Consider the following 69,723-nt stretch of genomic DNA (forward strand, 5'->3'; position numbering starts at 1 on the left):
CTGAAGTTAATTGAGGTTGAGACACACCTGGACAAATCTTGCCATTTCATTCATTAAAGAGAGAGAAAACTACGAACTCTACGTAGATCCTTTCTGTTATCTGGGGCAAAGTGTGCAAAGGCAAGACATTCCTAACTTAAAAACACAAGCCTTCCTTCACATTTCTCTCCTCTATGGAGAATGGATTTTGTAGAAAATTCAGATCTAGTCAGTCAAGTTATCCTAGAGCCTCAAGGTTGATACACTGCCTTGTCACATGCCAGTCCATCTGGGCTATGAATGAATCATCACCCCCTGATTGAATTCACACGACCTTTTTCCTGTACCTGCTGCACTGCCCTCTGAAAATTAAAGGTACTTAAGCTTAGTCTAGTGTAAGGCAGTACTATAACACAGACAATACCCACGGTAGCAACCTGAGGACATTGGAATAATGTTCTACTACTGCCTTAACTTCGACTCAATGCTTGTGCCTCCAGGATACTTCACTTATTGCCTTGAAAATGCCATGCCAGTGAAGGATTCCACATAAAAAACTCCTGAAAAATGAAATTAAGGCTTTTTCTTTTTATGCTGTGTGTGAGACAGCATTCAGCTTTGTGAGTGAAATTCCTCCAAGTATCTTAAGTTTCTGAAGAACAAGAACTGCTTTGTTGTTTTCATGTTAGCTAGCTCCAAAGATGGAGTTACAAATCTACCTCATAATTTGTCCCAACTGTATGTATTAGGCCCATGTTCTTCCCAATGTGGAGTATTATGTTAGTTATTCAGACACCTCAATTAAGAAATTGCTTCATATACCAGTTCTGAGCTAGCTCCAACTTTAGGAATTCTGTAATCAACAGTATCTTCCAAGGAGATACTTAATTACCTTTGGTACTTGACTGTAACAGGAAAGAGCCACCATGCTGGGGCTTCACATCAGCAACGTAACTCCTCTATATTCTTATCAGTGATTAAGTGTGCTGTTATTAAAATAACTCATTTTAATATTTTGATGAAGTTAGGAACATAAAAATAGGAGCAGTTGTCCCTGTTTTTTTTACCATTCTTTTTTGTTTACAGATAAATAAATATCTGTATTCCAGAAAGTCTTTGGGAGCAACCAAAGTGAAGACCTAACTTAAGTAATCCATCCCAGGTTTTACTCCATATTCAACTGCTTCTGTAACAGGACATTCTAGGTGTTTTGTCAGTTCCTTGGAAATATCCAGCCAGGATGTATGGACTGAATTAAAAAAACAAAACAAAAAACCAAACAACTCTCAACAAACAACCTTCAATTTACTTGCTGCAGCAAAGTACTTGGGTTAGCTCTTTACCTGAAGTAATAAATTAAAAACAACCCATTATCTGGGTTGCAATGCAATTCATTCTTCTTTCTAAAGCCTGACATTTACAGTAGAGGAACTCTTAAATATATAAACATTTCCCCCTTTTACTAATACTACTAATCTCCTAATTCACTTCAACCACAAATGATTTTAAGTAGCCAATAGATCTTTAGAATCACTTTTACTTGCACTTCTGGAATAGTCATCTAGTGTCTTAATTTATCTACAGTGAGGGAATATATCCTGAATATAGTTCTAAGAACAATTCATTAAAATGTGAAAATATTCGGAACTGTTCAAGTAAGATTTATGTACATGAGCTGTTTCTATGGGCTGAAGCAAGTGTCATACTCAATACTAGAAAACCACCGTAAACATATTTACAACTAACTGGATTTTCCTGAAGAAATATGATGAGGACAGGGTCAGGAAAGTTATGTTTATTTTTAAATGAAGACTATTTCATTCTGTAGTAGGCTGAGATGGATTCTCATAGAATGTAGACAGAGGAAGGACAGTGACTATCACATGCTTTCACACTTTCACAGAATATCCATGCATATTGGGACACCAGCACAGTCACTGACAAAGATATCTGTAGTGAGAGCCCACCATTTGCATGTCAAGAACATGCAGCAGAGAAAGAGCAGAAGAGTTGCTTTCAGATACAATTAAGAATCAGAATTCCAGTGTTACAAAAAACCTTCACAGGCATTTTTGTTCCAAGTACAAACAAACAACTGCAGTTTCAAATTTTCTCACGAACCAATAGTGAAAGCAATTAGCTTAAAGAACACACTAGCACAATCTGTTCCATTTTTATTTAATACCCTTGCTATGCTTCATGGGAACAGTAGTTTGGGTGCCTTTAACCTTCTTTTCTCCTACAACCTGTGCCCCAGCTACATCCTTCCTCATATGCCCTACCAGCCTGTGACCACAACAGGGGAACCAGTGAGCCCTGTGCAGGAGAGGGATGTCTGGAGTAAGAAGGAGCCGACCAACTGCAATGGAAACCAAAAAGCACAAGAGACCAATGACAAGTTCAGAAGACTTCAATCAACACTCAAGTAGATGAAGTTGCAGCGTCTAACTTATTGCCAGATTAACGTGAACAACAGAATATTAAAACTGGGTTATGATTATAGAAAAGTGGAGGGAGTGTCAAAAAGTGGAAATATGTCACTTACTGTATTTTCATCTAAAACCTTATGGCTTACCACACTGAAAGGAGGCAAGAGAGCCAGCAGCAGAAAAAAAAAATCTTCCATTGTGAAAGGACTGACAGGTCTAATCATCATTTCTGCTTCAGAAATTTTTGAAATGCTGCATGTGAAAACATGCTGACCCTTGGGAAATAAGTGGGACTGTTAAAAATAAATAGGTTCCAGCTTTTCAGGAAGAGCAGATTCACTACAGTGACGTAAAAACACCCAGCAGCTTGTTCCAGCCATTTCCCATGAGATACTGCTGAGTTAGGAAGAAACAGCAACTTGCACAGCTGCCTGGAAATTTAAATGCCAGGATTTTACTTCTTAAATCTCCTACTTTTTCCACAGCTCACCTTTGACACAGTGACAGTACTTTCACAGTCTTTCCATGCCCTCAGAAAGACCCTCTGAAGACAAAAAAAAAAATAATAAAAAAAAAATTAATCTTCACTGAACATCCCATTATGTCCAAAAAGACCTTACAAGATACTAGTAGTCTTAGGGACATCCTCCTACTCGTGTAGGAAAAGTTTTATTTTCAAAATAAAGTCTTTCATATTCTTCATTTTAAGCTTTTTAATTTTTTTTAATTTTTCATGCACTTGCCAGGAAAGGACCAGAGTTGTGGTATGACACTTCTGTGAACAGAGGTGCAGCAGTGTGGCCATCCTGAGCCAAGGCAAAGAAAAATAAAAAAGCAAATGGTGGAAGAGAAGCTTCTCTCTGAACAGAATTAATGATTTACAGCCACTTCAACCCGTTACAGCAGACTATGTGATACTATAGCTGCAGGCTTGGTAGTGACAAATAAAATGTCTTCTTTTCAAGGCATAAATGCGCATCTTTAATTTGAAGCGGTTCATTTTAGGCCCATGTGGAGACTGCCAGGGTAAAGTATTAAGTCATTTCAGTTAGGAAAATTGTTCTTCCAATAAACATTTCGTGATCCATCTGTTTTTCTCTCATGTTAATTCATCAGGATCTAGTTACTTTTCTGTTTCCTTCTTATATTTCCACACATTTTTTCCGCCAAAATTCTATTAAATCCTAACCAATGCATAAGACAGAACACATGAATTAGTGTTTGTTTATAGAAGGAGTGTAGGGGTTACATGCTGGAACAGATTCTTTATACATAATTACTTCAACACGTGTGTTTCCACCACACTTATAGTAAGACTGCAAGTCATGTAAACATCTCTACAGCAAAAAAAATTGCTGGTTGGCTTGTTATACCTCTGCTCTGAGACAAAGGACATTTGTATAGCCTTTAAAAGTTAAAATTTATACAAAATATGGACCTGTATATCCAGAAACTGAAGGAAGACTGTAACATCTCAATAGGGTCTCCTTGACAAATAAGGAGTAAGATAAATAATATCAGGCAAGATCCAATCATCTTGTCATCTTGCTATTTGCCCTGAATATCCATTGCTAGACCAGGATTCGAAACACATTTCACAGACCAGGACCTTTCACAGAAAATGGTCTCTTCAGAGTATCTCTAGCAACAACATCCAGTGTGGATAAGCCCCAGCTAAAACCTCAGAGACATAATGAAGCTGCACACCTTTGAAGAGAAACCTTGTGGCCTAACATTTTTATAACAGAATGGAAGTCATACACTCAAGCAGGTCATCATGCATACAGGGAACAAGAGGGAGCAACAACCCAACCAGATCCGCTGATTTCTACCCCAGAGAGCTTCCCTTTCCCAAATCATCTGAAACCTTCCCTTCTTAGACCTCCAAATCAGAGAAAGGATTCCCTTAATGACAAATCACCATCTCTGTCACCTGAAGTTTAATATTATATGCATTGACTCAAACGCTTGCCCATTCCTTTAGGGTGACAAGAAAACCTCGGGTGAAACCACACACAATGGGAAGGGCATCAGAACCTTGCTGTTGGCTTCAGTGTGGCCAGGATGGTTTTTTGGCTGTTCTGTCAGAGCATAGGAGCTATGTCAACAGTGAGATGAGAGCAGCTTTATTCATAGGGTCATTTGCTGCCCCTGCTTTTTCTGAGCAACCAAAGAACTCAGAGGAGCAATGCATCTCCATATCTGGTCCAAGAAGTTCTGCAAGCAGCGTGGATAACTAAGCCTGGTTTCCTGCTAGTGCACTGCAAGTATTGCTTCTCAACCACCTTTCCTGGCAGCATCCCACAGCATCAACACACCATCCCATGGGACAAGAGGCAACCCATGCTGCATTCAGTCACCTTCTAGGTGACTAGCTGACCAGCCTGCTAACACAAAGGGTCCTGGGCTGTCCCTGCTCTTCTGCTAGAGGGGCAGAAGTAGCAGCTCTTTCCTCAACTCAGCTCCCCCTATCCCCCAGATCAGGGGGAGTTTAATGATCGCTGAACCTTCTTTCACAGTTGGCACAAATTGAACAGTGTGACTAAAAGCTATGTGAGGGAAAGGAGTGGGGATGGATAAACAGTCAGTGAGCTCATATATGTCCTCTTTCCTTCACAGTTCAGGCTGAAAAGAAACATTTTATATATACATATATAAAGGCTGGTTAACTGGCAAGATTCTCAGTATCAAAAGAAGCCTGGCCCTGCCTCAAGAAACCAAAAGTCTATTTGAAGTTTTCTGGTGTGTTTTTTTCCCTCTGGTAATGACTTTACCAGTGTTCTTACTTTTACTAGCCACACTGGGCACTAGTCCATCTTACGAACTGAAGCTCTCAGTTCTCCAAGAAACTCTGCAGACCCAGTAAGACTACCCACTGAATTCAACCAGAGATGCTGCATTCCTTCCTGACATGACCCTGTTGCTTAGGGCTGAGGGGGAGACTAATCTGAATCAGAATAATCTTCTCAGCAAACAGAATATTGCTCACAATTTGAAAGTATCCCTTGTTTTGCCCTGCTTCAGGTGGAAGCAGTCCAAATCCACCAGGATGGCCATTAATAGGAGCAGTTCTACTGGAAGGGGCTTCAGTGATGCTAGATGCCAAATAAAAATGTTTTCCAGGCCTGCAACACAGCTGGAGCATTGAGCTTTGAGAAGTCTGGCTTTGATTCACAAAAGGGTGTAAATGTCACAACATTCACTACTGGGGCCCCCAGCCTTTTTGATAAATTACTGGCTCATCAAGTCTAACTTAGAGGTAGGGGGCAAATAAGTGGGTCTGGGACTTACTGCTAAGCTGGAATCTTAAAAGGTTAGTTTGAGGATGAATGCACTATTTCTTTACTTTTCAGAAGTCCCTTTTTTCTTATTGCTTTTAATTAAGTATATTCTTGAAACAAAAATCCTAAACATCAAATAGAAAATTCAGTCATTTATAGAATTAGTTATCAGTTTTTTTCAGAGAGAACAGAAGCTGTTTGTCACATACAATGCAACTTCATGGCTAATTCTGATTGACCCAGTCTGCTAGAGCAGGAAAAAATGAGAACGGATCCATATCTTGCTCATGCCTAACAGTCACTTCTATTGAAGTTATCTGTATTAAAAATAGCTGTATGCCAAATTTATATAGTTTGTTATGCATTTTTTTTAATCACACAGGCAAGAAATCAGAATACAATATCTTTTACAGCAATTGAGGTCCACCAGCCTCATATTAAGTGAAGGTTCAGAGTAGTAACTATCAGGTTTTCCTGTTCCAGTGCAGACACTGGGATACAAGTTGGGCTTCTTGCTTTGTCACTGATGGCACATACGATGTTCATATAACTTTCATGCCCATCTTCCATGCTTGCAGTTTATCATCAAGCTATAAACTTTCCACTAATTGTAAAATAGCCCCCAGGAGTTTGTCCTTTTCTATTTACATTTCACAGATGATACACTGAACCATTTACTGTTACAAAACAAACTTTAATCTAGTCATCATTAAAGAAATTGCATACACAGTGATGACATAAAACAGTTTCATTTTAGCTTCCCCTTCTCTGAGTGAATTCAAGTCTTTCAAGTTGCCTGCAGTATTTTACATAAAGGGCACTCAGAATGTGCAGGATCTGCTCTATTGTGTTACAAATGCAGTGTTATCCAGCTCAGTTTTCATTCTGTATTATATTGTCATTGAATCTGCCTCAGGAAGAAAGCACCTGCTGTTTCTGCACTAAATTTTACTATTTGTGAACAGGGTCTGAAACAAGCTCTGGTGCTAAACTCCTTATAAGCACGCTGGCACCAGGATGAAAAGCAGCATCTGGATTTGGAGTATTAAATCTAGAGGAGCTTTTATGCTTGTGCAAAGAAAAAATATAAAACAAACCAAATACTGTATTAGGATTTTTTTAATGTAAAGCCTGTTTTTACTTTTACTCTTCTAGAAGAATGAAAAGTAAATCCAACTGCTTTCTCTTCAGGATAAGTAATAAACTGAGTCAGTGATGTTCATCTGGAATGTAAACTGAACTGAAAAGCATTACATTTACAATAAAAACTTAAATACAAAAGAATTTCCACCCTACATCAGTCCAATCAGGTGCTGAAGGGAAGCCAGAAAAACCTCAATAATCAGTTATGAACTAACTTTCTAACTGGATTATTTCTCTTTGTCATCAGTAAGCATTTAGCTCATGTCCATTCAGATCCTTCCTACAGGTTTCAATCGTTAAGCTTTGTAAAATCCCAGAGGAAGAAGGTGGAGGGCTGGAGGGGGAGTGGGAGGGGAGAGAAAAAAAAACAAAAGAGCAGGAGAATATTTCAAGTTTCTTTTAAAGTCAAGTTACAAGTGAAGTATTAGCCTATTGCACAAGAAACAAGCCTGTTAAAACTTACTTCAAGATGAAAAAATTAGTGTGTTTAGCTCTGTGGTCCTGTTATCCAGTTCTTGTGGGTAACAGAGATTATGGTCATCAGACAAACACACAGCAAAGTGAATTCCACCAAGATACCACAAAGCAATTGACCCAATTTTATAGTCAATGCAAGCCAACATTGACTTTAAAAAAAAATAAATCAAAAGCAGCCATACAGGAAAATAAAATACAAACTGTACTGTGTTTTTACAAGTTAAACTCTCACATAAGTAAGCACTCAGCTCTTCTGATATTAGCGATGACCCACAGCACTGACTTTGTAGCTTTTGCAGGATAGGTTTGGTTTTATGCTATTTTGTAGAGTCTCCTTTTACAGTTACGGCCTCCTTTTAAATTGCTGGCACTACCTTGCCTTTAAAGAGATAGCTGCTCTCCTTCCTAAAATCCTAGCCAGATCTGATATCTAGACACACACATTGCTACAGTACTGAACTTAGAAGCCAGCCCTGAAATGCAGAAAGGGTGGGTATTACAGACCACCTTGAATTAGTTTTCATACATGTAAATGGAAGAGCCTTAAGCTGTGGCTAGACACAACTTTTTAAATCTTCCTTGAAGGATGTCAGCAATTATAAAAGCATTAAGAATGTTTCATGGGTGTTTGTTTCTTATTTTATTTCATTTGCAATTAAAAACATATGTAAGTGCAGAAATACTTAATACCTACCCATGGGAGGGATTATCATTGTACCATCATTAGTGACTTATCATTAATCAGTGTGTACTGTGGGAAGGCAGCAAAGGATAGTTCACTCTTACATCACCCAATGTGGTCAAATTCTGCCTTAAAACAGAACTGCTGATCCAATTGCAATTACTGGGAACGTTAGTGCTGGATCAGGCATCCATTCACCACATCCTTCAAATACAGTGCAGAAGGTCGACAACAGCTTACTGAGAAAGTTTAATCCACAGAATCTACACTCTCTTGTTAATAATCTATTTAAAGAATATACTTCTCCCATTGCTATGGTGGATAACCCACCAAAAACCACCAGAAACTCAATGGCAGGCTGAAACTGCAGCCAGCCAGCTTGGACTGGAGAATAGTTTCATATAACAGAATCATCTTCCTTGCCCTTTAAGGTGTCTATGGAGTTTCTGGTCATTGCTATTATGACACGGTTTCATCACCAGTGTGCACAGCAGAAACATCAGGCTGAAGTGTCTGTGCTAATCGAGTGACTGACAGATGAATACTATGACAAGGTGGCTTGCAGCCATGACTGCTGGGATAGCAAGTGAAAATTGCAAAGCTCAGTGCTATATGGGTTGCATTTACCCCCAGCCAAGAACAAGAGCATTTCTCTCACTGCTATTGAAAGCTTCAGCTGCAGTGACGTACCAAATCCACAGCCTATGATTTCCTGGCCAAAACCTAAAACATTTCCTTACAGTTAACAAAAAAAACTGTGCCATCTTTTCAGTGTACTTCTGTTGTACAAACCCCCTGCATATGACCCATTGAAATAAGAAAATCACAGGAGGCAAATGCCTCTTATACAGATGAAAAAGGGGTTGTACAACTGAGGTTCTTGGTGTTGCATAACTTGTAGGATTTGCCTGTAAGGATTCCTCAGGTAACACATTTTTGGTATCAACTGTTAAAAGCAATCAAAACTACAACATCCCTAAAAACCTTTTAAACCAGTATCTTACTAGAGACACAAGCACACAATCCAGGTATTGTTCTGTGAGGGTACTCTAAAACAGTAGCTCTATCCTTTGCTCCTGTCCTTATTTCCCAGTCATCAGCAGTTGGTTACTACCAACACCAGCTGTTATTATTAAAAACAATAGGTCTAAATTTGCCTTAGTGTGTTTCTTTGTGCTGAAACTTAGCGGAGTTCCCAACACTAGAGAAAACTGAAAGCAACGTTAATGTTTCATATTCTGGTTTACAATTTTGATACCCATTCATGCGCAGAATCTCCAAATCCTGAGAATCTGGGAAATTCAAGTCCTGCCATGCTCTCGTGGAGTACAACTCTTGAAAGTTGTGTCTCTACTCACAGCTGGGCAATTTAGTTCAGGGAGTCAACAGAAAAGCTGATCTCTGGAGAATGACCCACAAAGTTTTACAGAGGGTAGTGAGTTTCTGGACCTCCAGTGAACGGCATGGTACATATCTAGGGGCTTCCTGAGTTTAACAACTGTATTTGGCCCATAGAGTAGGCACTTCCAGCTGTCTGACTTCCAGATCACCAAGTGCTCTTCTGGAATTCTCCATTTATCTCAGCTTGTCTTGGTCTGGCTGAAACAGAGAGTTTGAATCCAACTTCAGCCTGACAGTCTCATGGTTAAAGCATTTGACTGGGTGTTTCCAGGGCTGAATACACATTTCAAGCTGCAGAAATAACCCTGGAAGTAACTGCTGACACTCAGCTAAAGACTTATGTTGATTTAGCTTGACCATCGTTTGATCTCATTACTTCCTTGCAGCTAAACTAGTCCAGAGTCCAGGTTTAGCCTGGACAGTTTCCCAGTCTGTGAATTAAAGATATTGCTGGAAAGTAGGAGATAGACTGCAGAATTAGCTGAACCCAGAGCTATCACTTCCTAGGGAGGAGCTGCAAATATCTGCCAAGCCACTATGCAAGAGGCAAACATTGCTTCCGTCTGTGCATTTTTGACAGTAGCATGGGCAGATGTTGTTTCCTTTGTGCTCACATGAGCTCTGAGCATATCCAGCTGAGTCAGCCCCTCAGGAACATTCAGTCACAAACACTACCTCAACTGCGGGTCATAAAGTCACCCAAGCTGTCACAAGGGACCAAGTTCCCTACGCTTAGCTACTTGGATGTGTTTGTGCATCCAACCTTACATGCAGAACTTTTGGACAAAACAGAATGGCTGCCTAGCAAGGGATGTATAAAATTAATGAAGTTCCTTTGAATGTGAACTGTTTATCTTGCCGTCTTTGATCTTGGGCAAAAAAAAAAAATAGCACCAAAAATCCTGCTTTATGTGTCAAAAGAAACCTTCAGGATCTTCCTCTGAGAATCTTGAATTAATGGGGCTTTTCCATTTCCTTTAAACTCATTTGGTAGCATCTGTCACTAGAGAGGGAGACTTTAGGCAGGTATACAGTTCTGCTAACCTTAAGATACAATCATGGAAAATAGCCAATAACTATTCTTATTTCCACTGACATGCTGAAATATCACAAGGACTGATTATTCAATAGCTGAATAAGATGCTGAGTGTTCATCCGACTCCACAATTGTCACAGATTTGCTGAGTTGGGAAGTGACTTATGGAGATCATCTAGTCCAATGCCTGTGCTCAAAGCAGGGTCTGCTACAGCAGATTACTCAGAACTGGGTGTAAGTATTTCTAGATGTGGAGACTGTACAACCTCTCTGGGCAACTTGTTCCACTGCTCAACCACCCTCACCATAAAAAAGGGTTTTATTATGTTTAAATAAAATCCTTTGTATTTCAATCTGTGCCCACTGCCACCTGACTTCTGTTTTCTTTCAGATAAGTGAAATTCAACAAGTCAAAGTTTACATCTAACAAGAAATCTTGCCTATTGTTCCTATGGGTTTTTGCACTGGAGAGAGAAATATCAGAAGGGCATTGGAAGCTATGCACAACACTGCAGAAAACTCACTTGTTCCTTGGGAAATGTGCAACTGCCCTCCCAGGGCACTGCTGCAGAACCTTTATGGCCTCTGAAAGGCTTTTCACACCACCAGCAGACAGTCACCTGTGTGTCAACACATAAGCCATGCTTTGTGAAGCCCTTCTGTAGCTTGGCGGGTGTGCACAAGTGCCTCCTTCTGAACAGGACAACGCCCTTTACTCCATCAAAGTACAACAGGACTTGAATTTCCCAGATTCCCAGGATGTGGAGATTCTGCACATAAATGGATACAAAAAACATAAATTAGGATATGAAAAATACGAGTGTTACTTTCAGTTCTCTTCAGTGCTGGAAACTCTGCTAAGTTAGAGCAAGAACTTCCTTGGGTGAAGATCCAGCAGCAACCAGAGATTGAATGTCATTTTATAACTAAAAGTGCATCAGAAGAGTACAGTTTCATCAACAAAAATTCCTGCTTACTTACAGAAATTTTACCAGATTTCTTTGGTGATGTAGTTATAGTCCCTGAAGCTTATTCCAACATTTTTGTCATCCGATCAGCCCTGCATAATTTACTCAATAGCAGATGTGTGCACTTTCTTGATACTTTTCCCCCTAGCACATTAATATTTTTCACAATCCCTGGAAAGATTTGGGGTTTTTTTTAAGTGTCTTTTGTTTCTTTTCTTTCCACTCGTCCCACACTGTAATGCCAGCTGATGCTTTTGCCTAAAAGAAGCCATGCACCTTTAAAAAACAAGAAGCAGCTCTGCAACTTCGTTAAAACTTCAGAAAAAAAAGGATACTTGTTTCTCCTATAAGAAACCTGAGTTTAATTTAAGCTGTTCCACGAGTCTCCAGTTTAATTTTATCTGGACTCATCTACCCTGTTCTTGTCCAATTTTTCTGGAGAAGTATTGGGAAAATAAGATACCTGACAAATATCTTGTGTAAATCCACATATCACATCACAAGCATTTTCCTACTATAGCCTAGCACATTTTTGAGAATCAATTTCCAGGCTTTTTACAAAAATATTCTAGAAGATGGCAATAAAATAGACTTCTCCCCACAGAGCAGATTCATTATGTAGATATCTATTTTAGTGATGCTCATAGTGGGAAAAAATCTGAGAACAGCAGCAGTGGAAGCGAGCACATCACCTGTAGAGTTATGTTCAGTAAGAGTCTCTTTCTCACGGAGTTACACAGCTGGTGACCCAGCTAAAGCAGAAAGAATATTGCAAACAGCATGTGCCTTGCATGGAAGAGTCACCAGATTGCAATATGGGCTATTCCTGCTATTGTTGTACATTACAAGTTCTCCAAATCATCCTACAGCTGATTAACCTGAGAGGAAAGAGAACAATGGAAAAGTTAATTTGTTACCCAAGTTTCTTGTACTTTTTAAACCACTTTCCCCTTAAACAGAGTATCTGAAAGCAATATCCTGCCTTGTGTTTAATCAAATTTTAGTAACACGGGCTAATCTTCTGAGGCCTGTTACACCCATGAAAAGTAATTTCTTTCCTTAAGTCCCGCTTCCCTTCTGGAAGTCTGTTAGTCATGAAATAAGCAAGCAGCAGTGTCTGAGACAGAAAATACAGCAGTCACGCCCCATCCAACTTCTGCTTGCTGCTTCCCTAATGAATACAACATCAATTTCCATTAATGAAACAGCTCTTTTTTTCCTCAGAAATAAAGGGTACCAAAAGAGAATGGTTAACAACAAGTGGTAACCATCATAACAGACAGGCATTACAAGGTTTTGGCAGTAATTTTCAAATGCTGGAACCAGAAGTTGAGCATTAATATAATTTGAGGGGTCCAATTTAAAAACACAATGCTTTTTTTTTTAAAAAAAAAAAAAGAAGGCTTTCATTAGCACATAGATCCACATCCATATGCTCGTACACATCTGGATTTCTGGTTAAGTGAAATTCATGGCAAGTCCCTAAAACCCCTCATGTTTCCCTTGCTTTTTTTTTTTTTTTTTTTTTTTTTTTTTTTCCCCTCCTTGCCCTTACAGGATCTGGGTTCTTTCATTATGTTCTTTTCTCACTTAAAACAGTATCACCTGCAGAATTTTTCTTTTGTTTCTTTGCCTTTCCTTCTGGGAAGGAAGGCTGAGTCCCAGTAAGTCTCTACAGCTCTAGTGAGCGGGTGTCTTGCTGGGCACTCACAGCATTCACATGAATTGTCCACATTCCAAGGCTCAGTAAGATACTGTAGCCAACTTCCAAAGAGTGCTGATTTGTGGTTTTCAAATTTAAGAAGCAATTTTATCCTAGGTATAAAATTGCACCTCAGTACTATCAAGTTCTCTACTTTAATTTTGGTGTGATTACTGAAGAATGTACCTCTAAAGTAAAAAATATCTTAATTAAGATGCACGAAGAGGCATCTATGAGCACAAAAGAAAATATTGCTGTTTCCTACCACGTTAGCTACTGACTCTTCATGCTCCACATTAATCCAAGTGCCTTAAAAAACTCAAGGCTGGCATGGGTCTGCCACAAGCCCGAGGACAACTTAAAACTCAAAATCAAACCTTCTACAACTTGGACGCACTGTAGTTCCAGGCTTGGAGCCACTTGTAGTGCAGACACCTCCTCCCTGCTTTCCATGAGAGATCACCACGCAGAAGAGATACAAAAATCAATCACCTGGGGAACAGAGAAGGTTGTTTCCAATTCCTTCTCTCAAGCTGCTATCAGTGCAATGGAATTTTATGCAGGCATAGTTTTCCCTCCTCTGAAGTTTTCCTTTAGTCTTTCAGTCCCAGTTCCTGGGCTTTCTATCCTGCTATTTTCCCCCTAGGCAGGATACTATTAGAGCATCTCCTTTCCTCTCTCATTCTGTTGCATCCTGCTGAGAACATTGCAGGAAGAATTATAGGCAATTCATTTGCCTGCCTGCCAATTAGAAGTATAGTATGTCAGAGTCAATGAGTAAATACCAATAAACAATATGACAGCTATCCAGCCCACTCGACCCTCTGACAGTTCTCAGTGCTTTCCAGTTTATTAAAATGAGGTATTAATAGAAGAAATATGTTTCACAAAACAAAGCACTTCAGTACTTTGAATCAGAGCTGATTTTTACAGCCAGGAAAACAGATTCTTCAACATGCTTCTTTATGCCAGGCACTGTTAAGCCACCAAGTTTTGAGGGCATTTATTATAGTATTCTAGCAATAAAATATTCACACTGGTGCACAGATATCATCCTAACTCACTCTTTTTTTTATTTTGATTATGAATACTTGGGACAGGGACCAATTCATACTATTTCCATAGCATCAAAAAGTCCCAGGCCTAGATTTGAGTAGCCAGGTCCTCTTGTAAAACACACCAGTTTAGCACACACATTATGTCAATAGATCCCCGAGCCATAAATAGAAGGAACAAGTCTCTCCTCCAAAGAGTTAGCAATTGAAAGCCCCAACTCCACATTGTGCATAGTGCCAAGGAAATGTTACTTGCCCAGAAACACTGTTATTTAAAGAAGACTCAACATGGACACAGAGGGCAACTGCACACTTCTCAGTGAGGTACTGGAGCACAAACAGACTACAACTTGGAAAGCACAAGAAATCCAACATATGGTCTCACAAAAATCTCTCTCGTGGCATGAGTTACAATTTGATATCATTCATACTCAAGCAAGTTAAATATTAACCATTTAATATGCAATACAAACTGGTAGTTTTAGAAACTCTCCACTTGAATGCCACAATTTTCTTTTGCATGCAGATAACCTTATGCTGCATCCCTTTCTTTTTCATTGAAAAAGATTTTTACAATTATTTACAGCTTGCACACATTTGAATGTCCACCCTTAAAATGCGTAGCTGAATTCCTGGAAAAAAAGCCAGCCAGCTGAGCATGAAGTGAGATAGATATCAGTACCCTGAAGGAGAAATACTCTTTTCCAAACTAGGGCTGTATAACAGAAGCATCTTTTTGCAGCAGTTAAACTGGGCAAGTTTTAAGACGTGGTGGCATGAGTAAGTAACAAGTGCAATGCCCAATGTGAACCAGGCACAGTACTAAAAGATGCTTCATGAGTTTGCAGCAAGTGACAGACCACTCCACCAAAATTAAATTTCTGTCAAAATTAAACAACATGTAATCAAGTCAGGACACCTTGCTGCTTGTTGGCCATAGATTTTTGGATAAAAGGAGATGGTTACTCCTACCCCTATTCTTCTAGGAAGCACATGCAGCTCTTCCCATCAATAGTCCTATTCAAGTAGGATGCTAATACTGACTCACTACCAAAAGATCAAAGTTTACCTACAGAAACCTTTTGCCTGTCCCTCCAAGTTTCTCCCTTAAAGACCCTTGGACTCTCCTTTTCCTAAAAAGGTTTTATTGGGCTGTGAGGCACAAACCCCAAAAACATTAAAAAAACAAAACCCCCAAAACCACCTCACATGCAGTATTTCTGTGCCAGTTACTCTTCAGCATTTGTACCAAGCACTTTCTCCCCCTCATAGACATTGCTGGAGCTGTCCTTCAAACAGCCGCTTTGAAGGACATACAACCCCAGAAAGAATCATTGCCCAACAGCTAAGTGAAGCCCCAGCTTCACTTTATGCCCCAGCTCAGCCATTCCTTCAAATGAAATCCTAGTCTAAGTGGTCATTCCCTAAGAAGGCACACATAATCAATATCTACCCCCAATTAATAGAGGAAAAACATGTGGTTAGCAGACTTCCCTAATAAAAGGAACTGAAAGCTATATTAAATACAAGTGAATAGATTTGACTTACACTTGTGGAACAAGTTCCAAACCACGATTCTCCCTGGAATAGGGATACATATTGCAAAGCTTTCATTTCATCCCTGCCTACACGTTAAAGAGATTAAAACAAGCCACACACTAGGTAAACCATGACTGCCTCACTGTGGACTAAAGCAATGCTTGCTTCCAATAGATTGCTGTTAGTACCAAAAGCTTAGTTTTGTCTTCATCCCTCAGAGAAAAAATAATTGTCATTTTGTTCAGATGAACAATCCAAGATATTTCTGAACATACTGTCCCAGTATTTTTTGGCTGACAGATAGCTTGCAAAAGGTGAAGCTGAATAACCAGTTGATCTTGAGTCAAATCACAAACAAGCATCTCAATCATATCTGGAAGCTTGGGTTTCTGCTATCTGTGGATTTATTCTCAGATCTTTTTCAAAACTATCAGTAGCTTTGTGAAATATCTGTTTTAATAGACTGCATACTGGGCATCATGTAACTATTTGTTTTCAGATATGTTTGAAACCTACCTAGCAACTTTATTGCTGTTCATGAGCTTATGTTTCCTTTCTCTGAATTTTCTTGTGAACTTATCTTCTTTAGAAGCACAACCTGGCTGAGATCCAGCATTGAACTTTCTTGAAAATGTACTTAAAAGCAATAGTTTGCATCTGATCAGACAGTAACAAGCCAGGTTTTATTTTCACAGGAAAAATTACCTTCTAGCTCTCAGAGCATGACCCTTGCACATCTTGGGTTGTATTACTTACCACATATAGGCCTTTTGAACCTGGTTCAATTAAATAAAAAAAAGTTAAACTGGAGTTGTACCAGACTCTTTTTTCCAGATCTTTTATTGTATCCCTCTGTAGCATCCTAGGCTGCATGTGGTAAAAATCAATGCTTCTGAAAAGCAAGGACATCATGTTATACAGAGGACACCAGTACCTTGTGATGTACTAAACACTTTGTTTCTTATTTTAGGTTTACTCAGCATTGTGCCTGAGTGTTGTTTAGCTACTTTAGTGATTTCATACATGATTCCAAAAGAATCATTTACAGAGTAATCTGAATTATGTAGGCTATGGTACTGTTAAACACATCCTTGGCAATTCATGTATATGTTTCCATGCAGAAGCCAATCTGTTGACAATACCTGGCTACATCAACAGCTATAATTACTGGCTATACCTGGTTACAGACAGATTACTTCTGCTGGTTGTCCTGGTTTGGGCCAGGATAAAGGTGATTTTCTGTCTTGTACTTTTGCTTTTAGATGACTCTTTTTAAGTAGTTGCACTTGCTGAAATTAACAGCAAGTTTCTCAGACAGTGTCTGCTTCTAGAACTGATAACACTTGATGTTTATAGTTACTGCTAAAGACTGGTATGCAGAGCCAAGGACACTGCTCAGCTCTGATGAGAACATTTTACCCTCCAGAAGGAGTAAAGAGACCCCACCTGCAGCCCTGCTTTGGGGAGGAACAGACAAGATAGATGCCAGAATTGACCAAACAGAGTATTCCATCCCATATACGTCACACTCAGTATAAATTTGAGGGATCACGAGGGCCAAGCCAGATTTCCGGATTTCCTGATTTCCTGCTTCCCTTCCTTCACCCGGCATCCTGGAAGGATTCCGTCCGTTCATCTGCCTGTGGTCCTGATCCGTGCCAGCCCATATCTGTGTGTTCCTGCCTCCAGCTCCTGACTGCTGCCAACTCCAGGAGTCCAGCCTGGACTTTCCCAGGGCTGCCCTACAGCCTTGGTGGTGACGTGAGAGATATTGGGGAAAAGGGGGGAGGAATGGTATCCATTTTCCTGTATATTTGTATATATTTAGTAATTTTTTCCTATTTATCATTACTGTTTCATTAAAGTTGTGTAGTTTAGTTTCCAACCCATAAGTCTCTCTCCCTTATTCTCTCTCCTTTCTTTATCAAGGAGGAGAAAGACATTAACAGAGAGCGTCTGTTACTCGGTTTAATTGCCAGGCCAGTGTTAAACCGTGACAGTGGTTTACAGGCCATGTTTCTCAATCAACAAACTTATTTCATCAACTTTTAAATGATATCTGTATTAGGAAAAAAAAAAAGATATGTCTTATTATTTCTGCTTTTATCACATTATTTTCTAGCACTCACTTCAGACATAGGCCCTACTGCATTAACCAGACAATTTCTGCACTTTCATTTGGGGAACTGTGCTTGTCAACTTACATCTTTGTTCGGTTTTGGAAAAGTTCCCTATGGAAGGGAGAATGTAAACCAAGCAAGCCTGCTGCAGAAACTATCCATAATTTAGTTTTGGGGGTTTTTGTTTTAACATTTCCATTCAAAATTTCTATCTAAACCAGGAGCCTTGCAGTGGGGATTGGCTGGACTGTATTCTGCAATTGTGTCACTCACATCATGGGAGAACCCTGCCAGGCATTTAATCCCCAGGAGACTTAAGCACAACCTCTCTCCCAGGGCATTATCTGCCATTCATCTGCACACCTCCATTTTGACAAAACATTACTCCCCACACAAGCAAAAAACCCCAAAATACAAAAAACAAAAAGAGAAAGGAAAAAACCCACTAAACTAAACTGTTTTATCAATGAATTCCTGCCCAGCCCCCTTACTGACTACAGCTTCCATCTCCTCAGTCTGACCCTCATGAACTACCATTTAGCTGGAGTTTAAAAGCATCACAAGCTTAACTTTCAAGTTGCTGTCTAAGTTTCAGATGCTTATTAAGTGGTCTTATCTAACCAATAACAAAGAAACATAGAAACAATAAAAAAGCATTATACATCCCTCCAAGAGCTTTTCAGCCACATCACAAGACATGGGAGAGCCTAGGAAAAGTCACAGGCAGGAGTTCCAGAGTGACACAAAGGGCAGAGCAGCACTGGAAATACTCCACAAGTGCTTAAGCTGAAGATATTTATTCAGATGCAGTTTCTCTCCTTCAGGCTCTTTCCCACTGTCTGTAGATTATTACTGTTATGGAAAGACTTAAAGAGCAGTTTGCATTGTCCTCACATGGAACAAGTCTAAATTTTAAATGGTCACAGTGTGAAGTTGTGGGATAAACAAACTCAAGAGCTCCAGTAGCCCCAGAAACCCATAGACAAGCTGGTGATCAGTATTTGTATAAGACAGTTATGGCTTTATTTTGAAACATTGAGTATCAAGGGAAAATCTTTTCAGAAAAGAAAGGAGGAGGTAATGTCACCTTAGTGACACTTGCAAAAAAAGCCCCAACACACACACACATCTTAGTTCTATGATCTTTGATTTTCCTTCTATTTACCTCCACTTCAGTGGAGTCTATACCCTTTTGCCAACTAGTAGAACAACACATTCTCTCTACTTATAGTCTCCTTGACTTCAGAATTGCTTATGTGAGCATAGAAAAAGGCATTTCACACAATACTGCTAACTTGTGCTGCACAAGAGAACTAAGCCCAGTTTCAGATGGATCCCAAGCCCATGATCCTACACCCTCCCGTTACACCCGATGTTTCTGCTTACATGCTCCAGCACACCCTGAGGTACCAGGTCAACACACACAGGGTTTAACAGAGATGTGGCTGTTGCAGGTGTGCAGCAACTACTAAGTGAGGAGACCCACTCCAGGTCTTCTACCCAGTGAGAACGTTCATCAGTTCTTGGTTGCTTCCTAACCTTGTGACTTTCCTGCTCACATGCAACAAACTGAGAAATAGGTTCAAAAGTTTTTAGGATAATACAGGTCAACAGATAGACAGGCAGGCAGTAAAGTCCCACCAGTGCTGCTTAGAAAATGAGAATGAACGTTTGGGAAAGGTTGTGCTGGATGGCTGGATCTGAGAGAGAGATGGGAAGAGAGAAGAATGTTCTTGAGGACCATTTTTTGTTCTTTGATCTTGCATATGTTTAGCAGCATTTCTTGCAATCAATCTTTTACTGATTTTGAAAATTCACTTTCTTTTATATCCTCTCTATCATCTGAGGAACACTGAATTCATAAACAGCACTGCCAGTTAAAGTATGAAAACCAAGGTTCTCCATTCCTGAGCAAACGTGGTTTTCCTGCGTATGTGAAGCATCTCTGACTGAAACAGATCCTGGAGGAAGCTCAGGGGAGGAAACAAACACTGTGAATCAAAGCTACAGGAGAGTGTATTCTTCACAGAAGGTTACAGATTTTTTTCCTGCCCTTTAAAAAAAGAAAAAACACAGAGGACAAGAACAATACATGTAAGTAACTCTCACTCCAGAGACATTTTTCCCTGATGGGCCTTGCTCCTCCCCCAACTCTGAAGGTAATGCCTGCCTTGGAAATTATCACTAAAGGATTGCTGAATAAATGTGCTTTGTTTCAAAAATCCTAGCCTGTTTTTCAAGAGAAAAGGGGGTTAGTCACCATTTCAATGGAGAAGTCATTGCCCTGGAATAAAGGCTAAAGGCTCACAGACCAGGGAGCAGCACATAGACCCATACAGAGGGGAAATGTTGAGAGGACATGGGGACAAAGCAGGGATGAGAAAAAGCCATATAGTAACCATTACACATAGAAGATGGGGACTTTTTGTGAATTAAAAAAAAAAAAAAAGCAACAACAACCATATGTCTAACAGCTTGTGGAGCAGTACAAGAGCAATACACAGTCACAAAGTTGTCTATGGTAGACTTGATCTTGTTTTTCTCCCTGCAGAGACTAGAAACAACAGTTTCTTGGGAAGGTTGCCAGTGACACAGCCCACTGAACCTTAGGTCAGCTATTTCAACCTTGTTACATCAGAACAAAGCAGCACCCACACCAAGTGCCACAGGAGGTCTGAAATAGTACCATTTGGATTTGCTTTTGGCAAGGAGGTTATGCTAAACTTTGGGTTGTTCCACCTTAGGAGAAGAGAGACTTTACTCAGTCCAGGGGCACTATGGGGTGGGTGTGAGGCAGAGGAGCACCAAGTATCCCCAGGCAGAGGTGTAATACCTGTGTGATCCACTGCTGTCATCCATCTGACTGTCTAGACAGATGTCAGCAGTTTTATCTCCCAGCACCAGTTCTTCTAATCTCTTCCCATTTAAAATGCAGCACTAAGGGCTGAGGATTTTTCCCCAAGAAGCTTTGAGAGATGGCAACAGCCCAGAAAGCAGGAGAAAAACCCATGAGCATGACAGCAGAAAAAAACTGCAGTGAAAACATGAATTAGAGAGCTAACACAGCTTTCTAATGATAACCATCTGCTATAGTTTTAAAGGAAGTTTCATAAAAGGAAGGAACAGTACTGATACAGATTTTATATGTTCATTTATTACCTGACTGCTAAATGGTGCTAGGACAATTTAGTTCATATAATCTTTTTTCAACTCGAGGTCATCAAGTTATACACAGGGCAATTTCTTCAGCAAAAGCAGCTATCACTTCTCTGAACAGTAAAGAAAGCTGACTACAAAGTTAATACTAGGTTTTACATATTTCAGACTTCCAAAATAATATTTTGTCAAAGGAGGAGATCCTTTTGGAAAACCTGAGATAGTTTTAAGAGAAGCAGTATTTAAACTAACCACATAGTTATCCAACACAAAACTATGTAAGTTACTAGGTAAATATTTTAACTAGTGCCTCAGCTGATTCACTATTCATGCTTTTTTTAAAAAGTGGTTTTGCTCTGGGGGAATAATTTGTTTCATAGTGTATTTTCCCCTACAAAAATAGAGAAAAAAACCCCTGCATAAATACAAATGTGTCCTTTACTTACAAAGTCTTAATCCATCAAGCCCTGTATGAAGAAAACATTTGCTGGCAGCAAACATCAGTTCCCCTGGTCCAGAATTGCTCACATAGTCAGGGCTACCAGGAAGTCTTGTATACTCTGAGTCTAGAAACAAGTTAGAAAATTTCACAACACAAACTGCAGTTGCAACTGCTCATTTCTGCCCCATAGCTTCATGTTTAAGTGTAACAACATTTGGCGAGGTGGTGCCTTTACCTTTTGCAAGAGAAGGATTCCTATCTTGTTACGCAACGGGAACCATCTGAAGTAGTGCAAAGAGTCGAGCTGGCTGAAGACCACTCCCCTCTCATTGTCACACTGCCCTCCCCATGCCTACAAGCATCTGTGTAATTGTTTTATTGTTTATGATTATTTTTAGATTATTATTTCATAGAGTCATAGAATCATAGAATTGGCTGGGTTGGAAGGGACCTCAGAGATCATCAAGTTCAACCCTTGATCCACTACTGCTGCAGTTACCAGACCATGGCACTGAGTGCCACATCCAGTCTCTTTTTAAATATCTCCAGGGACGGGCGAATCCATTATTTCCCTGGGCAGCCCATTCCAATGTCTGATCACCCTCTCCGTAAGGAAATTCTTTCTAATATCCAACCTAAATCTCCTCCAGCACAACTTGAGACCATGCCCTCTTGTCTTGCTGAGAGTTGCCTGGGGAAAGAGACCAACCCCCACCTGGCTACACTCTCCTTTCAGGGAGTTGTAGAGAGTGATGAGGTCTCCTCTGAGCCTCCTCTTCTCCAGGCTGTTCCAAGATGTTTCTTTCAAAACTAGATAAGCCTCTTGTGTAGCAGTAAGGAGGCACAGAGGGAAGCCCGTTGCCACTGTCAGTGCCAGACTAGAAAGTCCCAGCCCAAAGGAGTGCTTCAGTCTCCTCTCCTTTGGCTTTTCACAGTCCAGGCAGGCCAAGAAATACAAAAAGAAAAGACACACTTTAAGTGCACTTGATTTAAAGTAAATAACCTAAAGCTGGAAAGTTCATGTCCATTAGCAGATTTTAAGATCCAGAAAGATGAGACCAAATCTCAACAGTTAGCTGGTATGAGTTGCTGCACTTTTCTGCCTTTATGAAACCCAAAATGATACCATCGGTCCTTGGCTCAGCTTTTGTCTTCAAAACTCTACTCAGAGAGAGAATTAAATGGTCAAGAAAAACAAACATAGATGCTATTTAAGCAAAGTTTGAAAGGACAAGCCTTTCAGCAAGGCAATCCTGGAAGTGCTACCTTAGATGCTGAGCAGCTGTAGAAGTAACAAAACAACAGATTTATTGGAGTTTATGGGGTATAAGTCAAAGGCAGAAAAACAGAGTGACCATGACCCAAGCAAATCTTAAGCTCCTGCTCTTGCAGCTTTTATATATGCACTTTTAAAACCAAGTTAAGATATTTTTTTTCTCTGTTACAATATCCAAAAACTTAAACACCACTGTAACAACCAGTACTATTTCAGTACAGTACTAATATGTTGCTAAAGTGCAACATATTATAAACAGAAAAAAAGTAGCGAGTGATCACCATAAGATGAAAGGCAGCTTTTACAATTTTAGTTCTTCTTTGCCAAATACAAGTGTAATGATAGGTTTCTCCTGCAGCAGCATTTATTCAAGGGGCCACTTTGAGGTTGGTTCACACAACGGAGTAACAGCCCAGAGAAGGCAACCGGTTCAGCAATTAGTACACATTACATGCTTGACGAGCACTTAATTTATATCAGTTGCGAGCTGTGCCAAGCCACCCATACCACTGCAAACACACATGCTCGTAGGAAAAGAAATCTGTCCACAAGAGGGAGATAGCAGACCAGCAATAGTAAAGTCTTTAGCGTTGAGAGCTAGCAGGCGGGTACAGCCCCCGGCTGAGGTGTTCATCCCTCCCCTGCACTGCACTGCAACCTGGAGAGGGATGGAAAGGGAATGTCAGAAGGTGAGGGGGGGTTGGCGGCAGGGCTGGACTTGCTTGCTTCATGCTTCTGCAACTGAGCAAAAAAACCAAGGAGACAGATACAAAATTATCTCAAAACATCTAGTAATTTTTAAGATTTTCTTGTTCTTGGCCTAGAAAAAGTGATTTTGATTGTGTTGAAGGAAGGCAAACAGATGTTTAGGCTATGGCTGGTGAAATTCACATGCAGTGGCAGCCCAAAAATGAGGCCTGATGCTGCAGCCAGGCTCTTTACCAGTCAAGAGTGTTTAAGTGAAAGACACTGAAGAATGAGCATTTATATTTTGAGTGTTTTCTTGCTGGAGTGGCCCCAATGCTCTGTTAGAGGGGTCTGATCACAGAAACTGCCTCTGCTCCATAGATGAGACCAGGGAAACTCTTATTAGCATTGCCTGCTGTCTGACAGGAGGTACTTGGCCACAAACAACCTGCCTGATCTTGTTTTAGATGTAATGATGACATTTTGGTAGTCACTCAATGATCTTGACACCCCTCGGCAGCCAGAAAATCTCAGGGTTCCATTCCACAGAGGAGGAGAGCCAGTGCCAGAGGCTGCACCCTGACCACCCATGCAGGTGCAATGGGCCAAGGAGGGGCTCAGTTGCTGTGCTTGTTTTTAAGGACTGATCACACAGATGAGGAAAAGCCCCACAGAGCCCTGCAGGCCCATTAGCAAATGCTGCTTCCACACAGCAGTGCAGCACTCCACAGGAGCAGAAGCAAGCTGACTGCTCCTGCCCACCTCTGCCTTTGCACCCACACTTGTGTGTACAAGTCAGAGATTTGCCCCCCAGAAGTACCTGTGGACCTGTTGCAGCATCCTAGCCCTGGGATACAGTTAGGATCTTTCCCTTCTGCTTTGAGAGCACAGTCTGACCCTGGCACAGAAGAAGCCTTCAGCCAAGCCTCAGCTCATCACACATGCTAGCACATGCATGGAAACCACTCCACAGCAGCATGAGCACATATTACACTAGTAGAAAAGAAAAAAAAAACCCAACACATAAAGATCAGCCTTGTAACTTTTCACTTGGAAGATGGTTCTTGAATTTCAAGTAGTGCCAGTACATAGAATACTTCATTATCACCTCCAAATTGGAGACAGATAGGGACAGATACAGCCCAGGCAGTGGCAGATTATCAAATTAGGTTTCTATCCCTCACACAAAGGTATTCTGAAGCTGCCTGAAGCCCAGCTGCAGAGTGACACATTGATGTCATTGGTGCTCCCAGACAAAAAGATGTTTTCAGACTGGAAAGCATCACTTAAGATTAGCTAACCTCTAGGTTTATTATCTCAGGTTCAGCTTTGGAGCTGACTTTTTAAATTTGTTTTCAGAGCCATTACCACAATAATCACCTTAAATTTTCCAACTCTAAGTGCTTGCTAAGTGCCAGCAGTGGCACACTGAACCCTGCAGAAATTTGCCTTGAGAAAACAAGAAACAAAAATGTTTCCGCAAACATTTCATGATGATGCAGTCTGCACAAGGAGGTCCCTGCACAAGGTCAAGTTGTCCAAATCCTGATTTTGGTTCAGATCACTTCCCTGTGGCAATGCACCAGAAAGCAGCACAGATGCTGTTGCAGGCAGGGAGAATGGGGCTGGCCTGGCAACACACACCTGGATACTTAAGGGAATTATCTCAGCAACAGCAGCACACCCTAACCCATCTTAGAGGAACAGAAAGAGCTAAAGCATGTGTCCATCATAGTCTTTGAATTTCTTTTAATAATAATAATTTTTAAAATTAAAATTAAAAAAAAGAATGGCAGAATCTTTTACAGCACTTTTTTACAGCACAAATTCAAGATTCAATGGGAAGGGAAAATATCCACATTTTGCTGATAAATTTCAATCCTTATGTTAATTGACACTACCACAACCACATGAATCAGAGTTGAAAAAATGAGAAGAATAACAATTCTTTGATATGAAGTCTGCCACAGCAAATGAGACTCAACTGGCAGCCTTTCTAAGCATGAACTTGTTGCAAGTCATCAGTCAGGCTTCACTACCAATACATATTAAGAATGAGAGAAACATGCACCCCTCAACTTGGCTACCTGCTAAAAACAACTTCTTAAACTCTCTATGAACTACAGATGAAGTTTGTAGTATTTAATTATCTAGGAGCAGAAATCCAATTAAAAAAAGAGATTCCTTAAGGTAATGAATTAGTAGGCTGAGGGAATGCAGTACACCTACAGTATAACTATTCAGCAGAAGAAAAAAAAAAAAAAAAAGCAAGTCAAAACTTAAAAGTTATCTTTGTTCGCTGTCACTTGTTACTTTGAAAAAAAACACAAATTCTGACATGTAATTTTTCAAGGGCTGTTTAATTGCTACCATTTTCTGGCAGTGAGCATATTTGCAGAGTTCCCTGGCATTCCCTGACAACGACTCTGTGGTTTTCAGAAGAGAGTGCTTTTGAGATGAGCACCATTCCTCACCTACTTAGTAAAATGTGCTTCTAAGTTAAAAAAAAAAACAAAAACCAAAAACAAAGTACACAGAGGAGAGACTGCTGCTGCATGTTCAGCTGACAAACTTCTTCCCTTTTTACTTATTCTGAAATGAAAGATGTCATGAGCCCTATATCCAAGTTAATGTCTAATTGCTGGGTATTTTCGGTGAGCTAAAAAACAATCCTACTTTAGGGTAGTCACACTTACTCTCATTAATTTAGAGTTAACATCTGCACAAGGAAAACTCAAGGAACACTGTGTCAATGCTGTTAATGCACTGTGGGAGATCACTGCACTCACTACAAACAATCCACTTAACATAAAAAAAAGAATAATCTGTAAATAAGAAGATTTCAAAGAGTCACTCATTTTTCTTAAGTTTTCTGACTGAGTGCTCCCCTTCCACCTATTCATCTCACCCTGAGCCTGGATTCTCCCTTTCTCTGCACAGATTCCCAAGCTCTGGCCCTGCAAGCACCATGGCAGCAGCTGTACAGCAGCTGAACCACCACCAAAAGGTGACAGACTCTCTGGGTCCCAAGAACCCAGAAAAAGTGTGCATCCAGCCCATAACTATTTAGTATGGGGGTTTTTTTGGTTGGGCTTTTTGAGAGCTTACATGTGTTCAAGCCAAAGACAGGGGAATAAGCCAGAAGTTTCCGCTCACCCTGATGACTGCATTTCATTTTGTAGAAAGGAAAAATACATGAAATACAGAATCCTACTGTTGGGGTGAGTGCAAATTTCTCTTTTCCCTCCCACCCACCACAGTCAACATATATCTGGGCAAAGAAGAGGCAGATAATGGAAAATCATACGAACCTTCCATATACTAGTAAGAGAGGGGCAACCAGAACACAGATATCCTGGGTTACAAATATTATGTGCACCTTGCACAGACCATAGACACCTTGAGGCATAAAGTCAGGCAGAGAACACAGCAAGGAACACCACTTCTAGTGATTTGAAACAGAAGTTTTCATGTGGGAAGTTCTCCAAATGATTAGTTTCACAACTAATGTTATTAATGCTGCATTAAGGTGAAGGATAGCAAGATACATCAAAAATTAAGTTGCACACATTCAGTACAGCACCCAGAACCCAACTCAGCTACCCCAAGCCACGTCCAAAAGAGTGCCAATGATTGCGCAGGGCAAGTAGCAGCAGATTTCTTGAATCTAAAATAGTGTGAAATTAAGTCAAGCCAAAACTAAGACAAGCTACCAGGCAATATCAGCTTCTCTTAGAGGAACCTCCCTTTCTGAGAGGCATCAGTTTTCCAACACTGATAAAAGATAGTATTATTGAAGATGGGCAGAGCCCTCAGGTCACAGCTACCATCCAGTTCTCCTTCACTGGGGTTACTTCTTCCTCCCCAGCCCTAGCAGGCAGCAGCCCTGCTAATCTCCTAGCAGGAAAGGCAGAAACCAAGCACTTTCTCCACCCCAAAGGCAAAAGATGCCTGCTGCAAGGATCACAAAGGCTTTAGCTTTCCAGACCACAAGCTTCTTGGCAGAAGCAAACTCAAGTCAAATACATAACTGAGCACCAAGACAACTCTGCAGCGAGCTGCTCCTCTGGAAGCTGAGACACAGGACAGCTCCCAGGACCAATCTGCAGGTTCTTGTAGCCATCCTGCCACAAGAGTACAGCCAAGTAGCAGCTCTACCGTAGGAGGACATATTAGAAAGAGACTTCATCAGCCCATAGCAACTCATTCACCTCAACTTGATGGTACTTCTGTCCCACAGCATAACCCAGCCCAGAGACCCCTCCACACTTACTTGCAAGCTCCAGGCTAGCTGCTCCCAAGATAAAGGACTGGCTCAGTGTTGTCCTGCACATCCCAAAAACATCTGCAGTTGTCTCTCTTCCCCATTAGCAAGCCAGCCTCCCACACAATCAACTGGCCCCTCCTCCTCCTCCAAAAACCCCACCTGTGTCCACCCAGACTAGCTTCACCTGCCTCCTCTGCCCTTCCTCAGAGGTGGTGGCCAGCAGGAGGGGCTGTGCCACCTTTGTGCCAGCTTTCTGGTCCTAGAGCAGTCCAGTTGCTGCAGGGCCATAAGGCCTTCCATAATGGATCATGAGTTGTCCAGCTTGTACAGCAATCCCTGCATAAATAGTAAAGGGTCCTAGAGCACAAGTATGAACAAACAGGCCAATTTTGTTAGTGAGCTGCTAGATGTTCTGGGCTCCTTTCCAAGTGTCCTATTAGGTTTCTCCAGGCTTTTCCCCACTAAGTGAAAGGGGTTTTTCCAGGTTGCCTCTGTAAACTGCACAGCTCTCCCCATACATAACTTGGGACTTGAATGACACTCCAAGAAGTCACTAAGCAGGATTCAGAGAGCTCAAGTCCTGCAAACCTGACACACTCTCTCTGACTTTCACCTCCATCAAGGGTAAGGACCAGAAAAACCTGCAGCCCATGTGCATGAAAAGCAAGAAGTAGAGTTGCTGTGTCATTAAAGTGCTATAGAAATTAAGGCTAGTACAGGTGTTTGGGTTTTTTTCACAGGCATTCATTAGCCTTCTTCTCACTGATGAGGAGGAGGTAAAATGCAGAGACGAAGGCAGAAAAGCTAGTTGGAGCTAGGACTTGGGGATGGTCACCTCTAAAATGAAAGCAAGGAGTGAGAAAGAGTGCCCTTGAGGTCATGGAATAAACACAATCATTTGTCTTCCAGAATTTTGGGATTTGAAATCCTGAGCAAGCAGCAAACTTTTGTTCCTCAGCTCAAGCCTGGTATGGCACATTTAGCAAACACATGCTGGGAAGGAAGTGGGGTGTTTAATGAGGAGGGGGAAAGAAGTTGCTTGAGCAAGGTCAAGACATGTGAGAGATCTCACATGACAAACTTTAGGATGTTCACCTTCCAGAACAGCTTCACTACAAAGGTTGAAAGAAAGGATAATGAAGTAGAGGGATGGAAATGGAAGTTGGTATCACCTGTGGGTTTGTTGATATCTGGTCTCAATTGAAGCATTAAGATGTCACAGCTCCTCCCCAATGCTCTGAACCTTCTATGGCACTGACAGGGTCAAGGACAACCAGCATCAAGAAACAGTAACCTACTTTTTTAGTGCAGCAGGACTGGGAGAAGAGAGGGAAAGGCAAGAAAAAAGCTGCAAGCTGCTTGCCCCAGGAGGTACTGACAACCCTCTACAGGAGAATGTTCTCTGCTCCAGTCACATACCAGAGACAGGGCTCAGAGACATATCAGGAGTACAGGGCTAAAAGTATATTGAGATTATTGTAACCATAACATCCATAAAAAGGAGAAAAAAAAAAGCTTTGACTGGCTTGGAATCTGAATTGCAGTGAGCTGTACAGGGGATACACAATATATGTTAAGCCCCAGAATACTGCTACGAACTCCACACTGACTCAAGGCTGCAAACAGCCAATATCCACCTCTGAGAAACTGCTGCTGGGAATGGGCTTCAGCACTTGCCCTTCTCCAGCTGGCAGTGTAGATATTTGTGTAGATATTTGTGACATGATAAACAGAATAAACACGATAAACAAAAGACACGACTTAGGCTAATTCTGTCTGTGTATGGACACTTGGCTGTGGTTCCCAGGGATAAAACTAGCAGCACCAACTTGGGAGAACAAGGGGTGCAGATGAATACAAAGGTCAGAAGGATAAATTCTGTGTGGAAAAGCACCGGTGGCTCCCAGAGACCCCTGAGAAGCCCAATGGCTTCTGTTTACCAAAGCAACTGTTCTGCCCTGTCATATAACATTGGGCTTAAAAGCTGACAGTGTCCAGACTTTTGATACCACAGTGGTATGTGCAGTGGGAGAACCTGGGTTTGTGTTTATTCTTATCTTCTCAAGGAATTTTTGAAACTGACAGAAATAAAAGCATTTGTAACGTGTTATTAGACACTATGGGAAATATTAGAACTGCACCACACACTCCTCAGACTGGGTCCCTCATTTTCTTTATCTCGGTTTCCAAAGGCACGGCAACCCAGGAGCAGCTGAATCCAGACTCTCTGAAGAGGAAATTATTTTCTCCAAAAATCTAAGCCCTTTGAATGGGTCTGTGTGTGACCAACCCCCACTTGGCTCCAACCTCCTTTCAGGTAGTTGTAGAGAGTGATGAGGTCTCCTCTGAGCCTCCTCTTCTCCAGGCTGAACAGCCCCAGCTCCCTCAGCCTCTCTTCATAGGATCTGTGCTCGAGTCCCTTCACCATCCTGGTTGCCCTCCTTTGGACCTGCTCCAGGACCTCGATATCCTTCCTAAACTGAGGGGCCCAGAACTGGACACAGTACTCAAGGTGTGGCCTCACCAGGGCTGAGCACAGGGGCAGAATCACTTCCTTGGACCTGCTGGCCATGCTGTTCCTGATACAGGCCAGGATGCCATTGGCCTTCTTGGCTACCTAGGCACACTGTTGGCTCATCTTCAGCTTCCTGTCAATCCAGACTCCCAGGTCCCTCTCTGTCTGGCTGTTCTCCAACCCCTCTGTGCCCAGCCTGTAGCGCTGCTTGGGGTTGTTGTGGCCAAAGTGCAGGACCTGGCACTTGGCCGTGTTGAACCTCATCCTGTTGGAATCAGCCCAATGCTCCAGTCTGTCCAAGTCCCTCTGTAGAACCCTCCTGCCTTCCAGCTGATCCACACTCCCCCCAAGCTTAGTGTCATCTGCAAACTTGCGGATGATGGACTCAATCCCCTCATCTAAATCATCAATTAAGATATTAAACAGAACTGGGCCCAACACTGATCCCTGGGGGACACCACTGGTGACTGGCCGCCAACTGGATGCAGCACAGCTGGAAGCTGCTGTGCAACAGGAACCATTTGTGAAACCACTCCATGGAGGTCAACTTACCAGAGATTCAGCATGTCAGATGTACATTGGTTTCACCCTCCTCACCACCCACCACAAAGTGAACATTAAGCATTGAGTTTAAGAATCTTTACTCTTTTTTTTTCCAACTTAAATTATGCTTCCAAAATACAAGTAAAAAAAAAAAACCTCACAATGAAGTAGGTTGCTAGTTTCTACAAAATAGTCTAAATAATAATGCACTCACATCATTTACACAGTTTACGTCCACAATAAAATAGGAGTGCTTAGATCAATATTTACATATTGACAGAGGATGCAGTTGTGCAGCCACCTGGTGCTGGTGCTGTCGCCTGCTGGGGTACCTCCAGGAGACCACAGCCTGCAGTTGCACACAAATCCTTCCTTCTGCAGGGAGAAAGCCCTGCCAAAGTCTTTCTAGGTGCAGGGACCTGCCCATAGGGTGCCAAAGAGACCAAAATGGTGGCAAATATTTGCTTTTTCCTCTTAAAGCTGCCACTGTAGCATGTGATGACACATCAACGAGTTAAGGAATTCCCTGATAAAGAATTTTGCTTCACTATATTAGGCACTTCACTATGAAAGTTATTTCTTATGGCTTATGCAAAACAATTCTCTTTCCTCAGGATATGTACTTGCCAGAGTTAGTGGGAAAAAGAGGCATGTCCAAGGGCACACTTCAAGCCAATGTTTTGGGTTAGTCTGCATTAGAAATTTAGATAATATTACTTAATATCTGTCCTGAAGGAAGTATTCTATCAAGAGCTGATCTTTCCAGCAAGTCAAACAGTCTATTTTAAAGCTTATTATATCTGCACTTTTCCCCAAGATTATTGGTAACTAGAGTTTTCCTTCTTACAATAAGTTAACTACTTACATCCCTGCTCTTCAATTTGTCATTGGGTGACATATCCCATGTATGATTGTCTTAATAGAGTTCACTGTAGGTTGAGGGATTATTTACATATCTTAACATGTAGAAAATAAAATTGTAACTTACCAAAAAAATAAATATAGATTAACAGACTACCATATGAAGTAAAATAAATTAGACTCATTCTCCAGATGTTGAATTCCCTCCCTTAAGGCTTGAGCCAGAGACCATAACAGAAAAAAAGCAGTGATGTTTTTTTGATGGCTTGAAAAGGTTTTACATAGGGCTCCTTATCAGACAATTGCTGTTTGAAACGAGATGTTCAGCTAAGCTGACAGGTATCTGAATTCTCTATGATCAAACAGCAAAACTTACCTCTAAAGGGAGTCTTTTTGGCAAAGAAATTTAGATCAAACATTAATACTGCATTTATTAGGAAGAATATAGTTCTTGCAGATTGTCTTGACATTAATTCAGCAGCAAGGAAATAAGCCTACAGTTAAGAACACAACGTATTTGCGAGGCAAATACGTGCTAGTGCACATGATTTTGCAAAACTTCACTCCTCAGCTACAATTGTGCATATTCCAGAATGCTTCTAACTAGATGGTTAATAAAAGTCTTCTCATGACTACAGCTAGGTCTGCCATTAAAAAAATTAACTGAAAAACTGGAATAACTTACTCAAGAACGATGCCAAACTTCAGGTCCAAATAGATCAGAACACTGAGAAATCTGGAATCTAGGTAAAAATCTTAAAACTTAGATCTATTAAACTTGGGAGAAAAAGAAAGGAAAAAAAAAACCCAAAAAATTTAGAAGCAGTGAATCTGCTCTCAGAATTGCACGCTCACCAGGTTTGTAAACTCTACATGAAGTCAATGACGCACTGTTCACTAAAAGAGGTACAATGTAGATGCTCTATGCAAAGCAGTGCAGATTCTTTGACTGTAATTCACTTCATTCCTCCTTCTTCTCTTCCTTTAGGATTAAGGAAAAGGTCTGTCTTACAGGAAAAGGTCTGGGTTTACATGGAAGGGGGGGTGACTGGCGTCCACGTGGATGCTAGCCTGGCATGTGCAGAGGCATCGTACTGGCTGTCGGGCAGGTCCGTGGGTGCCCCCCCATCATACAGGGGAGAGGCAGAGGAGGTGGCAGTGACGGGGTGTGGAAGGGCAGAGTAGTGTGCTGGAGAACCACGTAAAAACTGGGAGCTGAGGCCGTTGGACATCCCACTCGACTGAGACACCGGTGTGATGGTGCTGTTACTCACAGACCATAAGTTGGGATACTGACTGAAAGAGGCAAAGTGATAAACGGTTATTAGTGATAAAAGTTAAAGTGATAAAAGGTTGTAGTGCCTCTAGGGCCTGCTGGCGGTTGCTAAGGTCACAACACAGCTCCTGATCTGGCTTCATTTGCTGGAAACAGGGAATTTCTTTAGGAGGCTCTCAGCAACTGCAAGGTAGGAAGAGCGCCCAGGCAGAAGGTCATGTTCATGGAACCCCACCAATAAATTTAACATCCTTGCTTTCCCAGGAGCAGTCCAGCACTGGGTATGCTTGCATATTTTAAGCCAAGCTGAGGAATGAACAAGCTGGCCTGAAAAATGCAGAGGTCTGAGAGCTGATTGCTGAGCTGTGACCCTTTCCTAAGAGAAAAGACTCATGATGAATGTGGCTGGACGCAGGAGCTGCTGGACATAGACAGGTTCAAATCCATTGCCATGAGTCTGTCAAAACCCAAAACCCCCTTGAGTGCCTCTGTAGACAGAGGGGAGAGATGCCTCCAGACAGCAGTTCAGCTGTCTTCTAGAATCCTGATCATCACCTTGTGTTAGAAAGGGGAGAGATAAATCAATGACAGATTGCACTGACACTACAAAATTCTTAAAAGGAAAAAAAGCCTTGTCAGTATACAACAGCCTCCACTCTCTCCTCTGTGTGTCCATATATCAGCCCATGTATGTCTAAATACACATATGTATTAAAAGAAGCAACTTTAAGAGAAACACTATCAGAAAGGTTCAGTCCTGCTGTGTAATACTACACAGCACTTTATACCTTTCAATCCCAAGCAATTTAGCAGAAAATATAAATATTCCTCTTTACAAACAGGGGCTTAGAGAATAGGGATGGACGTTCCTTGAGGTCCCACAGTTCCAGTGTTACTGGTTTTATCTACTAGATACAGATCAGCCCTTGTAACAAGGGTTTGTGGAACTGGATGGGAAAGTGGCAACTGGCAAAATTAAACAGATCAAAAATAAACTTTAGACATCATTTTGTTTAAAATGACAAAAAAGTTGGAGTTGCAGTGAAAAAAAGCATCCTCAAATTCAATGGATGTTGGTCAAAGTGATTTGCAATCCTTCATCTATCAAATTCTGCTGTCACAAGTATCTACATTTCCAAAACCAAAACATAAAAAGGTAGTTTTTATCTGTTTCTTCAACCTTTTCCTTGTAAATAGTTCTCCCAAGTGCCCCCTGCCCCAGGTGGCCAATGAATCACACATCACCATAAGGATCTGCAATTTGCTTGTTACTCTTTACCTCCTTATTTGGCCTTCTCTTCCTAGACAGTATCAAGACAGCGATTTGAAGGCTGCTGAGGGATGGACTCCTACCTGGAGCTGGTAGCTGTGCCAGTGCTGTGACTCATGGGCAGCATTGTCGTGTGTGTGGGAACTCCTAGAGAAGACCAGTTTTCATGGGACTGCAGCATGGAAAGGCAGGCAGAGGAGTTATCGGCATAGGCTGCTGAGAAAAGGAGCAAGAGTTTAAAATGCACTCAAATCAGAGCAAATAACAATCCCAGAATCTTGTGTTCATATGCAACGTATAGCTTTAAGCCACCCTCCTTGCAAAAAAACAAACCCTAGACACACAGTAAAATGAAGTCAGCTACCAGCTGTGCCGACTTCACACTTGCGCTGGCATGCCCCTGCTGGTGTGTTGTTTTGTTCCACTTACAATTGCAAAATCCTATTCCTATGAGGGCTCCACAGCCAAAAAGCTGTCTTCAAACCACATGATAACTCAGCCCGTTCCTTATTCAGTCAGTGGGAAGAGGCAGGCTCCTTACTTACACAAGCTCAGCCCCTCCTCCCGGGCATCTTCTTTATCTCCATCACTACACTGGCAGTAACAGTCTGGCAGCCCTGGATAACAAGTGTATCACTGGATCGTGCATCCCAGTTTTGAGCTGAGCATGCCACCATGGGCTCTCAAGTCTGCCTTAGGCACCAGCAGGAATGATTGGACTGGGGCTTTAACTACTTAGCTTGTGACAAATACTGTCTGGCCAACATGGGAGAGACACTAAGAAGCTATAAAGGAATCCTATGCAGCCATCCATAGCAAAGAAAGAAGCGGCTGTGGCAGCTGGATACAGGAAAGAGAGGATTCCTTCTTAAGGATCAGGGGAAAAGAAGGAACACCAGATGTGTTTTGTTCTTCTATTATGTTTTGGGTCCCAGAATTTGCATAGAATTCCCAAGATGCAAGAAAAGTCCACAGAAAGATAGCTGTCCACTTGAAAACGAACTACAAAGCTACATACAAATTGGTCGGGCTGCATCTAGAAGCTTGTGTATTATTTCATAACTTAAAATATTAGTGTTCTTTTTTTAAAAAATGGGAAACTTCAATATCCATATAGGCTGAAAGGCAAAAATTGCCATCACACCTTTGCCAAAAGAAAGAAAGAATATAAATATTGGACAAAAAACCAAACCAAACCAAAATAAAATCCAAACCCAAAAAACCACTCCATTAAAAATGTCTTTGCCTCCTCTCCTAAGGCTCACTATACCTTTAGCTCTTTGGCTCTTTCAGAGCACAAGTTTTAAATAGCTCTGCAGTTTATTCAGCTCCATATTATTTCTGTGTATCCAGTTCTGACACATTGAGAGCAACTTTAACGCACTGACATTAAGCAATAGGACACTGACAGAAACAGGCCCTCAATTATTATTCTGTTTGTAACAAGCAACACTAACAAGAAGTCAGGTACTGTTTCATTTCATTGTATTACCTTTAGTTAATGATTAAACCCCTCATTTTCAAACTTTAAAAAAAATAAATTTAAGCTCACTGGTTATGAGAATTTGAGAGCACAAGACAAAGCCAGGACAATGGAATCTAACCAATGAGCATGAGACAGTTCTACACACCCTCAGTTCTTCCATCATAAAGATGGGAGACACACACTCATCACCCCTATTTCTTTGCAATGCTGGCCCCAAGCCTTCTGCACAAACTGAGCTAGGTGGTGACCTCAGTTTCTGTTGCATCCCTTGAGAAGCCCACCACTCAAAGCTCACAGCCCTCGGCTCATTTCCCATCTTTTTACAGAGATGCAACATGAGACTTACTTGGTGAGTTGTTTCTATGGGTGTAGGGGTTGGGGTAGGGGGCAGGACGGTGGTTCCTCAGCGATGAGTACCTTTCACAGCTGTGAGCAGGGGAGAGTGACAGGGGGGCTCCAAACTGAGTGTGAGGATTTGCAGGTGGGCACAGAGTCCCAGTCCCAGGAATAAGCCAGCTGCCTACTGTAGGGAGGCAAGAGGTGTTTAAGATGGGGACGTAATGCAGACAGGGAAAGAATCACAGCAATGAGATAAATAACCAGTCATTGAGGACATGCACACACTGGAGAGGAAAGTGTTTCAACATGGTTGAAAAATATGGCTCTGCAACTGTCTTAAACAAAAGAAGGAAAGTCAGAGAGAATCCCATGTCAAGCTAACATTATTTCTTAAATTACTATTTGATTACATTCTCAGGAAAAAAAAACTGAAATGGTTACATATGTAGTATGTGCTCAGCAACTGTTAGTGTAATCTTCAGTTTTAAATTGCTGTTTGTGTGTTGCAAGATATAGCTAAGCTCCAAGGTTTCTCAGACTGCTAAGAGCACTTGAAAATTGAGTATTTTCACAGAAATAATTCCTACTGCAACTCAGCTTCCCCTCTGTACATACTGCAGATGTTTTTTGGCAATCATGTTTAAACAGAAATCACAAAAACGCTTTTACTTTTTATTCATTCAGAAAAACTTCTTAAGCAAATGCCCCTAATTAGCACCTAAGTACCATTTCAATAATTTTCTGCTGTATTGTGAAATAAAATTTTGTCTCCATATCCATATGAATACTGCTGTCCCTGTATACAAAGATGGCTACCTTCTGTGACATGAAGGTAACTGCAAGATTCTATTAAAGTATTTTGAATGCAATACTGAAGTCTTAACTACACACACACACAGATCATGTTTATAAAATCAGAAACTTGCATGACCACAGTCATAATGATTGGTAATATTATTCTCACTGTGAACTAATAAGCCAGCTAGCAAACGCTGTTCTCAAAGTTTTCCTTAATTTAAAATATAAAATGGAAGAAATCAAAATTATGGTCAGGATGCAAAAGAAAAGAAAACATACACTGAGAATACCCAGACTGCTGGTTGTCTCCCACTTCTTCCATCATGTCTTTGTGATCACTTCTGTTAAAGAAACCGTGTTGTGTTAGTTATGAATATGCTTTCTGCAAACTAACTAGAAAATCCATGCTCAAGAATTGAGTTAAAAGCTCTCACCTTTCTTTTGCATCAAGAAACGCCTTTGCAAATGGATTGTATTTAATTTTTAAAGCTGTTATCTAAAAACAACAACAAATACCTTTATTTGCAAGTATCACTGTTCATTAACATATAGATATTAGGATCTGAATTAGGACTACCCACTGAAGTTAGTGAAAACACAGGGTTTTTTGGAAGAAATAAGATCAGGCCCATAATACCAACTCATGAACATCACCTAAGCAGCCTCCGAAGTCTGAAGTAGTAGCAGAGGCTAGGAATTAGTTCCTCTGACAGATTCTAAGAGGCTGAATTGCCAGGGTTTACTGATCAGCTAAGAAAGCAGCTGAGAAAGATAGTGTCCTAAAGAGTCATAAAAAGTTTCCACATCGCGACCCAGAAAAGACTGGGCATCAAAAAAAAATCTTCAAGAGACTGGTAATTTATAGATTCATTAAACACAGAGATGCATTTTGGCTAACACAGAAAGGCTTGTTTCAAAAATGTTACTTCACACGCCAGGTGAAAATGTGTTATCATACTTGTTTGCCCCATAGAATCTTTTAAGAATTACTCTACTGCAACGAATTTGTAGTACAAATTGAGACAGCATCAGAACTTTGTGCTATTACACCCTCACAGGCTTTATATGCATCACTTTTATTTTTTATATTGAGCTTCAAACAAAGCAGAGAACATGAAATGAGGTAGGTGTTTTGCTCTGTAACATGCACTTCACCACTTGAAACCTCCTGGTACTTGCATCCTTTCTTCCCTGCTATGCATACCTCCTCGTTCTGGTAGGCCGTCACGGCTATAAACTGTGTCTCTGGGAAGGAATGGCTAGTGATCATCCTCTGTGGGCCACCCACTCGCACTATATGAATCCTTGGCTCATACTTGTGCAGAGAGTTCAGCATGATCTGGAAGCAAAGGGATAGAGCAGGTAAGCAGTGACAGAGTGGCAGCATCGGCAGGCACAGGAAGTTTGGTTTAAGAGTATCCCATCTTTCCAACAGAGGAGAAAGACACAATAAACCCTAAAGCCGTAAGAATAGGAAAGGAACGCTGCAAGCACACACCACAAATTTTTGCCTCGTTATTCTCACCCCTGTTACCCGACAGAGCAGCTCGCACAGGGACAAAGACGTTGACGGTAAAATAGCCAGAAAGTTGCATCTACTACACCGCTGGCATTACCAGATACAGAGACCAAAAAGACGTTTAGAAAAAGAAAACCAAAACATCGAGGCACCCATCCTCGGTGGAAAGTCCAGCGCTGCTGAGAACGCAGTTCTAGGGGGAAAGAAGCGCGACCCAGCCCAGCATGTCTGACAACAGCAGCATAAAAAACAGCATTAAGGACGAGAGGTGACCCAGCAGGAGCCCCTCGCTCCGCATGGAACTGAACGGGTGGGTCAGGCCCTGCTCGGCTGAGCAGTGCGAGGGCAGCGCGGTGCCGGGGCAGGCCCCGGTGCTTACCTGCCCGCCGCCGTTGAGCTTGTTGGTGAGTTTGACTTTGCTGAAGGAGACGGGCGCCTTCATCCAGTGGGCGCCGAAGTTTGGCGAGTCGGGGTGGATGTAGACGCAGCTGGGCGCCTGCGGCTCGGGCTTCCCGCCCGGCACCCACTCCCCGTTCACGTACTTCCAGCGGTGCCCGTCGGCAGCCACGAAGTCCAGCAAGAAGGAGTACATGGCGTTGGGGTCCAGCCCCGACACGCTCACCTTCAGCACCGGGAACATCCTCCTGCGCGGAGACACGGAGGCGCGAGGCACGGCGGGAGGCAGCCCCAGCCCCCCCATCCTCCTCACCCCGAACACAGCCGGGCGGCCGCCCCTGCCGCCGGGACAACCCCCTTCCCTCCCCAACCCCCCCCCCCCACACACACACACACGCACGCACACACACACCCCACGGGTGTTGTGCATGGGTCGGGGGCGGCGGCACCCTACCTGCCGTTTTTGGTGACGATCATCTCGTTGGTGAGCTCCTTGAAGCGCAGCCACAGGTCGTTGTCCTCCAGCGTGACCCGCAGCTCCCGCTCCGTGGGGTCACCCTTCTCGCTGCCCGCCTGCAGCTCGCTCTCCACGGCGCTCAGCAGGTGATCCACCCGGTACTGCAGGGGCTTGCCCGCCCCCTCCGAGCCGGGGGAGCTCATCCTGGCCCCCCCACGCACTCACCCACCCACCAGCCCGGCCGGCCGGCGGGGCCGGCGCCCTGGCAGAGCCCCGAGCGGCGGCGGGGCCCGGGTTGACTCCACTTGACCTCCGCGGCCCCAGCGAAGCGGGAGCGGGCAAGGGGGCCGGTGTTATACCCCGTCATAAACACCCCCCCGGTGACATCACAATGCCGGCGGGGGGGTGGCGCTGATTGGCGGATGGCCGCTTTGATCTGGCCGGCCGGCTTTTCCCATTGGTTGCCCGCGGCCATATCACAACGGTGCCCGGGGAAGCCTGTGATGTTAATTGCAGCCCGCGGGATTAAACGCGGCTATTTTATGCAAATCTGCCCCCAAATGTTTGCACCTCTATCAAAGCCGCCGGGCCGGGGCTCCGGCAGCCGCGGAGGAAATGGCCCATCTCGGCAACAGCCTCATAACTTGCGTGAGGAACCCTCCCGCCTCCCCGCAGCACTCAGCGACGGGGGACACCGACGCCCGCCCCAGCAAGCCCGAGGAGTCTGGTTTTAGGCAACAGGTCCCGGAAAGGAGACACACACACCCCCCCCCCCCCGCAGTGGGATTCATAATTAGGAAAAAAAAAAAAAAAAAAAGAAAAAAAAAAGGGGGGGGGAAGACCCCCTCTCTCCGCACCCTCTCCGCAACTCCTCACTCTCTCTGGTCGCAAATTGCGGCTCTTCACCCCAACAGCGAAGGGTGCAGGTAGCAACACCAATCCTGGCTGGAAAATGTAACCAAAAAGTTGAAACCGCCCTGCAGAGCAGCTGCCCAGAAACTTTTTAGGGCCACCTCCCCGCTACCGTCTCTCCACAGTTTTTAGTCATCGCAAGACCCCATCCATGAGAAAAGGCACAGTTTGCCCCCCATCGCCAGCACAGGCAGTGCCGAGATGTTCGGCCGAGGTGGTTTCGAGCCATCCCACCTAAATAAAATATATATTTTTTAAAAAAAATAAATAACCAAAAAACTGATCGATGGATGCGAGCAGTCCCACTTAAACAAAAACGTACTTCTAAAAACCAGATCGGTACTTAAAGGCTTCGTTTCGCCTAACAAGGAGAAACCCCGGTGAGTTTCTCTAGGCAACAGTGGAGCGTGAACCTCACGGGCGAAACTTTGCAAGGGGCTGAATTTCTTTTTAAAGGTGTTTGGCTCAAAAGCGAAAGATGGGGCGAGGGAGAGACGAAGGCTGTTTTGAAACCCGCCCGCCCGCCGGTGTTTTAATAGTTTGCATTCTCCGGAGCTGCAGCGGTCTGTGGTGTGAGTGAAACAGTTTATTACCTTTCCGTGAGAATCCCTGGATAGAGGGAGAGGGGGGAGAGAGGTGACAATGAGCAGGAAATAGTTCAATGGGATCTCTTTAAACAATAACAAGTTCTTTAAACGGGAGCAAAGGAGAGGGAAAAACAAGTGGAGCGGTGTAAAAAATGAGTTTCGGGGGGGGGGTGTTGTTGTTTTTTGTTTTGTTTTTTTTTTAATAGGCATCTTCTCTCTCTCCAAATCCTGCGCATCAGCGCTGTCGGGATTTTAAAGATTTTTAGGAAGTCCGGGGGTACATGGGCAAGCTGTCTGGCAGAAGAAGGAGCTGGAAGCCAGGACTTCCAGGGGAAGGTACTCTGAAAGGACCACTTCTGCAGGATGCAGACGGCAGTTCAGTCCGGGCAGAGTCTCCTTCTGAGGGCAGGCACCTCCCTGCCTGCACCCCTCTTCCTTTCCATTCTCCTCACGCCGCGGAGCAGCAGCCCAAGAGTGCCTGCATCTAACCTCACATAAAGTTTCTTTTTGGTTTAGAACTACGTCTGACAGCTGAACTTTCATTATACAGCATCATGGGACTCATATATCCCCAATTTACTCAACTCTGCTGATCTTTTTTTCCCCTTCAAACTGGCTTGTTAAATTCCGCATGCCAGCTCTCTCCAACCACTGTCCAGAAATACGCGACAAATTGGTACCTCTTCAGATTAATTCCTACCTTAAAGTTTCGTAAAGTATTTTCTACCTGAACATCTAGCGTCCGCTTTTTGCCCTCTTTGGAAGGGGAAAGCAGCATCTGCAAAGCAATTGATGGGGGAAGATTCCTAAAGTGATAAGTAGTCACTGAGTTAGTCTTTTTACTATCGTTTAGTTATTTAATTTACGGTGTTCCACTCAAGTCTAACAACACGTCGTGGCAAAAGCCGGGGGTGCATGCAAACCCCGAGAGACCACGGCACGATGTCCGTCGGCTGGGCTGGTAGCAACACCTTACTCGGGGTTTGTATTTTGTCAAGTTACATTTCGAAGATCTTAAATCCCGAAAAAGCCGAGCACCAGAAGTCAGTCCCAGCGAAGGGCTGGCATGGACAGTCACTCACCCGGCGCAGGTGAAGGGGAGAGTGGTGGTGGTGAGTCCCGTGTAGGGTAAACTCTTCACAGATCTTCCTCAACTCTACTTCACCTGACAATTAACGTGTTTGAGAGTCGAAAGCAGCAGAACCAGACGGAATTAAAAGCGACGGGGTCGTATGAGTGGGAAATGAACGGTTCCAAAAATTAATTCATAAATAAATAGAGCTGACAAATATGAGCAGCGAGGTGATCCGAGCCTTAAAATCACTATTGTGATTTATTTTTCGGATGGATGCTTCAAGGAAGGGCTAATTCCTAATATATATATATATATATAATATATATATATATATATACACACACAATATACATGCGCACACAAGGAAGGGGAAGGAACCTTAATCCCTTCTGCAGCAGATATCTGTGTGGTTACCACATTTTGCACTGATAGCTACCTTTAGGAAAAGGGGGTAGAGCTGAATTTAATTGTTGTATTCACGTCTTACTCAACACTTAGCAAAAGCCCGAGCCCCCCACTCCAGACAAATAATGTAGGCGCTCAAATTTGGTTGATATTCCAAACGAAGCCTACACAGCTTTAAATTTATAAATTACCATGAAAAAAAGTTTCCAGAAGTTATACATAGTCTTTGGGAGAGGAGAAAGAAACAAAACAAAACAAAAAACTAACCAACGAAAAAAGAAAACCCACCCACAAACCAAACCCTAAAGTTTTCCTCGGCTTGCATTCCTGTGGTCTTTATTTTATTTCCTTCTCCCTCTTTCTGATCTTAATTGCACCTTGGTTCTCAGGAGAAAGGACTCCCCACTTTCATAGCCTTTTCACCAAGAGCTGCAGTGCATGACGGTTTACAGCCAAAAAACTTCCTCCAGCCGAACAGCTATAAAGCTTCCCGATTTATAGCAATACTTTCCTTCTCGCATGGGGCGAGTACTAGCTTCCAGCCACTACTTCGGGTTCATAAGACGTGTCCATCATTCCCAACCATATTCCCCCAGGAGAAAGCAAATCCTGAGCACCTCAGGGTGGGAACGAGCCCACTCCCGCACCTCTCGAGCACCGCCTGAAGAACTTGAATTTCCTGGGGATGCCATGAAAAAATGAGAGAGTGGTGAGGTATGGGGGGTATTTGTTGAATTATATTTCAACTTGCAGTTCGAGAGCAGGAGGTATACACGCAATTAACACCTCTCTACCTCCCTTCGTGCTAGAGCGGCGTCCCTGCAGCCCCCCTCCTGCCGCCCCGCGGAGCAGCACCCAGCAGGGCCGGCACTCTCCAATTCGGGGGATGAAATCCACCTTTCAATAGCCAAAATGTCCCAACCCTGAAGAAGAAACACCCATTTTCCCTTGGATTTTTTTTTTTCCTTCCTCCGCCTCCCCCCCCTCCTTATTTTCTTTTTCTTCGTTCCATGAAAAAACGAATACATTCAATGAGATATATATGTAAAAGAATATATGTATGTACCTGTCAGCTGCTTTTTTTCTGGAGGCTAGAGAGCAAGGTCCTACTGATAATTACTGCTGAGGCATTGATTGAGGAGGTAAATGCCATTTTCATCAAAAGCTTCTGGATTTCATCTAAATCTGGCACATCGCTTTCCTTATATACACGGCTTAAGCAAGAAGCAGCCTAAAGATCATTCCGGGAGAGCTCTTGATAACAACTCAAGTTTTGCTTTCTCCCTTTAGCGTTTGGGAGGGCAAGGCAAAGGCAGAGTGCTACCCCGCATTTTTTTGGAGGTGGCAAAACTCCCGTTGACTTAGTCAGATCTTCACTTGAGTACTGCTAAGTACCCTCTCCATCTCGAATGCTCAGATCCTGAGGTTTCCCTCATGAAAGTCAATGATCAAACTTCCAGTGGCTTCAGCGCCTACTGCACTAGACATCACCAACTGGGGAAAAACAACAAAACAAACTTAAGCTCCCATGAAAGCCCTTAAAGTAGAATCTGTCTCAAAAATGAAATCAGCAAACTCGAGAGCATAGTACTTTGGATTCAGACTCGAAATATTGAGCTAGAATGTTGCTTTCAATGTCATGATGATATCATGATGATATCACAGCTTTTTAAACAAAGTTATCCTGAACGAGCTAGTGGGAATACGTAGGTGACACAAATAAGAACCATCCACTACTCTTAACAGGCCGTTTCTTTAAAACCTGCATAGGGACAGGCGCAATGGGTCACTGAAGCTGCAAAGACAAGTAATAGAATAATATCCTCTAAAGGATAATCTCAACAAAAAATCAACCAAATGAAAATCAAAACAACAAAACACACACACACCTCCCCAGAAGATGAATTTTGCTTCAAAGAAGAACCATGGGAGTTTGATGCCAGAAAGTACTTGCCTCATCATAAACATCCTAGCAGGAGTCCTGTTGAGAGACTTGACCATAAACACCTTTTCTTGTACTTCAACCCACACAGTTCCCAAAGGGCACCAAAATAAACACGACTTTTCTTGTTGAGATATGTCAGGATAAGTTAAAAAGTTAATGTTAAATTGCCAGATAGAGAAGTCCTCAGACTTTCTGACATTATCATTAAGAAATACACCAACATATTTTTACTGGGAATATTAATCTTCACCCTAAGCATTATCTCTCTTTATGAAAGTTTGCAGTGCTAAGAACCAAACAGGCCATATTCCTTTTGCAGTTCTTTTAATATCAAAAGATTTAAGGCAGCTGGGAATCCACAGCTCCTCCTTTCCCTCTCCTTTGAACATTTCATGGAAATTACTGCAAGGCTTAACACAAACTGGGTGCTTCACAGCTACATAATATTAACACTTCTAGAAAAAAATATTCCAGTCCTAATTAGTAATTGCAGAATTTTTACAAACAAACAAACAAACTTTTTATTGTGTTTTTTTCTTTTTTCAGTTCCCTCTCTTAACACTTTTCTTCCTCCTCCTTACTGCTCTACATGAAAGGTTAATATACAGTGTTAATGAGTACTCTTTTAAATAATAGGATAGTATTTTGAGTATTCACCTGGAAACATGTGTCTAAATTTAGCTTCTGTCATGTTCTGGCATTAGTAATTGCTTTGATTGTGGCCTCAAAGCCTACAGCCTCTTCCAAGCCTTTTACTGCCAAGATTATTTCCTGATTTCTTGCTCTAGGTAACTCCCTCATCCGTATGAAATAAAAGCACTTGGACTGCTTCAGCAATGAGGGTTTACTGAAAGCAAATTCTCTGCCTCTCATCAGCATCTATCACCTGACAGAAAATTGCTTTCTACTTTACCTCATTTGAGTTAATCTCCACTGACTGATATTAACAGTTGTACATAGCTCTGATGCTGTCATCATATCTTGATGTAGGTGGCTCGGGGGAAAAGATTAGAAGTTAAATCAAACTGGATATTATTTGAAGTCCCAGGCAACATACCTTTACAACAGCTGAGCCACTTTTGAGCTCCCTCCACTGTGTCCTGTTACACTGCTCTTGAACCTCATTAACTTCTCTGTTCCAAGCTGTTCATGACCTACTCCTACTGCTCACCGAACCCTTCACCTTACCCACACTTGCTTCACCAGTGACTTCTCCATACTTGATATAAGTATTTCAGAAAGTGAAAAACTTCCAAACAGATTATGTCATCACTGTATTTTCCTGTAAATCTTTCTTCCATTATGTACACAGCATTTATGTTGTGCACCATCCTGCACAGGTCAGCTCAGAAATAAAGAAATGGTAGAAGGACCACACAGAGTGGAAGAACAGGACTGTGATGCCAACATTTTTAATACTGGACAAGAAATAAATAAGCAAGGCAACATTCACTAGAAAGTGGCAATTGCAGAGAAAGGAGAAACTACTGACTCAACAGGTCCTTAAAGAGGCTCCTGTTGGGTTTTCTGAAAGAGAAAATGGGTGAACTAATGTCAGCTTTGTTCTGTCATACAAGGCTCAGACGTGAACAGCAGCTTCTGGGATGTACAAACATGCTTGTGGTCTCTGTTTCTTGACAAGGACTGCAAAATATTTTAAAGACTTCAGCCCTTCTGAGGTACCCCTCAAGCTCTGACTAGCACAAATGTTTCCTGTGTTTTCCTATTTTGAATTCAGTAAAAGGTAACTGTATCTTGGACACTTTTTTTCTGTCTTACACCACCTAACGAGTTTAGCTGTGGGAAGGTGGCTGATACTGTGTGCAGCAGAAGAGACTGTAGGACAGGAGAGCTGGTTCCGAGCACCACTGACTCACTGTCTCACTTCAGACAAGTCTTCAGGATCTCCCTGTTGGTAAGCTGCTCTACTTCATAGTGAAAATACTACACAGAAATTTTCATTGCCCATATCACATCCTTATTTTCTCTGGAACCAGCTGTAATGAAAGTAAGCATCCAATAAACTAATAAGGCATAAGGAAAAGTAATTACAAAACAAAAATTCACAATCTTTGTTTTCTGATAACACAAATCCGATCTGACTCTCCAATAAAGGAGCATTTCTCCTGCTAGATGCTTTTTGAACTCTTGTATTTTAATCAAACTCCTTGCTGCACTGGAGTCCAGCACTCTGCAGACATAGGTTCATTTTGCATTTTGTGCTCATTTAAAAAAAAAAAAATCTACAGAGTAAAAATGGACTATTCAAGCCCTTCCTTTCTGTCTAGCAGCCCATGCTGTCAGTACCACACGCAGATACAAGAGTGATGGTGAATGAGCAGCAAATGATGACTGCATGGGGACCACATCGTGTAATAACCAGCAGTGCACGTGCCACAGGAGGCAGTGCCAGGAATGCCTTGGAAAAGGTTCAGACCCCCAAACCTCTCCTTGGCATCTCTGCTTGGCTGACACTATCCCATGGCCAGACAATATTTCTTGCCCTGCTAAGAACATGTCAGATCTGACCTAGGACCAGTGGTTTGTGTAGACTGATGTCCTGTCTAACAGTAGTAAGCTGCTACAGAGGAAGATGTGACCCTTCACCCCTGATTATGTAGATTATTTTGTAGTGTTTCCAGTTCAAGAGGCATTGCCTTCGTGGTTCTCTTGACCCACTTATTCCACAAAGTGTGAAGATTATAGCTGTATTTTTTTATAAGGCAATTCAGCTACAAATGCTTTTCCTATCCACTTTGTGTCTGACCTTTATGCTAATTAAAATTGCTCATTTCTAGCAAACTACTTTTTATGGCTAGCCCAGATGAGCAGATGATCACTGCATTCCTGGATTATCATAAGTATTCTTGCAGGTTGCTAGGAAAAATGTATAGCCGCCTTGACTACAAAAATCTGTGCTATCTTTTCATATTGAACCTCAGCAGCCTCAATTACTAATTAACTAGATTAATTCCGTAGATGCACATATATGATAATGCTGTGCAATAAGTTGCTTTTTAAAAATGATCCCAACATTTTAACATCAAATTCTCAGGTAACACCAACTAACCAGAAGAGGATCTACCTGGGACAGGTATTTCCTTTTACTCACTTGGACCTGAGAAAACTTCTTCCCCAAGCCTTCTCTCACCATCTCATAAAAGCTCTTGTATTGTCCTGTATAATTGAAGGAGGTGAATAATTTCTTTTAAAAGTTATTAAAAAGACCATAGGATAATTCACTCAGATCTCTAAAAGACAGGGTATGAATTCAGGTATCCTCAGCTTTATTGTTGTTAGGAATACAGTTGCATAAAATCTTCTAGCAATAACATCTTTGTCCCCTCTTCATCAAGTGCAAACTAAGGAATTTTGTGAGAGCTGGCTGGTCTGTTTTATGCTGTATATTACACCAAAATAACTCTCTAACCAGCTTGCCTCAGTATTCTCCCTGTACACAGCACTGGACATCCAAGTCTTGCCCTGACCTTTTCTTTACAAATCTGTGTGCCCAATTTCCCTGTGGGAACAGAAAAAGACATTCATCCAAAACATGTCTATCTATATAAGTACTTTTGGTAGCTTCTAATTTAAGAGGTATTTTGTCATTTGTCCTTAATGTTGTTCAGCACCGTGCCATGGGAATGTCCTCCCAGTGAACACTGGAAACTTCTGACCTGATCACAGGGGTATTCCAGAGTATCACAGTCAGTATCCTAGACATGAATGAATAAACAATAGCCACTGTATAAGAGGTACCAAGCATTTTACATCTGAATTACAGTTCTGCTCTTTCAGAAGTACTCTAATACCTGAGAAATTCTCAAACCTGCTGATGCTACCAGCTGTGCTCAGTAACGCTGCCAGGTTAATGTCAATCACAGTCTTTCCACTTGCATCTTTGTTAATGTAATATATTAACAGTCTTGCAGCATATTGTTTCACCTTCTCCAGCTTTTTAAAACAAGTTGTTAATCTTCAGTTCATTTAAAAGAAATCTCAACCATGTTATACTTATTGCTGGTTTATAGTAGCAAAGCCCTCGCAATGACAGCCTTCTCCAAATCTATTCCTTAGTCAGCTTGTTGTTTGCATTTAACTCTGGCTTTGCAAAAGTTTTATTTAAAAAAACAGAGGGAAATTTTCAGTATTGTCTATGCCTTTAATTTAAGGAGCACTTCACTTTCAGAATCTTGTGGCAAATGCCATGTATCCCCAGGCATTAACTCCTGATGCTGTCTTCCCAGATGTCAAGGACAGGGTCAATCTGAGTACTAGATGCTTTACTTTCAAGGGATCTTCCTTTAAGAAAACCAAACCAAATCAACCAACCAACCAACCAAACAAACAAAAAGGAAACCACCAAACCAAACAACTTAAAGTCCCAAAGCACTGACAACTTTGATAAAAACAGACTTCGAGTCAAGACTTCATCTTCAGCAGATGCCTTGTCTCACGTTAACTTGTGTACTGTTGTAGTTCAAATAGCAACTGCTGTGATGCACCTTGATGTAGCCTTCAAGGTGAATAGAGTTTTGCCATCTGAAAAGTTGTCTCCTTGTTTTACATCTGGAAATATGAAATTATTATGTGCGAAACTGAATCAATATTAAGTTAAAAAGTCAGGTATACGTTTCAAATCAAGAAATCTGAAACACCTACAAACTCATTTTATTAATGAAGTTCTATGCTAAAGGAGTTCTTAACATCAGCTAGATTATATAGTTTTCACTTGGGAAAATATTCTGTTGAAAGCATAGTAAGTTTTTCCATGAGTGATCTATACATGGGTAAAACTGAATACTCTATGAATGCCTCTATGTTTCTTACGATTTTTGCTCTCAGAACAACTACAGAAAGCCAAAATACTCTTATATTAAAAGACTGCAATGACTTGTGGTGCAATTTTCATTTTGTTTATATTTTAAAATTTTTTTTATTAGCACCATGAGTAACAGTAAAAAAGAGGTGTAACATGATAGCATGTACACACTACAACTCTTCCTTAGAAAAATATAGGATTAAAATTAATCCAGTCTCCAAAAATCTTTCTGTGGTCCTGGCTTTTCTTTAAAAACCCATGTCTTGCCACAAGAAGGTTTTGGAAAAGCACCTTTTTTGGGAAGGAAGGGGGGAGGAGAAGGAAGAGCAGAGGGAGGAACTTAAAAATCTCCACCTTTTGGCTGTCTCAAGTACTTGTCTGCCTGGAAGCTCAATATGATGCAATTAATGAACAGCAATCCTCCAGCCTCAGTGCTTCCTTTCTCTTTCTCGAGACAGATGTGCTGACAGCATGGCACCTTCTTTAAAGGAACTCAGTTTTATGGAAGCTGACCTCTCAGCAAGGCATGAGTGGCTACAAGGTTCTGGCTACACCATGTATTTGCAAGAAAAATCACAGTGTTTCATGCCAAATATCCAAAAACTCTATCAAATGGAAATGAAAAGTGTTTCTTTGCAGGGTTCAGCAAAGGCCTCCTTTTTACCCTTTCAAATATCCATCCATTTTCCTTTGCTTGCTTTGGAAAACTCTCTTATAGACAAAAGTAACTCACCTGGAAACTTTTTTTTTGCAATATGTTGAACACATTTTATTCTACCTTGCTCTCATCCTATTTCTCTTAGGCATATCTTCATAAGCAACCCAAGATCAATTCTCTTCTCTTGGGCTTTCACATCTTACAAGATACAAAACACTATGCTCTCTTCACTTATATCCAAACTCAAGAAGTAAACCAGATCAAAGCTCAATACATGTGCATGTTTAAAGTTAAACACCTAAGTAAGTTACCCACCTTGTTAATCAGTGATGCTAAATGCCCACAATTCCTGGCAAGGTCAAGAACTTTTGAAAATAAGGATAGTTCAGCCTCCCCCAATCTGCATTTCCCAATTGTCCCCAGACACCAAGAGCTATGCATATTCTCAGATTTATTCACTGAGTTAGTTGTATTAGGCTCAATTACACTGGATAAAGCAACTGCAGAAATCAAGTTATTAAATTGGATTCACATACCTGAACTGGGGGTGGGACTCTATGATCTCTTGAGGCCCCTTCCAACCCATTCTGTGACTCTGTAAATTTGGCCACAAAAGTTTGCTACATTTTTGGCCTAAACATTAAAGAAAGGTAAAAAAAAACATTGCAGGAAACAACTTGATAGATGCACATAATCTGAGTCTTCTTGGGGGGGAGGAAAGACCCAGAAAACATTATGAGTAATTCCCATATGAAACAGATGACATGAGAGGAGGAGGAATGGCACAACCGTCTTCTCTAGTCTTTGGGGTTCACATCACCCTGCAAAAGTCATCTGAAGGATGGAAACAGAATAAAATATTTTCATTGCCACAGTATGTGATGTTAGAGCTGAAAAAGGTTTTAACTTAACCATGAAAACTGCATATTACCATGTATAGTAGGACCTCACCTTACACAGCTCCAGTTAGTAACAGATTTCCTCTTTAACATGGAAATTTCTTGAGTGTATAGGCAAGTGTTGAAATGAACAGTGACTAATAAGGATGGCTTTATACTTTAGAGTGTGTCTGGGTTTCTACTAGGTCCCAAGACACTTGTTTAATTACACACACACACACAAAAAAAATCTGTAAAGTTCATGCAATACGAAAGTTTGTTTCCCTACCTATAGCTTCAGTTTAATACCAAGAGGCATTAGAGAGAAAGAGAGAGAAGGAAGGAAAGGGAAGGGAAAGGAAGGGAAGGAAAAAGGGAAGGGAAGCCAAAAACAAAACAAAGAAACCAGCAAAATCCTTCTAGATTGTAATACAAAATAAAGGAGGACATCCAAGAGAGTTCAATCATACTGTAAGTATGCCAACTTATGCATAACTTTAGCCTAACCAACTTTGCAAACTTAAGCACCTTTGCTACTCTAATCTTTATTTTTAAATGAAACTTAGCTATTAAATTTTTAAGAAACAGGTGAAGGGTTACACTAAAACATTCTGGAAAATACATTTCTGGAAGTAGTTGTAGCACTTGCCTAGAAAAAAAGCAGGATCAAATCAAGTTCAGTTTTCTTGGGGAGTAGTAAAATGTTATGTTTTTCAAATTCAGCCACTAAACAATATGAATTTTTATACTCCAACACCTTCATTAATTTCATATCATACTGGGGGTCAGACATACCCTAAACTTTCAAATTACATTCTGACTTTTGGATTGTGGACACCTACCTCATCTTCTCCTTTTAGACTCCCTTCTGATTTTTCCCTCTTTATACTTACATGAAATGCAGATCAGAGGGCATGGTCCAATTGTCATGCAGGACAAAAGTTTACACAGTTTAGCTAGTCACAAAGATGTTAGCTAAACATCAGTTTCCTAATATTGCTGGTGTTCTAACTTGGACAATGATAAAAGGAAAGCAGGGATTTCCAGAATATTTTAGGTATTTGTGGAGATAATTTTCTGTTTGTCCTGGTAAAAAATTGGGTTAAGCTTCAATTATCATTCCAAACCAAGAACCATGCTTTTGAAATTTATTTTTTTTTTTAAAAAAAGACAAAATTTTCTATAAATTGTCTCAGAGTTAACAAGACAATATGAACTTCCACACAAAACAGATGTTATTTATAGAGAGTATAACATTCCTTGGATTAATACTGAGCTATGGAAAGTGAAGTTTCAACAGCTTTAGACTAAAACATCATTTGAACAGAAATACTGAACAGCAACTGAAGACTAATGGTAAAGTGCAGGAATGTGTTCACAAGGGCAATATTTGAGAAACTTGGACACTGCATCCCCAGTGTTTTGATTACTTTGAAACCTAGTAAAAAAACATTGAAGTAAAAGTACAAATCCTGAAGGGGATGCAAAGGTACCATCTTCCCTTCCACTTGTAGCTGAAGAGCCCTGTGCGTAGCAACAGAAGAATTCCTTCTGCTTCTGAAAGTCATGGTGAGAATCTTCTTCAAGAAGACAAAACCATGGAAACTTCAAGGAAGGGCAAGGCAGTTGCCCATTTCCTATATGTTTTGAAACTACTTTGTTCATTACTCTCTTCCTTGGATTTCATACCCTTTATTAGATTAAGGAAATAAGCACATAAACATTAAAATTTATTCTTCTGCTTAGACTTCATTTTCACTGAAGGGGTTGCATGCTGAACCTCAGTCAAGTAAACCAAGCAAAATGTTAAGATATGAAAGCCTGTAATTTTCAGATTTAAATTACACTCTCCATAATTTTCCATTATGGATTATGAGTATATCATTATTTTTAATTATTGTTATTAACATTTACATAAGCATTTGAAAATACCCTGTGAGTGATTATTATTGTACTCATAATTTCTATGTCAAAATGGAGGTGAATCTGACAGACATAGATGCCTCAGAGTCCCAGGTCCTAGTTTGTTCTGCAGTATTGCATTTCTTGATCTCCACCTTCAACTGCTAATCGTTGGCTTAGGGTTGGTAAATATTTACTTTCATCCATTTCAGAATAGTGAAATAATAGTTAAATAGTGAAAGTTTTAAATAGCTTACCTTTTTTTTTTTTTTTTTTTTTTTTGTCTCTTGATTCTTGTGAGTTGTATATTTTTATTTTCAGGCACATCTCAGACCAAGCTGAACTTGGAGTAGCAAAGTTTGCTGTCTGGCAGGGCTTCTGGGGACAATGATATGTATGCAATGATCTATGAGATATACGCCTGATTCAGAAAAATCAGTCTTACCTTTTCAAGGAAAGCAGAGTTTTGGCTTCAGTAACTTCATTAATTAAATGCAACAATTACTACCCTAAAAACAGTTAGCAGCCAGACTTTGAAATTCTTCTGCACAAACCCAAATCACATATGTACCAGGAGAGTATTGTGTGTATAATAATTAAAAAAAAAAAAAAAAAACAGGCAAAAATTATATGCATATAGAATGATATCTCACATACAGTGAGATGTAACACATTAGTTAACAGTCTGGTTTCCAGAGTTGCAGTACAGTAAATGAGCCTGTCCTTTTGCAAGTAGGCTGCTATTACCTAGTTACTAAGATTTTCATGCTCCTTAAGCACAGAAACACTCAGCAATATCTGATCCCAACCTGTGTTACCCATCAACATGTTTAACACCCAAACAGTGTAACACAATATCATAAGTACATGACACTCTAAAGAAGAAGAAGCTCCCTCAACCTCTGGTCAGGGATGTAAGTAAGCAGTCTTCTTTAAAGAGCTATCAAAAAAGGAGAAAAGGTAGATATTCCCCCCCAAAAAATCAGCTAACAGAGTGTACCCTTGCCCTTCATTTTTTTAAGTGATCTTTTTTAAAACTCCAGCAACACACGTTAGTAAAGTATCTCAAGCAAATGTCTCTGAAAGCTCTGTCTGAAATGGCTGCATCAAGTGCTGAGGGAAATTGAATGTATATATACATATATGCTCAGAAGTAGCAAGGCTGTAAGTGATTTGTTTACTGGATGACTGCAGTAAGGATCTTTTTGGGCCCGCAGAACTGTGTTTGATAATTTATACATAAAACAATCTCACTAAATTTCCAGTTACTTAAGTGTCTCAGAGGAAGGATGCTAAGATTTAGATATCCAGTTTTGAAGACAGCAGTGGTAATGGCAAAGCAGGGATTTATTTGAGAGAGAGTAGATATAACATAAGACGGTAATAAAAATTGAAACAGATAAAAAATTACCCCCAAGTATATACAATTTGTTTTCTTTGTGGTTTTTAACAAAGACTGGCAATTTCAGTGCATTTTGGTTTGGAACATAATTTGAAACAATTATTTGTGTTTGGCACTTATTGATACTACCAGCAAATAGTAAGATTTGCTGTTCACAACCTTTTGAAGACAGGACTGACCCTTGAGGTGTTTTTCTGATGTTTACACTGCCTGATTTCTCTTACATTTTAAATTACCTTTAATTATATGCAGATAAGAAAAAACATGCCTTGATTTGTCTCCCTTTAACTTATGACTGACAGTCAAGCAAAACTTTTTACATTTGATCAACTACTTAGTATGAAATCAACCCAGTAATGACTTAAAATAATTTTCTTAAGGCCTTCATTGCTTTGGAAAGGTCACTCTGAAGTTTTTCAGCTCTTCCCAAAGTTCTTGAATATTTATTTCTTTTTTAATAGATTAAAACTACAGCTAGACTTGGGGCAACCCAGATATGAGGAAGGGGGTTCCTGTATGTTCCAGACAAAAGCTGCCCAGCAATTAAATTTCTGTCCTATATGCAGCAAGGAAGCGCCTTTTGGGGAGCTGCCTAATCCACAGTTCAGCTGGAGTAAGTGATTTTAGATTGCCCCTATAATAAAAACTTTAAAGTTACTATTGTAGCCTAATGGGGCTGCTGGTGTGCATTCACACAGCCCTACTGAAATGCCCTCCTCATTAAATGGGTTATTCAGAAACCAAAGTCCTCACTGACTTTGGTTTCTGAATAACTTTAGAACCAATGTCAGGGTCAAAATGTAGCTCTTGAATGGTTTCAGGATAGCAGAGCAACAGATATTGGCTGGGATTTGTGTAATGCAGCAATGGCAGGGGAATCAGAAGATGAAGAGCTGTCTATCCAGGCAGGTTGCTTTGCAATGCAAGGTCCCCTCCTGTTACACTGGTGTACTGTAAATTGTTAGGGAATTGCTGGCAAGGATGACAGCATTTTGTCACAGTTGTGATTAAGAGACTGAATCCTTAGGGCCCCTTTAAATTGCCTCTCCTGGTGTCCTAATTCAAGTAGAATTTCACTGCTTTCAATGTGTGGGAAGAGGATTCGGGTGAAAATGCTAATAAATTTCTGTCTCAGAGGGGTATGCACACAAACAGCAGAAGTGAACTTCTAGAGAAATTATTTTACTATAAGTGTCCACCAGTTTTCATAGATCCATCAGGATGCAGAAGAATTCCCTTACAAAGTAATTTATGTGCTGTGTTGCAGAGCAACACTTAACCCTTTTGATCTCTGATATTAGGGATAATGAATTTGTAGGCACCTTCAGCTTCCTCAGCAGCCATACAACCTAAACAGACTACAAGGCTGGTCTGACTGCTGCTTTTTCCATTTACTTGGTGATACATAACACATCATGATTACCTCAAAAATAAACTGGAAGCAGGCAGGTTTTCTGAAACTGTTAGAAAGACCTGTTTAGAAAGCAAAGGAGCTTAAATTTGCAACTGTACCTTTCTTAAATAGGGTGAAGAGATAGGAGAGACATAAACATCTTTTTTAATTTCTTAAATTTGTTTTGACAGTTATTCTTCTAATCATAACAGGCTGGTGATGAAAGTTGGGTTATATGGTTTTAATGAAAAATTTGGGATGCACCCTTCAAAGTTGCGATTCTCTCAACCACACCACCCCCCTATGACCTTAATACTATGAGGCTTTTCTGTTCTCTAGTACAGATGGCTAGTTCCTTGCTAAATATTGATTTAGCAGATGATCTCTGAACACAGATTTGAAAATATACTCAGTACTTCTATATTTAAAAGCTTTTCAAAAACCTTGTGAGAACAACCTCAATCCAAATTGACTCCTTAGCTTAACTTCTTTTTACTTTCCTTCACAGGTATAAATGTGCTCTTAAAAATGCTGTTAAACATATCAAGAAGGAAACTCCTTAATTCTGTACAAATGGCTTAAACACCAATCTGTCATCACAACTTGCATGCAGTCTTTCTGGGTACTTGTGTATCTTCACCTTCTGAAGGAAACACAGCTGTGTTTTATGATAGCATTTTCTTGAAGAATATGATGGTTCCTTCTTTCTCTATCATCTTCTCTGCTGTCAGTGGGACTTCAAATGTTCCAGGTTTTACCCCTAAGGAAAAAAAAAAAAAGGAGAAAACAAACAAACAAACACAGTAACAACAACAACAAAACACACCAAAAAAAAAAAAAAATGGGCTCCTACTGCCCATCTCCATAGCTGTGTGGGAACAAAGAGCCAGAAAGTGCTGGGAGGGAGGATGGAAAACCAGTGGAAATGGGTAGGAGACAGGCAAGGCAGTGGGGGAAGGGACTCTGTGGAGAATGGGAGCAGAAAGGAGCCAGACCTGGTAAGCTGAGGGAAGCCCAGTAGGAGAAACTTCTTTGTTTGGAGGAGAGAACAAAGGGAAAGGGGAAGGAAAGAAGATGGAAGAAGCACATCTATCAGGTTAGAGGAAAGTTGTTATTCCCATCCTCTCTCAGTCTGCATCCAGGAAGGGGCAAACCTAAACACACAGAGGGAACTGATTAACATTAGGAAAAGAAACAGAAGAAACAGATTTCTCTTGCTCTGGTAGTGACAATTAACCTTTTTTTTTTTCCCCCCCACTCTTTTGTCACTTAATTCACTTTGGACAAAAAACAGATATAAAAATGTAAAACTGAAACTCTAATAATATGGCAAAGCTACAAGTAGTAACATCATTGATCTTGACACATTGATCCAAATGTATACATTTTAAGCAAAAGTACTGGTTTCTCCTAGATGAGGCTGTCTGTTGTAAAGAAAACTAATTTGATCCACAGTGTTTTGAGTTTCCTCTAAATCTAAAACTTACATCCTGGGGCATGAGAAATTTAGCAGGAAGAAGCTGACATAAAAGTTGAAGCTTTTGCACTGCTTGTGTGTTTAACTGCTCTCTGCTAGGTTAAAAATTCCTGGTGGAAACAACTCATTTGTGGAAAGCAAAAACACCAAATCTTCATGGGAAATTAATACATATCTTCAGTCGCCAAGCAGACCATCTAAAATATCAAAACCAGAGCAATACTTCACTTTTCTAAGTTAACTGATATCAGTTCTTTACTTTAGGACTGATTGCTTTCCTCCTAGCAATATTACATCAGAGTAGTCAGCATTTCAATGTAATCTGCACTACAATGCCCTATGTTAATGACAACAGATACTTCAAAAACAGAACAACATGTTAATGGTCCCTCTCATATAACTCTTGGGCCTAACAATTAGTAGCCACTTTTATTAGCAGCTAAGTGCAGAAATATACCATTTAAAAATCTTACAACTTTTGTTCTGGATTGTAGGTGACTTCAACAAAAATGTGTCCCTATTAATCCCTTTTATAAACTTTCATGTCTGTTGTAAATAGCAATTTTATCCCACAGTTTGTTGCCTGACATATAAGGCAAAGAAACAGGACACCTCATTTTGCTAAAACTGATGGTTTCTTGTAAAAAAATATTTTCAGAGATGAGCAATGGCTGAGAAACTTTGTTTACTGGTCATGGATCAAATTTTTTTCTAGTTCTAAATCTGCTGCAACCAAAACTCTGAAAATCATTGTTGGATTAGTATGAATGGGATTAAACTCTGAGTTTTCAGTTATAAAATTGGAATAAACAAACTTATTGACCAATTCTGAAATAAAATGTCTCAGAAGAGACTACTATCACATTCACATAGTCTTCTTATTAACATGAATTGTTTATCAGAATAGCCATACTCTTGCAAAGTAGGTTAGCCAGTCTCATTTTTGTAATTTTCTAAGTGTCATCACTGGCTTCACCTTTCACACATTTACCATTTCGACTGATTCTGCTTTAAGACACGTTGGTTGTGCTCTGCCTAAGACAAACAAAACCAACAGCCATTTCTGGAAGTAAGAAACAAACTTACTGTCTATGTTCTTCTGCATCAAAGTTAACACTGTCCTTTACAAATGCATCCCTGGCCCTCCTAGCAACTCTGATGTTCAAGCCTTAAAATAAACCTTTTCTGCATGGTTGTACTGTGATAAATACCTTCCAAATGCTTTCTTGCTTAGTAGTGGCCACTGATGCATGGTCTAAGAGTTGCTTTCAGGCTCTTCTTCCAACAGCTGGGGGAGGAAGGAGCTGACACTTTGACTTCTCCCATGCTCAAACCAACTGAGCTGGCCAATGAGTTCTCAGGGCAGCTTATGGACCTGGTAAAATTTGCTTTGCCATTTCCAGCTGTGACAGGAAAAACAATTTGTCCATCCATTTCACGTTCTAATGAGTGAAGGATGCAATTTTTACATACTTTAAAAATTATGGGAGGGTGTTGTGTACACAATGTAATAGGGTTTTCATACTTCCTTCTCCATAAAAAATTATTTTCTTCATTTTGCTGAAAATCTTAGTTCTTGGTGAATATTTCTAGTTTAAAATACTTATCTGTGAGAGTTTTTTTCCTTTCCCACTGACCTTTTTTGATTCTCTTCAGGATTCTCAACTCTCCCATAGCAAGAGTTGTATTCTCTTACACAGCTGAGTGTCTTATCTCTGTTATATGAATCTGTGGTCTCTTTACTTCCATAAGCAGTTACTGACAGATTGTAAGACAGTCCAATCATGTGAGGTACAAAAGTCTTTCATAAAAGGAAACTGAAAACTGTTGTTTCTTGTACTTACTGGTACAGGCAAAATCTTATACTGGTAAACATTTTTTTTCAATTTAGTTGTAGAAAACATTTTAAAAAATAACTGGTATATTGATTTTCAGTACTGAAAACTCAAATAGAGAAATTTATGTTTCATTATACTGGTATGAGCTTTCAGTTGCAGGAATATCAACCATTCTGAAAAAACTACTCTGCAGATTTGTCACAGATGGGGAAGACAAAAGAGCTTCAAATATTCCTATCTTCATGCAGAGTCAGGATGATCCTGAGACTTTTAAGTATTTATGAATAGTCCATACCTGATCTAACTTTTTCAGAAATTATAAAAAGGCAGTTGCGAGCTTCCAAATTTTAATAATTCTTTTCCAGTTTAGGAGACAACTTCTTTATTGGCACAATTAGTCTAATGAGTAAGTAAGTCTTGATTAGCTTCCTAAAGTTGAAGAACAAACAAAAGTTTATCACTGCATTGAACAATTAAAACCATGTACAACAATAGCATCAGTCCTAAGAGATTTATCATCACTGTGATTATATTATCTTCTAAAAAAAATGAAAAACAAAAAAAATTGTTATTACTTTGCTACTTGCTGTAGGAGGGAGAAAGAAGCAGTATTCGCAGAAGTAAGAATTTTCACAGAACATGTGTATTTTGAACTGGAAAAATCAATTAAAAACAAAATGTGGTTTTAACTCAAATCTGAGTCCCAGCGCTACTGTTTTTTAAACTGGTCTAAATGTTTGGAGCCAAGTACAACACCTGCCAGCCTTTGAGCCAGACTCTACATAAGGATGGTGGCTTCTTTCCACATGGGTTCCCTGGACTGGACTATATATCCTATGTTTATGAATGATGCAAAGAGGTCTCTCCTCTAATAATGCTGTGGAGATTTCATGAGTGCAGCACAGGAGGCTGGTTTGACATGGGAGTCTGTGCTCTTTTCATGGGAGTTACACCCTCTGTAGGTCAGAAGGACACAGTCAGAACCCAAGTATATACTGAGCTGACACAGAGTGCTTGGTGTCATTGCAGCAAACTGAAATAACACAATCTGAGCCAAGAACATCAGTGCTTTACATTTATCAATCCAGATGCAGCTTTTCCATTGCCAGACTGAGTCTTGAGATCTCTATGATGAGGGGACAAAAACTTTTTTTTTTTTTTAATAGGAAGGAAAAAATGTTTCAGAATTCATGAATTCTCATTTTTCATCAGATCTAATTCCAACCAGATGCCTAAAACCTGTACTTATAAAGTTCCTAATACTTTATTTTAGGAAAGAGACATTAACACCTATACACACGCAGAATTGTAGTCTCTGTGTTGCTGTGTTCAGACTTGAGAGCAAAGTCAAATGCAGATCTCTCTTCAACTGATCAGAAACCGGACAAAGGCTCCAAACTTGGCACAATAGGCTTATGGAACTAACGTGATGATGTAGTAATGAGGACCAACATACCAGCACTGGATGCATCTTAAAGAGTCACTTCTTGAAGAGTCAGAGGCACAGACTTTGTTTCTTGTGGGACTACAGCGCTGACACCAGATTTCCAATACTCTGGACTGCAAGATACATTAAAAACTCTGAAAAGGTTTACTGTAGACAAATAATTCAATAGACATAGTTTAAATGTCTAGAACATAGTGTTATGCTTGAAAAATAATTTTATTAGATATAGATTTTCTATTATAATAAATTCATTTCTGTCTCTTCAGTTATCTAGAACATCTCTTTGGTAGTACAATATCAAACCTTCTCCATCTCAACTGAAAACAAATTATCAGTGAAATGATATTCCAGAACACCTAAACAAATTCATCTAAAAATGAGCCATGAGATCTGTATTTGCGTGCATTTTTGCATCCAAGGAAGCTCAAAATCTGTTTCTTTTAAGGTAACCTAAGTTGCCACAAATGGCACAAAACCCTGGAAGTTAAATATGTGCTTTGCTCTGTTTGAAGAAATCTGGCTTCAAAATAACAATGTTATAGACTTTTGAAAACATGCATCCTGGTTTGCACAGCAGGTTTTTCTTAACATCAGAAACAAACACCAGGATGTGATGTTCTGAATATTCACTTCCAGTATATTTGAAAGATCACACCTACTTGTATTTGAATGTGTGATTACTTTAAGAACTTCATTGTTCTGAATCACAGTCACAAAAGAAAAAGGCTTTGGAGACCTTATTGTTTTTTATAAATCAGATGTCTGCTTTCAGACAGAGAATGAGAGAAAAAACAGGCATTTTACTCACAGGAACTGCTATTATTCTCATAGAAATAAACTTTGGATAGGGCATCCTGCAAGAATGAATGTGATCTAGGAAATATGATTATTCAAATAATTAGGCAGAGAAAATACACTCACATTTCTCTGACTCCTTTGTCTTCCATTTTTCAGTTCATTGAAAAATTCACAGTCTTTGGAAGATCTCTTGCAGTACTGTCCCTGCTGCTTCTTTTTGGCTAAAACTGAAAATATGTTTTTCTCCCTTTCTTTCTCAGTGGCACTTGGTGGTTTATTTTCTCTTGGAAATAAATAATTCACCTTGGAATAGGAAAAAAAACAAAATTGTTTTGAGTAACAAAAAGCAACTGTTAGTTACTAGAATTTTTGAGCCTCAATAATAGTTTTAGATTGAAAATCAGAATGAGTAAGGAAGTATTTTTCTGCCAGTTAGCATGGTGGGTCAGATTCCTCGTGAGCAACAGAGGGTGGGTGCATGGATGAGATAGGCAGAAAATTAGACACTTAAAGTAGGTGCTTAAAAATAGGCAAGATAAATGCTGTCAGTAATAACTCCTGTTTCACATCGGTTTGTTCTACCATAATACTTTACTTAAACATCTCTACATGCACTTCTCATTAAGTACACAGTGTAAAGAAATAATTCGAGGAATCATGCAAGAAAAGCCATCGTTCAAAGCTTTTGCTTCTTAAGAAGAGTCATATATCCCTGAATTCAGTAAGAATGCCCAACAACTTGAGACTACCATACACCATTCATGGTTTTTACTGGGTTTTATACTTTTCACTAAAATGTTAGCTTAATCAGGAAAATACTTATCTGTTTATATATGACTTTATTTTGTTTCTTGAAATAATGGCTCATGTAAGTGAAAGGGCTGTAGTTCAAATATCAAAAAAAATCAGAAACTAATTTGAAATAAAATGGGGTTTTACTCTCAGATTTTCCCTTGGGCTTTCAGATGTCTTATAGTAAATATCAATAATTTCCTTTAATGGTGGGCTGCAAAAATAAGAACTTACTTCTGGTCTTACTACAGTTCTGGTCTCCTTATTTTTCAAAGGCACATAGCATCCACAGCTCATTTTCTGCTACCTAGGATCCTGATTTCCTTTGCTTTAAAGGCTTGTCTGTAGATACTAGGTAACAGTAGATATTAAAACCCAGTTTTCAAGCCTAGAGGATCTACAAAATGCTAGTCAATTTTTTTTTTCTCATTAATACTTTACATTATACATTAATACTTTTTTCTCATTCCCATTTCTAACCAGTAGGGTAATAAGCCCATGAAATTTATATCTAAGAACTATTTAAAATTTATTCATTCATGCTTGCAGGCTATTTATTTTAATTTAACTTTTTTAATAAAAATTCATGCAGAACAGGGAGAAGCTGAAAACAGAAGATGCAAATTCTTGCCCCTCCAATCTTCTGGGCAGATTTACCCAGAAGACTGAGGTGGATTGAGTCTACCAGAAGATCAGTTAAAAAAAAAATCTTTAAAATAAAATGTCGGTTAGCTTAAGGTCTCACAAGAACAAGAAGTTACAAGTACTAGAGGCATCCAGCCTACAGTCTTTATCTGCCCACAAACTACCATTTGGTATTTATAGATTTCTGCTACCTCAGGCCTGATCTCAACCTTACACCAGTTACACTAAACTGCTTCGTGGTTTCAAATTTTTCCAAGTGCAAACTCCCTACCTCTGGTACCTACCATCCATCTATCTGCTACAGGCTTTCACAAGAAAGCAAATAATTTTAGTTTAAACCCACACGGATCACCTATAGCAATATTCTAGAAAGGTATTTCAGTCTTCAGTCTTTATTTTGTCTCTCAAGCTCTTCATTTAAAAAAAAAAAAAAATCAGAAGAAAATATGTGATTATTTGACATTTGATTACTAACCAGCTTGTGGACCCTCTACACATTTTCAAACACTGCAAACTGTTTTTTTATTCCAGCTTTTTATTCCTTGCTTCAACTAGCAACAGAGAAAAACATTTGAAGGAAAAGCAACAAAGTTCCTCAGCCTTATGCAGTAGTACAGCACGCCTGAGATCTAACTTCAGAGCCACCCTGAAAAACTGCCCCTCTGCACACCACATCTCCAATAGTTCCACCTCAACATTACAAACAGTCCTGCTGCTTTCTTGGAGGACTGAGGGAGTTTTGTCAGAAAAGCAAGTGCTTCATCAGAGCTCAAGTATGGGAACAGGTTTTCTTGCACAGGGAAGAATATATGGATCAGGTGTACATTTTTAAAACTTATTTTCCTATCTAAGATGGAGCCTCACTGTGACTCAGAAAAACATTAACAACCATGACAGGCCATCAAAACACTAAGGCCACTCACCAGCTTAAGGAGACAATATTACAGTCAAGAAAGCCATTTGTATTCCTATGTATATCAGAGAAGCTTGAGGAAGATGTTTGCACAGGGGTCCATCAGCTTCCTAAGCAAGATCAGGATTCCATGAGGAGAAGGTTTCTTTAACAACAACAAATTCAAGTTGCCTCTCTGATGCTCCATTTTACATTCCTATATCAAGATGCATTCCATTTCTATTTTATTGCTCTGGTAGTCAAAAAAGAAATTTGAAATGGGAATGCAGTGATCTGGTCTTAATGAAAGATCTGGTCTTAAAGAAATTCTTTCTAATGTCCAACCTAAACCTCCCCCAGCACAACTTGAGACCATGCCCTCTTGTCTTGCTGAGAGTTGCCTGGGAAAAGAGACCAACCCCCACCCGGCTCCAACCTCCTTTCAGGGAGTTGTAGAGAGTGATGAGGTCTCCCCTGAGCCTCCTCTTCTCCAGCCTGAACAGCCCCAGCTCCCTCAGCCTCTCCTCATAGGATATGTGCTTGAGTCCCTTCACCAGCCTGGTTGCCCTCCTTTGGACCTGCTCCAGGACCTCAATATCCTTCCTGAACTGAGGGGCCCAGAACTGGACACAGTACTCAAGGTGTGGCCTCACCAGGGCTGAGTACAGGGGCAGAAATGATTCTTGATGTTTCTGACTTCCTTTATGTTTTCTCCCTTCATTTTGGTACTCATTGATTAACAATTGTGAGTAAAACCCTGCCATCATTCTTGCAAATGGGGAAATGAAATGCTTTTAATACAAGTGTTGGTATAATAAAAACTTCTAAAAGTCAACAAAAATCTGTTAACCATTGGAGCTACTTGTTACCTTAGACAAAACTCAAAAGAACTGAAAATGTCTTCATGCAAGATAAAATTAAGTATCTTTATATATCGCAGAAGTAACTGACCTCCTGCATTATGCCATGTTAAAAAAACAAAAACCAAGATAAAATGTATGATGCAAGTAAAAAAGGTGCTTTTTATGTTGGAAATAGTTGTTACTCATTTTAGAGTTTCTGTACTGTCACTAAAAAAAATATTAGAAACTGTGATTATTATAAGCTGTCATTATCATAAACATAAATTGTGAACTTCATTAAAAGTATTTTGATACTTGGATCAACTAGGAGGTAAACTTTATAATTCTATATAATACTTGATATTTACTGGCCTCCTTAAATTTCTATTCACTTAATTCACATAATGAAGCCTTGAATTGGACTCAGAAACAGAATAACAACAAAAAAATCCCAAAACTTAAAAATATATAGCTAAATTAGAGTTTCCTACCATTTTGGAATAGCTATAAAGAGCTTATATATTCTTTATAATTTTTTTTAATATTAGTTCTATAAAAATACACAATATTTATCTTTTCTTATTCTGCTGATTGGTCCAGCAAGCAAGCACGACTTGTCAGTAATAGTCTTTGCCTGTCAGTATTTCACTATGTGACTGTGTCACTCTCATATATGCAATGTTCAGCTTGCAACTTGCAATGAATAAATGAACTGACTTTAGTGACCTTGAGTATCAATTTTTAATTGCATTAATCTTCAACCTTTGTATGTATTCGCTGGCAAATTCTTGAGCTTTAAAGAGTGCTTTTCTGTATGCATTCAGCAGCTTTTTTGCCTCCTGAAGAAAGCAAATCTGATTTTAAAAAATCAAGAGGGTATTTTATTCCTAACAAGAGTCCAAAAGACTTATGGACTAATTACAAGCTAAGGCTCTGGAGGTGGGCTTCAGCAGCCTTCAGGAATCATTCATACTGCAGGATCCACATTTAATACATAAATTACTGCTGTGGATGATTCATTATTCACCACCTTCAGCATTCTGTCTTCCACAAAAGTGAGGCTAACACAACTGATAGGACTGTACAGAAACCAGAGCACTGAAAGCCAGTGATGACAGTACTGTGTGGGCTGGCTTTTCCGACCCATCTTTAACAAAAGGAAAGATGTTATACTGAATAAAGCTCTTGAAACAGCAAATGAGATCAGACACAATAGTGTAGCCTGATGTCATCTTTGGAAAAAAGCCACAAAACCTATAGGCTCTTATACCTAACACAATGTTTAAGAAGAACAGATGTGGCATCCAAATATCCTGACCCTCCCACATACCTGTGCCTATTGAGGAATCTTTGGGACGTCAGTGACTTGTTTATGCAGAACTCCTTGCAGAGCCTGGTGAAAATAAAACCCTGCTATGAAGAACAACAGAGAGGGAAAGTGGAACTTAACTTTCATCTGGAACTTCTGTCCTCAGGGCTTTTAAGCTGTATCTGGTAAGCAGCAGGTCATATCCAGTTGTAAGGCCTACAGATTTAAATATACACAGCAGTAGTTCTATGATCACTTTGGCATCTGCTGACATGCTCTGTCTCTGGGTTAGTAGGATTTAAAAAGTAAATACTCCCATATCTTGCTTGCTGAAATATATGTCCCTTTCCTTTTGCATCCAAATTAGCACTTTTAATTTTTTTTTTTTTTAATGGCCACCAAAATCTTCCCATGCTTGGCTTAATTATTTCGCTTTCTGCAGTTACAGAGAATCTACTGTTACTAGTAGCTCTGCTTTTTCATAGTTTTGTCCTTCAAGCATTTGAAAAAAACACCAGGGTGGAGAGGATGAGGGCTCCTGGGAAACACGGAGTTAATGTAACCCAGTCTTGTCGCCATGAATAGGAAATAGCTCACCCCTGCAGTCAATTTGCCTAATTGATTAGAAGCCTGATTGCATCCCTGAAGGTCTTGATACCCTGAGGGGTTATGCATGAACAGAGGCAGGGACTTGGCAGGACAGCTTCGCAGAAAGGGAGTTCCCTGGGCTGAGAAATCATTTTCCACTGACCACCTTCTGGATCAGAACTCAGACCCATCTCCAGCACGATACCCAGCACAGAACCAGCTCGTAGACTTTGAGAGAAGGGGCCGGCAAGGGAAATCGAAGTGCTGCCTCCAAGAGGCTGCCGGCGGGCCCAGCTGGCAGAGGAGCCATCCAGGATGTGAGGACACGGCCCCCTGCAGCTGGGCTCTCCCGCAGGAGATGGTGTTCTGCCCACCCAAACACTCCCCCACCCTTGAGCAGTAAGCGGTTTGCTGTTTTAGTCCTTTCTGCCTCTTCACTTCTCAAGAGTGAGAACCCGGAGTGCCAAATGTCCTAAAGTCCCGCGGCTTGGTGAGATTCTCCAGTGCTCAGAAAAAAACTGGAGTGGCTCCTGGTTCCCTAATCAGCTCCGTGAAGTTGCCTTGTGAAGCCCAATGGCAGGAAGCATTTTACAGTACAGTAACTCAGCCCCTTGTCTGGGCTTTTTCAGCTTGGCTTCATTACTATTACCATGATAAAAGACCAGCATTTTTTTTTTCTACTTCCCTTTTGCCTCTGAAAGTCTCTACTTGCTCTTGACTTTTCTGAATTTCACTTTGATACCTCGACACTTCAGTTTCTCTGCCAGACAGATGTAATTACAAGAGTTCAAATAAACGTGGTGGGATTTTTGTTTTGTTGTGTTTTCAGGGTAGGGGGGTGAGGGAGTGAGGGGATATGCTGTGTGTGAGTGAGAGATATGCTGTGAAGATTTGCTGGAAGAACTCACCTCCTCCCAAGGCTCCTCAGATTTTCTCTGTAGTTCAGAGGGCCCAGAAAGGTGCAACTGTGGGACATAACCCAACATTCACTTAGTTCTCTGACTATGATTCTAACATTCACATCTAGCACAAAACAGCAAAAAGTGAGCCCAGCAAGATAAACTGGGATTTCAGACTGCAACAGTTTCATTGTGCAATAAAATCATACAATGATTTGGGTTAGAAGGGACACTAAAGATCCTCTAATTCCAACCCCCTTTCATGGGCAGGGACACCTACCACTAAACCAGGTTGTTCTAAGCCCCGTCCAACCTGGCCTTCAATAATTCCAGGGATGGGGCGTCCACAACTTCTCCAGGCAATTTGTTCCAGTATCTCACCACTCTCATAGTGAAGAATTTCTTCCTAATATGAGATTTAAAATCTACCCTCTTCTTACAGCTACTCCACCTTCTTCCAATTACACCTTACCATTCTTAGCTTTAGAAATAAAAATTACCACACATGAAATTTTAAACCCAAGCAAAACCTATGTAAAGGCTCATTCAGAGCATTACACTGCAAAACAGTATGGTGGTTTACAGTCTGCTACAGCACCCATCCAGTGCTAAGCTGAATATCACACCACCCACCCATCTTCACTACCCACTGGAGTGCCTGGAAAGCCCCCCAACTAAATACAACATTCTCTCCTTCACTTGTGAGAGACTTAGTGACTCCCATTTTGCCAGAGCTGCAAAAGAAGAATAAAAGTATTTCTGGGGCCCCTTACAAAAAGTTATCTCTCCGATCCAGACATCACAGAATTCAGTTCTTTCCTGAGAGCAGAAAAATTAATCACAGCTTCAGTTATCATTCATCTGAGAGTAGTTTACAGAGATTCTCCTGTTTGTCTATACAAAAGGCAGTCAGCAGCTGAGGGCAACACAGCCATCACCCAGGATATGGCAGGGGTTACACTTTTACTCTGGTGAACAAAGACACATAGGGAAAGTAAGCCCAGCTCCAACAGAAGAATTACTTCTGTTGTCTGCAATTCAGTGATTAGTTCTGTCACTAGACATGCTACTACATTATTAGGAAGTGAGGCTGTATTTCCATCAGGAAGATAGATCTTGTTGCTTTTTATCCTATTCCCAACTCCTTGTTTTCAAGTTCTTGTACATCCACACACTTCACCACCACGCCTCCTGATTTAGTATTCTGAGGACCTCTATTAGAGCCACTACACACCAGTTTAATCCTTTTGACAACATATATCTATATGCCTCCTGTATTCATCCATAATACAACATGCAGTGACCTGGCTGAGTAGTGAATTCATTTACTAAACCTGGTGGATGACACCAAGTGAGAAGAGGCTACCAGGAAGCTGGGCTTAGAATAAAAAAGTGATTTTGACAAAATGGAAATGTGGTCTGAAGCAGCAGCAGCAGCAGCAGGCTAACCAGCATGGACAAATGCACAAAGACAGTGCACACAAGCAAGAGGGATCTGCTACAATAAGGCAGGCTGCCAAACAGCTGGTCAGAGAGTGAGCTCCATGGAGAAGAAACCTGAGGAGCTACCAAGAATTGCAGGTTCAACAAAGCCAAACATTGCAAGAAGAACAATGAGCATAAGTCCACCCCAGAAATCACAAAACATAAGAATTCAACTTAACAGTCAACAGAACAGTTGAAGAGAAGAGTTAAGGTGAACAGAGGTCTAGAGAATGCAATTAATTAAAACGGTGTTAGGTTAAAAACAAAAGACTGGTGATACTATGGTCCGGTCTGCAAACCTGGGGAAAGCAAATTATAAACTTTTCTATTTATTTATTTATACCCTGGGGAAAAATGCAACAAGGGATGGGCTTACATTGCAGTAAGAAGGTTAATGCTCTTGGTTGAGAAGTACATTTTAATGGTAAGGAGAGGGGAGCTCTGGACCAAGTTGGTGGGGAAGAGCAAGTCCCTAAGAAAAAGTTAGATAAAAATCTGTCAGTGATGAGTGGGCATTATCTGAGACTGCACTGGGGTGGTGGGTAGACTATATTATCTTTTCTTCCTCTAAAAGAACAGAACATTCTTCTTCCACAGTTCCAATACCCCAGTATGCCTAAGAATGTGCAGTTAATATAATTTTCCCAGATCCTTACACCTTCAAAAAAATTCACAGGTTTTTACAAGATTTTAATAAAATAAACTAAAAACCTTATGAGCTAAGCTATTGATTGACATATATGTTCATATTCTACCATTCTCTACAGAAATTTGTTACGTGTTCACAATATTCTGTTGTAATATGATACTGGAAAACAATTTGTATTATGCTTAACAAAGTCATGTGTTCAACAACCCATAAACAGTAAGCAGACTTTTTTTAAGGCCATTAGACTGTAGAAACTACTTCATCATCTCTCTGTGTGCCCTCTTGTATGCTTTTCTGTAAATTTTTCTGTCCAGAGACTGAAAAACAAACAGCAAGAAGGACAGATTTATTATGTATGTGTACTAGAGTACCTACTAGAGCATTCAAAATCAATTGATAGCTTAATAATAGTTTAAAATAGTTTATATTAACATTTTTCTTTACCTGTGATTAAAAAAAAATTGTGTTCCAACTATGGTTTATAACAAACCTTTTAATTTGCCATTGAAACACCCTGTATGAAAGACATCACAAGAAAAATGCTCCAGAATATTTTAAAAATTATATAAACCAGCTGCATATGACACAATACACAGTTTGGTGCCCCCTTTTGCCCTTTTTTAAGCTTTTAAAGACACACTGGCATGGTGAACCAGATTCACCTCTTGCATAAAGTTGAATTATTTCTACCTGGATTCAATGGATTTATACTAATATCTAATTAGCAGATGCTAATTTTTTTTTTTTTCTTTCTTTTTTTCTTTCAAGCAGAGAGCAGATTCGGGCCTATATCAGTTACAAATCACATTTAAGTTTTAAACCATCAATATTGCACCTTTACACTTTACTGTGCAATCACTCTGCACTCACAGCAGGACAGTAGATCTTTTTGTAGATTTTTTTTTATTCCACTCCAGTCTGAAAGACTTTTTGCATCATCAATAAATTCCCAAATTAATTTTTCCAGGCTTGAGCAATACTCA

The 69,723-nt window shown here is 40.6% G+C and overlaps 1 protein-coding gene across 4 annotated transcripts; it reads right to left on the minus strand.

Moving 5' to 3' along the window:
* Positions 1-32,587: 32,587 nt before the first annotated feature.
* Positions 32,588-39,303, minus strand: TBXT (T-box transcription factor T). Of its 4 annotated transcripts, none has more exons than XM_030447949.1 (8): positions 39,098-39,303; positions 38,627-38,891; positions 37,933-38,067; positions 37,163-37,224; positions 37,008-37,069; positions 35,938-36,111; positions 34,189-34,318; positions 32,588-32,855 (listed from the first exon to the last, which is right to left on the minus strand). In XM_030447949.1, exons 1-8 carry the CDS (start codon positions 39,301-39,303, stop codon positions 32,588-32,590), a joined length of 1,302 nt encoding a protein of 433 aa, XP_030303809.1. The 4 variants fall into 4 exon arrangements, with proteins under 4 accessions (XP_030303809.1, XP_030303808.1, XP_030303807.1 ...); XM_030447948.1 differs by having other exon boundaries at positions 35,938-36,114; XM_030447947.1 differs by having other exon boundaries at positions 34,189-34,321; positions 35,938-36,114.
* Between the last annotated feature and the right edge of the window lie 30,420 nt (positions 39,304-69,723).

The sequence above is a fragment of the Calypte anna genome, chromosome 3 (assembly GCF_003957555.1).
Source record: "Calypte anna isolate BGI_N300 chromosome 3, bCalAnn1_v1.p, whole genome shotgun sequence".
In the NCBI taxonomy this organism is placed as follows: domain Eukaryota; kingdom Metazoa; phylum Chordata; class Aves; order Apodiformes; family Trochilidae; genus Calypte; species Calypte anna.

Coding starts and splice junctions, on each gene's coding strand:
- TBXT (XM_030447947.1), bottom strand. CDS start 39,303: ATGAGCTCCCCCGGCTCGGAGGGGGCGGGCAAGCCCCTGCAGTACCGG. Junction 38,068..38,626: donor AGCTCAACGGCGGCGGGCAG/GTAAGCACCGGG, acceptor CTTTGCTTCCAG/ATCATGCTGAACTCTCTGCA. Junction 34,322..35,937: donor CCATAGAAACAACTCACCAA/GTAAGTCTCATG, acceptor TCCTTTTCTCAG/CAGCCTATGCCGATAACTCC.